The sequence below is a fragment of the Electrona antarctica genome (genome assembly GCF_951216825.1).
Source record: "Electrona antarctica genome assembly, chromosome: 9".
NCBI lineage: Eukaryota > Metazoa > Chordata > Actinopteri > Myctophiformes > Myctophidae > Electrona > Electrona antarctica.
The window spans coordinates 17,120,486-17,192,574 of NC_136790.1; the positions used below are offsets into that span (position 1 = coordinate 17,120,486).

Genomic DNA, 72,089 nt, shown 5'->3' on the forward strand with positions numbered 1-72,089 from the left:
ACAATTCCTTTGTCCTTAAAAAACCCTATATGGTTGACCGAAGTCCCTCTGGGCTTTATACGAATATCGTTCCTGTTTTCATTTGAATCAGTTGAATCTTTTTGTTGAAAATAGGCGATCTTCAAGCTCTCAGCGCAGACTGGCTATTTTCAGCAAATCTGCTATCTTTTGCAAAGGTATTCCCCCGAATATGGATGCTGGGATTTAAAGGTTTCATGACATTAATGTTAATTTATTTTTATTTTTCAATAGGTTTTATGACCTCAATTACACCCACACAACATGAACTTTGAACATTCAGTGGATCTTCTGTGGTCTGGGGTTTTCTCTGTGTGTTAGCTGCAATGAAAACAGGCAAAATCCCTCAACAGTGACATCTGCTGGCAAATTGTTGTGTCATATATGGGATTTGTGGACTCTTACCTCACAGTTAACAGGAAAATCAGAGCACTTGTTTGAGCCAGACAACCACAGACCACAGAAAATCTACTGAATGTTAAAAGTTCAGGTTCTTTTGGGTGCAATTGAGCTCAGAAAACCTAAAAAAAATTAAAAACCTTTTTTTTTTCACGATCCCTTTAAATGGTCAAAGTCAACAGTTGTGACTGTTCTCCCTCTTCTGAGGATCCATAGCGTTGCACTCTCTCCCCAAGGACACCAGCCTCCGCACAGGCACCTCTGTCGCCAGGGCAGAGTCCCACCAGCTGTACTCTGGCGACAGGACACAGGAGGGCCTGTGATCGATCAGGTATCGGTTCAGGTAGCTTTCCTCCAGGCCCACGGCCCTCACGCCTCCTTCCTGGTCCTGGAGAATGAGCAGTGAGCAGGCGCGGGTCAGGTGGTACACCTCCGTGGCCAGCCCGCCATACAGCTCCGAGGTGTAGTAGTAGTCGCCCTCGTCCTGATCCACGCTGGCCGCCGAGATTTCGTCGCTCTCGTAAGGGAAGTCCCGGCGCGGCATCCCGTAGAGTTCCGGGTGCAACGTGGCGACCAAGTCTCCCAGGATCTCTTCGCCCACGGGCGCCATAAACTCCTGGTCCACGTCTGCGCAGAAGACGTACTCGACCTCGTTGCCGATTGGATCCTTGATGGCGGCAGCGAGCAGGGCCATGCGTCGCCGGGATAGCCTCTCCCACCCTGGCATCTCTGCCACGGGGACCACTCTGAGCTGTCTGTCGGGACCCAACTTAATGGGAGGCTCCAGGGCCCGAGGACTATCTGTCAGAATGTAGTAGGTGACCATACCACCAGGGAGGAAGTGGTGTTCAGCAGAGGAGAGGAAGCGTCGGAGGAATTTAGCATAGCTTCCGACAGCCAGCACCAGCAAACCCGTGCGGATCTCTTGCTGCATGAATTCCGCCCTTCGCCGCTCGGAGTTGCTGCTGTCGCCCCACACTAGAGGAGCGCCCCACGACGTCTGCATAGGACGTTGCTTCTTTGGCACCCAGGCGTCCGCCATGCGGCCTTTCACCTCCCTGCCTCCGTCCATCCCCAGAGGATGGAGGAGAGGGCGAGCACTCCCCACCGGGACACTGGTCTTCCGCCCACGAAGGAAATCTGATGGAGCAAGAAGACACGTTTTACTGTTTGCACCCTGGAACTGTTACATATATCCTGATCCTCAGTGTTCATTTAGCTCTGAGAGTGTACAAAATGGTACCAAAAGGAGAGGTTCCTTTTGTACACTGTACACTTATGAATTCATAAACTGAGGATGTTTACTCAGCAATAACGTATCCTTTGTGGGAGAAATGGTGACAATTTACAGTACATTGATGGTACACTGCAATCTCGTAAAGCTCAAGGAAAAGCACAATCTCGTTAGCTGCATGGAATTATTATCATCTGCGTATGATCACTTGATTTTTGAAGAACATTTGCATAGTTACAATCATCTGTCATACTAGGCCCCGGGAAAAGGCCTTCCTTGAAGTGAACAGAATGAGAACTGAAAATAACTATTTTTAGATTGTGTTAAGTTCAAATGAGGAGCCTACATGTTTTGTGGAAGAATCAGCTCCATACTCACATATGAGGAGACAAAGGAGTAGACAGTACAAGACTAGCTGTTTGCTGGTCACTTTGACGCGCCCAGCTGCTTTAAGGGACACACAAACACAAACACACACAGACAAATGTGCACACAAAAATACATGGTCATGCTTGAATAAGAAAGGCCCTATTTTGCATAGTGTGTGCTGCTGCTCTATAACAGCTGACACTGTCTTCTCTCTCTATAGGACCTCATTGACCAAACGGTTCATTAGAGAAAGAAAAAAAGTTCCAGGCTCACGTTAGGAATGAAAAGAATGCAGTGAGTATAAAGCAACTGCTGAAATGCGAGCTGCGCTCAACTCGTTTTAGGAGTAAAAAAAATGACGAAGTATTGAAGTAACGTTGGCGACCTTTCAAATGGACGTGCACTCGTGCAGTCTTTGTCCAAAGGATTCAGGGTGGATGCATGATCTCTTGAACTGTAATTAAAAGCACTAAACTTTCTGTCCTGGCCATGACATGAGGGAGAAAGTCTCCTGAGAAAAATGTGTGCTTCACACACGTTTCTATTTAGTTGTTCCAAGGTTTGTCTGCCATACGTATACAGTACATGAACACTAATCACATCACAATTCAGTGGTGAAAATATTTGGAGTATTGTGGGTAAAGTTGTACTGACCTGAGGGCGGCCTGCAGAGAGCGAATAGAGCCATGCTATGACCTGCTGGTGGCGGATAAACACACAAACCTCTGTGTCTATAAGGCCTGGACCAATGCCACAATTCACTCCCTCTCTCTCATTCTTTCTCTGTCTTGCCAGCTTTCTTTCCCCCCTTCTTCTCCCTTCCGCACTCTCTGTCTGTCTCTCTGAAAATCTGCAACATAAGCTACTGTAAGCCACTAACGGTGACTTACCGACTGTCTTTGGTTGTTTTATTTCAATAATACTCAACTCCTCTTGTCTGTCTGTGACTGAATTTTTTTGTTCCCCCACTCCGACCCCCATCCTGCCTTTTTTCCCCTTCAGGATCTTTGCAGTATTCACTTCTGGAGCGTGCCCAATGAATGCAGCCACATGTGTGTGGAATCTGGACAGACACAGAATCAGTTGAGGCTGGGGGGAGATAAGACACGGAAAGCTATTGAAAGAACCAGCCGAAGAGGCACACTTTTCTGGTTTGACGTTTGCACTTGCACATTCTGCATAATGAGTACTTTTACTTTTGGTACATTTTGATGCCAATATTTTTGTACTTTTACTCAAATAGTGAACTTTGAATTCCAGACTTTTACTTGTAATTGTTTAATATTATTGTTTACTATGAAAACCTGCATTTCCCGTCAGTGTCACGCCTCGTGTCACGCCTCCATATATGGTCACGCCTCGTGACATCACGCCTCGTGACACGAATGGCCGTCTGCATATATGAAGATCACGACACTGACCTCATCAAACCCTGGATAGCCATACATGGAGAAGACTGGATCATCACCTAGATCAACTGCATATTTGGAGCCGGCCAGCAACTCTACATCTGACCTCAAACCTCAAACCCTTAGATCTCCATATAGCTGACCCTTTCTGACATTCCATATGTTGATCCTTCCTTACCCGTCCTTCCTCTTCGATGTCTCCCTTTTGACTGATACCTGCCCATTCCAGGGCCAAATTAGCCACTGGGCCAGTGTGGCCATGGCCCAGGGGCCCTTGGCTCGCAGGGGCCCTTCGGAGAAACTGGACCACGCGGTACTGGGTTTGAGGCCCTTCATTGGCCGTTGATTGTGTTAGATTTAGGTAAAAAAATATTAGAAAAAAATTAAAAACCCCAAACATTGTGCGCGCACGTGCGCTATGGGGGGCTCAACTAGCAGACATGGGAGCACAATACTGTTCTTCATAAGAAAACATAAATATTAACGAGAAAGAAGCATTAAAATAAGCAAAGAGCATCAGTAAACAAAAGTGCTGATGCGTTCAAAGTGGGATATAGACAGGCTACAGACAGTACGTGTCATATTCAAAGTGCTCGCCCACGGTGCACCTTTCTGGGGCAGGGGAGGCCGATCTACAAGCTCGCCTTGTTAACTAAGGAGCTCCAGGCGCGTTAAGTCTGGAGTGGGCTCGACGAGCTCCCCTGCCCGCCCACGGTGCACCTTTCTGGGGCAGGGGTGCTATTCACCTGATGTTGGTGTGTGGGCTCAGAGTTATGGGGGTCTGTGTGGCCTAATGCACACCAAACTGCATGGGGGTATACTTGAAATGAATTTGTAGCCTCTGTCTGATGTCACAAATGACCATGAACCTCCCATCAAGGTGAACAGAGGACAGCAGACAGAGGGGGTGGAGAGATAGGCCTGATGTGTGGACAGACAGAAGGAAGGAGATAGAGAGAGAGAGCTGAACTGTAGACAAACACATCTGTAGTGTGCACTTTAAGATCTCTAAGGTCCACCCATCTGACCACTTGACACGGCAGCCATATGCTGTGTTAAGCTGCCGTGTTAAGTGGTCATGGGTGGTGGGTGGAAAGGACTCGGAATGCGGATGAAACAGGATTTATTCACAAAAACGTCAGGCAAGGGGCAGGTACAAATCAAAACTGTGGAAGGCAAGGTCAAGGTGGTGTTTGAAATCAAAAGGGCAGTCAGCAAGGGGAGAGCTAGGTACTGGCAAGGGCAAGGCAAAAGCGTGGTCTAGAAAACAAAACAGAGATTGGAAAAAGGAAAAAAACTAGAACTAGGCTTAAGCAATGCTTGCATGAGAGTTTGGGAAAACACAAGACAATCTGGTAAGGACTGGAGAGAGATTGAGGCTTAAGTACCGTGGCCGTGGGCATGATTGCAGGTGAGTGAATGCAGGTGGTCCAGACACACCCACTCCTAAGTCAGACGGTGACAGAACTGGTTTTAGCGTTTTCAGCATACTCTGGAAAAAAAGCCCTCTTTGTACGTGAAAGGCCCCAATATCCCCAGTCCCCAGACACTGCAGGCCTGCATGTAGGGCTGTCTCCGACTAAGGGCTTTTATTGTCGAATAGGATTTGTGGGGGCTGGTAAAAGTTACAGGTATGGTGTCAGTGTGTGATATTAAATGTGAGCTTAGTTTACCATAATCACAGTGATCCTTAATCATATTTCATCATATTCAACACTCGATCAGCATGTCACCCTAGGCATAATTTGGCCCTTGGGGAAGACTATGGGGAACCCTGAAACAGAGAATCGTTCCATTTGAGCTGTGGGGGTGCTTAATGTCTGATTTAACGCCGTTTAATGTTTGTGTTTGCACCGTTTGTTTTATATCACCATTACATCACCTAATCAACATGAGTTAAACTTTAATATATTAGCGCCCCTCACTTCACACAGGTGTGATTTTTAAATATTTGTTAATTAATATAACAAATTAGACCAAATAAGTTGAATCATGCAAAACAAACAAAAACATCAACTAATCGACTAAGACTCATTCTGATCGATTGGTCGACTAATCAAGGTCAGCCCTAAAGTGTTCTCAACTGTTCCTAATAGTGCTGCAAATTAGTGACACAATCGTCCATCGGAGCGGCAGGGGCGGTATTGCAGTCACTGTACCGCGTTTGGCGCGTTGTTGTGACGAAAAGAGAGTTGAGCCAGAAGGCAGCCTTTGTATTGAGTTTGTGCTTGAAATGTACTGTAATTCTGCAAACTGTTAATAAATTCTTCAATCAATCAATCAAAATCTCTGTCTACCAAACAATCTTCGTTCCTACTCTCACCTATGGTCATGAAGTGTGGGTCTGGTCATGACCGAAAGATTAAGGTCGCGAATACAAGCGGCCGAATTGAGTTTTCTTCGCCTGCATGGAAAGGAGCCAGCTTAGGTGGTTCGGGCATCTGGTTAGGATGCCTCTCGGGCGTCTCCCTAGGGAGGTCCTCGAGGCACGTCCCACTGGGAGGAGACCCCGGGGCAGACCAAGGCGCAGGTGGAGGAAACACATCGACTCACTGGCCTTGGAACGTCTCGCGATCCCCCAGGAGGAAGTCACTAATGTTGCTCTGGACTCGAGAGGGAAGTCTGGAACACGCTGGTGGAGCTGTTGCCCCGCGACCCGACTACGGATAAGCGGTTGAAGATGGATGGATGGATGGATGAATCGTCCACTGAGATACAAGCAATCACACTGGTGAGCTCATTGATGTGAGACTTGGCATGAGGGTTCAGTGTTGGCGATAGTGTACTCACAGTAGTTACCTGTATAGTTATAGTAGTGTCCCAACTGCTATCCAATTAGCCCTAGTGTGGCCCTAGCCGGCCACTGGCTAGGGCCGGCGGTTGCTTAGGGCCACAACCTAGGGGGCCGGGAAGCCTGCCATAGTCACAGAAATTATTCAGACTAATTGAGGATCCTGTGATCATTCCCACCTCAGAAGATCACACTTCTCTGATTAGCCATACCTGGTTTAGGGCCAAGGGTATGTTTTCTAGATCTATAAGAGAATAGATACAACTGGTTGTAAGTGGTTGCACCGACCACACTTAGCTTGCTAAGTGCGTAGTATGAGTCATACTCATTGTTGCGAAGGCTTTCACTTAGAGTTCCATATATGGGATAACCCATAGTCCCATATATGGAGACAACAGCGATATCCAGCGCTGACATCAGATTAATGTAGAAACTCCAAAGATGGATATAGACAGTGGTGACATCATCGTAACACTAGACTTGCACAGCATAAAAGGCGGCTCCCATGGCTTCTAAACCTGAGATTCCAGGCAACGCACGCGGTATCTCCAACAGGTCAACATATACGAATCAAGGTATCTGGCTTTACAACCCATATACCATTTTGGCAGGAATATGCTTGGAAGATGGAAACAATGTTGCACATTCATCTAATCATATGGGTAGGCTACTGGGTAGCCTACATACAAACAATAATGTTTGTATTTGTAAGGTTTATTAAATGTATGCATTTGACCTTGACATACTTAAAGGGGAATAGCACTCATTTTCGACATTTTACTGTGTCATAAATATCTGTAGCCTGTATTGTATTGTGATTGTGCTATCATGCCTTGACTTAATTATACTTATATATTGTAGAAATTGTTGTTGTTGTTGTAAAGTTCTGAAAATAGACTACTTCAATATCCAATAGGAACTATGTCCCCATTAGTTCTAAATTCACGCCTTTTTTCCATTACTGGATACATTTTTCCCTTTATTTATTTAGTTCTTTATATGATGATTTCCTGTTTTCATTTCATAGAAGTGTATATCTTCTGCTGCGTGCAGGTTGCTTTTTGGTCTGCTTTTGTTTGAAATGTACCCTAGTGTGAAATAACATCATAATAATGTATGATCAATCAATCACAGTTCTAATAGGCCTACTTACTGACTGAATTACATCTGAATAGCAAAGCTATTGACACCCCCAACAACGATGATGGTGGCTACTGCTAAAATATATATTAGCATGTGAGAAAGTGACCTTAGAGAATACCCAAAGGGCAGACAAGCCCCCACCCCAAAGCAGAGCACCCACTAGGGAAGAATGCTGGCATATAAGATATCTAAGGTTGGCACGGAAAACCTCCAAGTACTGTGGCAGACAATGTTGGTCCAATATGATCTAAATAAGGGTCCCAAATGTTGTAGAAAGTGTCCAATTTAGAATGCAACATGCATGTAATGTATTCACAAGGAATACAGTCCATTATAATGTTATGCCATGATTTATTTGATGGAGCAACATCCTTGATCCAAAACAAAATAATATTTTTCCTAGCAGCAAACGTTAACAAGTTGAACAACCTCTTATGTTTGACATCAATAACATGATCATCTGGGAGACCAAGTAAATACCAATGTCATACCAATAGTTCTGAAGCTTCACACAGGACCAAAGACAGTGAACATAATTACCAATCTCTGTCTTGTATTTAAAGCAAAATGGGGACGCACTGACATCCATTTTATTCTTGAGAGCAGGAGTTATACAGTATGTATACGATGTAATATTCTGAACTGGATGGATTTAGTTTGGTTACAAACTGAAATATGTTTTGCATAGGCCCACATCTGGCCATCAAACAGGTTTGGTTGGTTGGAGTCACATTAGAGTGGAGGGGGGCTAATGGGGTCGTTGTCGCATACAGTATGAAATGACCTGAACGACAGTCGTTGAGGTAAAAAAGGGTGGAGCTTAGATTTTCTTTAAAAAGGTAGGTTACAGAGGCCTAAAATTCAGTACAGCCAGTACAGTCAAGATGCCACGACTAGTGAAACGACCAGTACGCTTTGATAACTATGAAGTTGATTTTGAAGTTCTTCCGAAGTGGACGAGAAGAAGGGTGCTTGCAGAACCACCAGCTGAACCACCAGCAGATGAACCACCAGCAGCTGAACCTCAACCAGAAGCTGTGGCGGCGCCTCCACCAGCAGCTGAACCTCAGCCAGAACCAGTTCGTTACACTGACATTGATTTGCTGCACAAGGAAGCTACCTTGATCGACTTCCAGCTGCGTATGGTTTCAGAGAACAAGCTACGCCGCTACCAGCGAAAGCAGACCAAGGCTACACAGGGCAATCTGGCCCAGTTGTGGAAGGACTTGGAAAGGAACGATCTGACCATCATGGACATGCTAACGATTGCTTCTGAAGTGAATGCCCCAGTGTGGAGATGCTAATGATGGCTTCTGAATTTAATGTCCCAGTGACCAAAATGGGACTGCACACTGCACTGCACACAGCACAACTTTTTTCTTCTATCACTGAAACAGTGTTTTTGTAGATATGACAACTTTTTAGTGTTTTTGTAGATATGACAACTTTTTCTATAATTTTTGTACAAACTGATGTTTTTAGATATGACAACTTTTTCTATAATTTTTGTACAAACTGATGTTTTTAGATATGACAACTTTTTACTATATCTTTTAGTTAAAATTTTTTCTATAAACTTTTTTCTATATCTTTTTTGTACAAACTGATGTTTTTCTAAACTTTTGATGTTTACCTTTTTTCTATATTTTTTGTACAAACTGCTGTTTTTCGAAAAAAAAAAAAAAAAAACTTTGTTTACAATGTTTCTATATTTAAATAAACTACATTACATTTGACCGTACATTTGACTCTTGTGTTATATTCTTGTGAAATATTCAGTAAAGTATTATTGTGCAATATTCAGTAAAGTATATAAAAGAGCTCAAAGGCTACATATTCAGTCAGACAACTCACCCCGAAAGTGAAGACAACTCACCCCGAAAGTGGCCAAAAGTGAAGACATCTCACCCCGGAAAGTGAAGACATCTCACCCCTGGTGAGTTGTCTTCACGTTCGGGGTGAGTTGTCAGGACAACTCACCAAAAGTGGCAAAAGGGGTGAGTTGTCTTGTTACCCCTTGGAATGGCTTGTATTACCTTGGGTACGAACGAGTCTTCTAGATGAGACAGAATAACTGGCTAATGGCTAAGCAACTCGTAGAGCATTGAAGTAGAGGTTTCCACATCCCGGTTAAGTTCGTATCGAACACCACTGTAGCGGGTCCTAACGAAATAATCAGCACTGGTTTGAGCTATTTTACACTCATCATACTCATACTTTTTAGTATGAGTATGATGATGATGATGTATTGACCCACATGATGACATCATGGGACACTAAAAAGTTTATACAGAATAAATAAATAATAAATATAACTAATAAAGTCGGGCAATTGCAATCACACTAAATTCATAAACCCACATAAGTTATGTTAAACATCTCCATGAACTTCAAAAGTATGGTAGAAAGAAATGTTCTCAGCTCAGCTAAACAGGAAACAAATCAATGTACAGTATTCGATAAACAATAAGATCATGACATCAAAGTAGCAACTAAATCAGGGGTTTTCAACTGATTATGAACCAGGGATCATCACCCTTAAGAATCAACCTGTGGACCACTGTTGTGTTGGGAGGGGGGATATGGGAATAGTGTGGGAGAAAAATTGGGTTGAAATTAAATAATGACTGTTAAGGGCTTAACCCATTTAGGCCTGACGTCGAATTCTCATCTCATATACCTTTCTATATCAGTGGTTCTCAATATTTCATGTCAAGGACCCCAAAAATTATATGTAATATGCCGCCGACCCCCATCTGAAAATATGTTGTTCCAGGGACCCCCCAGAAGCAAATATTTGAGTTAAAAAACGTTCACTCTGAAAGAATATATATTCAAAGATTTGTGCCACATTTTCACGATTTTTCGAAAATAGCAGACCTACAAGCTCGTATGAGCTTGTAGATCTGCTATTTTTCAATAGCTAAAGTGGGTTTTAATATAGCCTAATGTGTTAATTCGAGGGGAATTAAATCAAGGCCAGTAATTATTTAACTGAGACATGGAGTGGTTCAGGGCAAAAAAAAAGAAAAAAAGATTGAGAACCAGTGAACTAATCCTCAGTTGCACTTTTTCTGTAAGTGTTCTTTTAACCTTCCATAGTAAACTCATGTTAACGGATTCATTGAAACTTGACCGAGCAGACACGTGTGATTCATTATATGGGCACATTTGTTAATAATGGTAACTTAACCAGGCAATCCGGTATACATTCCCTTGGTATTCTAATTCCCTTTTCTGTGAAAGTTCTTGACGTCCGACTTCCCAATAACTGATAATATTGATGCGTCATCCTAGTCCTACGTCACTAGGTAATTTAGTGCAACTAGTGGTCGATAAAACAAATCTTCACTTTCCTACAATACTAAATGCATGGTCATGGACTACATGCAATACTTTCACGGACCACCACTTTGCAAGTGGTGATAACGTGCAAAGCCACATAGTCGGAGTAATAATGGGATGTCGGAGTTATGGTCAGTCCCCCCCAAAAACAAACTGGTCAGGCTACTGCTTGGCCTCACTCCTACAGCTCACCTTACCCGTGCTAATTTTGATAGGTTGGGATGATTTAGGGTACGACAGAGTACAGCAACTTGCAATGAGCCTGGTCTACAAGATGCGCTATACATAGTATACACCACAAAGACACCCATTACATGTACCTTACATTGTGGCAGCGGTGGCCGAACGGATAGCGGCGCGGTCTAGATACCGGAAGGTTCCCAGTTCGAACCAGCCGTCCGACACGTTAAAATTACCACCGCTGAAATGCCCTTGAACAAGGCATCAACCACTACGATGAAATGTGTTCTATGAGCAGGGCCTGGCTGGAAACAAGTTCTTGAGCTTAGCCCAGATACCCTGGGTAAATATAGATTTCATTTCATTTCATTTCACCTGTCAAACTACTTCCTAAATGTCAACGCCGTCCACAATCACAACACCAGAGGGAGTTCCACAAATCACGTTCAACCCAGTGTTACATTTATTTCGCTCCTATGCCACAAAAATGTGGAATGCCCTACAAACAGTCGTAAAGGAATGTGAATCCCCACTCTCCTTAATCTCTGAATATTATGTTTTTATTGACATAAATGCACATAGGCATGTTGTTGAGTGATGGTGAGGTGAAATCAGCAGGTTATTTTCTCTTCAACCACAAGATGGCAGTACTCAGCAGGAAATACTGCAGAGCAATAACCATTAGGGGTTTACTGTACAGTGGTTAGATAGTCATCATGGCTAAATGACAATTTTATGTGATATTACAATCAATCAATGACACTATTGTGTGGAATTTGTGAAGAGATGAAGCAGGCAGCAGTAGGCTATTACTTACAACTCAGGCTATACTTTTATTTCAGGATATATACCTGATGTTAAAAGACTTTCAACTGTTTGTGAACTCCCCAAATACTGTTGCCAACATATTTTGATATGCTAGCATTCATTCACTTTTTTAACTTAGTGGTTATCTCATAATAGTTGGGGTGCTGGTTAGATATGTGTTGAAGAGATGGTCAAATAATTCTTAGAATTGTGACCTTCATCCCGTGGGTCGGGGAAGAGAGCTTCACCCAACGGAGCGGAGCACGGATAGGAGGGCAAGCGTCTTGCTCAGGAACAAATCTTCGACACATTGTTGGCCAGGGGGATTCAGCCCCTACCCTTTTACAAAAAAAACTGCCCTTTCCAGACCACGAATGCATAATTTACTATGGTGAAAGAAATGCAAATGGCCCTCCTTTCTATGCCATACCGGAAGGCAGCTGCATTCAGAAGAATAGAGGGTATGCGCATGCTTAAAGTGAATGGCACATCGAGTGGCAAATCGAGTGGCAAAGCAACATGCAAAGTGAGTTTAACATTGTTTAACGTTGTTTAATGCAATCAGATAGGACTTTTCTGTTTGAATGTATGGGCTGTCAAGGCCAGAAAGTAGTTTTTTGCCACTCAGTAGGCGGCCGCGTTCCTGCATAACTTCCTGGTTTGATGATGATGTCACGCGCATACCCTCTATTGTTTTTTTTCTCCTGAACTTGAACAGAATTTTTGCACTGAACAAATTTGTTTAGAAATCCATGTCGTACACCACATCTCCAGTAGATAAAGAGTGCTAAGCTCTCAACGCGTCGCAGCGCGGTGCGCTGAGAGCTTGTAGATCTGATATTTTTGTCCAAAAGTGCCCTCTTACGGGATCTCCAACACTCTCTGCACATCCCTGAACCTGGGACAACCGTCTGGGGACAACCCTCTACGTCTTCCAAGGCGGACTCTCTAACCATTCTGCTATAATATGGCCACCCTTACATTCTTTCTGACCAGCTCAGTGGTTAGAGTGTCCGCCCTGAGACTGGGAGGTCGGGGTTCAATCCCCAGTGCCTCCCTGCTTGACACTCAGCATCAAGGGTTGGATTGGGGGTAAGTCCCTGCGACATACTAGCGTCATGTCCAGGGGGTGTACTTGTACATCAAGCTGCCTCACGCTACAGAAACAGGAGATAGGCTCCTGCCCTATGGGCCTCATGGCTCGGCAAGGCTACTTACTTACTTACATTCTTTCTAATTGCAAAAAAAACTCAAAATACTCTCAAGAGGTCACTTTGCAGTTTATTACGATAAATATTTTTTATATTTTTTTGTACATCCATACAGAAATGTTGCGACATAATAGCTTGTGTAAACAACTTGGGGACAAAAAGCATCAATCAAATCCAAAACAAATTAAAAAAAATAAACAAACAAACGTCACTGGCTACTCTAGAGTATAGATAAATTACAGCAGGGAGGATGAATGTAAACCATTTCCCCCTCATAGCATCATCATGTCTCTCCTAGGAGTCACCTTGGCTGGCTGGCAGAGAAGCAGGGTTGGCAGGCAGTTCCAAAACATTTCACACAGACCTGGAGGATAGGGATTCTGCATAGATGCTCCATAGCAGTGGTTCTCAACCTTTTCAGGCCGTGAAACCCCCCAAAAATAATCATATTTGACACCCCCCCCCCCCCCACGACAAGCACTTGGAATGATTACATTTAGTTTGACTCGGTTCCACAGATAAATATTGTGAAAATGGCAGCTCTACAAGCTCACCCACAACGCCTCGCAACGCCTCTTTCTTATATTCTTCGACAATTTGACCAATGTTTGACCAGTTTTTATGGTGCAATTATGATTCCCTTTTTTGTTTTGTTTTTTAAGGTATTAAACGTCCTTAACCCATTTTGGGCGGGAACCCCTTTTGGCGTTGCATTGTGTTACGCTTTAGCTATTGAAAAATAGCAGATCTACAAGCTCATAGCGCGCCACCGAGTGGCGCGCTACGAGCTTGTAGGTCTGCTATTTTTGAAAAATCGAAGAACGACTGACATAGAAACATAGCTTTTTCAGAAAACTGTCAGGATGTAGAAGACATTTTTAGAATCTGATCTCAGGTCAAAATAGGTTAAATTGTCACTTCACTGTCATCTGGGGACCCCCCAAATCACGTGGGGAACCCCCTGGGGGTCCAGACCCACAGGTTGAGAACCACTGCGCCGTAGCACCATTATTATAAACGTCTATAAAGTGATATATCATTGCTGCCGGGTGGAAACCTAATGTCCAAAACTGTTACTTTTCAAGATTCAAATTAGAGATTTGAAATATAGACAATACAAGGTTTTTAGTAAAAACCTTGTATTGTCTATATTTCAAATCTCTAATTAGATATAGAGAGAGAGAGACACTTCTAAAACTCTCACAAGCTTTGTTGACACCCTGAGAATAAGTTGTTTCAACAGATTGCTGTCAATAGAATAGATGATTACCGGTAGTTTAAGTTTCTGTCGGATATGTATTCTATTCCATCGTAGAATAATAATTTGAATATATTTGAATTCTTCACAAGAGATTTGCCCTATAAAGGGAATAAAGTGAGTTAGTGTCCTATACCATTGCACAAAACATAATTGTAAATTAGATAAGATTACTGAAACATGACGAAACAATAAATAATAACCGTGAATTGTTTGGGATAAAGTGTGGCAATCTGGATGTTTACATTTTCATTTTCATCAAAACAATATTACAATCATTGTCTTCATATAATATATTGATGTTATAGGTACCATTTACAAAACATATAATCTAAAAGGCGTGAATGAGAAGGCTGTGAAGAGAAGACAGACTACTAGGTCCCCAACGCCCATATTCCTTAATTTGCCTGCTTTCTTATGGTCCAACTATTTGTATTCAAGTATGGTTTTCTTTTCTACTGTATGAAGGGAGGCTCTGGTTGCAACTGTATAGTAGATGCATACGGTAACTTTATCCATATTTGAATCACACAAATGCAATATGAGAATCTGCTGTCTATCTGAACCAATAAATTAATGTAGGCTATGGATATTTAAATATGAAGGCGAGGAGGTCAGAAATGCAGCACTTTTTGGGAACAGGAGCAGCACTGACTGGAAATGTGCTCCAACCCTAGGTCTTGCTCTCTTCTCATTCACTTCCTTCATTATGCGTTACCTTCCTTTTGGTGTTAGCATTATGTTATGCTTTAGCTATTGAAAAATAGCAGATCTACAAGCTTGTAGCACGCCACTCGGTGGCAGCTTGTAGGTCTGCTATTTTTTGAAAAATCGAAGAACGACTGACATAGAAACATAGCTTTTTCAGAAAACTGTCAGGATGTAGAAGACATTTTTAGAATCTGATCTCAGGTCAAAATGGGTTATGGTGGTGTCTCGGGGACTGCGCATTAGTCCGACATCCCGTTAGCCCGATAACGACGTGGCCGGTTAAGACTCACCCCGTGGCCGGTTAAGACTCACTTAAGTGGTGTCCACGTGCGGTTAGGGTTAGGGTTTGGGGTCGGATTCATGAGCGGTCAGACCAGTGCCACACTAGTATACAGGTGTGTCGCGCAGAGAATAGCGGGCCTACAAGCTCACAACGCGGCACGAATGCGATGCGTTGAGAGCTTGTAGATCTGCTATTATCTGCCTTTCTCGGTGCATAAATTAGGCTTTACCCTTTCCTCTACAACCACCCTGTCCCCAGCTCTGCTATTTAAACCCAAGTCCTCACTCGTTCCCTTGCCCTAACCTTCCCCCTCCCTTTCTTTCCCTGCCCTTCCCCTCATCCATTCCTCTCCTCTCCTCCCCACCCCTCTCCTTGGCGTCTTCACTGGCTGTCGTCAGCGACCATGTTGAACAGCGCCTGCAGCAAAGACCTGTGGTCGTCTCTGAGGCCGTCGCTGTAGTCACTGTAAAGACTGTCCTCTGTACCTCGGTGTTTGTTGTTGAGCCTGTCTAGAGCCTGGTCGACTTTTTGAGGCAGGTGGTGGGCAGGTGGTTGGGGGGACAGGCTCTTATCCAGGCGTTGCCTCCCCCAGGAGGAGGGCCTCCTCCTGGGGGAGGCAACTCCTGGGGTTTGGGGCCCAGATGCCGGCGTCTGCCTGTTGAAGGCTGTGTGTAGGAGCCGCAGGAGGGCCAGGGTGGGGGAATAGGATGAAACGGCGGGGGTCTTTTTCAGGGGCTCCTGCTGGGGGTTGGTGGAAGGCAGGTCTTGGGTGGCCTGGGTCTTCTGAGGGGGGTGAGACTGCGTGGGCTCCTTCACATCAGATAGACAGAGAAGTGGTTTAGTGAAGTGTTGTGCATAAAGTATTACTGGCAAATAAACAGACAAAATTAGACTAGTCAAAAAGTGCCATTAGCGGGCACTAGAGGTCATGCTTCTCCAGCTTTCGATTTTCAACCATTTTCATTTCAAGGACCCCCAGTTTGACATGCATTAGTCTACGGTCCCCCATTTAATGGCATTTCTATCTCTGGGACCCCAATTTATATTGTAAAATCAATGTTAATTTAACTCTGAGAGTGTACAAATGGAACCAAATGGGCCAGTTATGGTCCATGTGGTTCCATTTGTACACTCTCCGAGTTACAGACCCATAAGAGTCCATTTAGTTCCAAACTATCATTTAAATAGGGACCCCCGGGAACTCACTCAAGGACCCCTAGGGGTCCCCAGAACCCCACTTTGGGAACCACTGTTCTAGGGAGCATGGAAAATGTTATGGCAATGCAACCAGTATAGTTTTAGGAACCACAGTATTGGATGGCCGGACCCACCGACATTTGCCGTCGTCAGAGCCCTGCCACACTGGGGCTAAAATGGTATGAGACAGACGTGGTGCTCTTTAGATATTGATATTAGCAGCAATAGAAGTGCATTGTTAATTGTGTCCCTGTGACTCACAAAGATTCCCATAATGTACACATAATGTCGTCATTTAGTACTAGTCCCATACTGTATGTAGAATGTCCCATTTGACAAGTTCAGATCTATGAAATGTATAAATGGGGGGAGGGAGGGTACACACAAAGCCACACGTCGAAGTCTATGGGAAATCAGACACAGGATGGGGGGGGACATACATACATCGACACATGGTGATGTACGTTTGTCTGACACACACAAAGCCACACGTTGGAGTGCTTAGCACCACTCAAAAATACTTCAAAGTTGTACCTAAGTAGAGTAGACTACTTGAGTAAATGGGCGTAGTTTCGTCACACCACTGCTCCTCACCTCAAGTGTTGTTTTTGTCAACTAAAACTATGACGAACTATGACTACCTTTTTTCACTGGCGAAAACTAAATGGAAACTAAATGAAAACTAAGCTATGATGACTAAAACTAAGACTAAATATAGTGACAATTTCGTCAACAAATGTTAGGAAGGGACTGGTGGATCTACAAGCTCCCAACACGTCACAGCGTGACGCGTTGTGAGCTTGTAGATCGGTTATTTTCAGTCATTACGACGGCATCAAGGCCTGCCAAAATACATTTTAGTCGACTAAATCACCTGTAGATTTAGTCGACTAAAATCTTATGATATTTAGTCGACTAAAACTAGACATTCCAGGTGATAAAATTTGACTAAAACTAAATGAAAACGTTTTCAAGAGACTATACGACTAAAACTAAAAATAGAAATTTGCTGCCAAAAACACCACCGCGATCCTCCTCACCTCCATCATCTTTTCGACGCCCCGCCGGTCGTTCTGCACGGCGTTGTAGGGGACGTACACCCTGGGCGTCTTCATGTGCTCCGGCTTCTCCGACGTTCCGTGGAGGATGAGCTTCCAGCTCAGGATGCGACCCTCGTTCTCCATGCGGCCGGACTGCGAGAGAGGGGGGGGGCACAAAATGGTGCATGCCGTTAGTTTAACCCATTTCGACCGAGACCGATTCTACAAAATGTCTTCTAAAGCTCTCTCTCCAACTCTCACATAACAACCTGCTGGATCCCAACCAGTCCGGATTCAAAAAGGCCCACTCCACAGAAACTGCCCTGCTGGCAGTCACAGAAGCACTACATGCTGCCCAGGCTGCTTCCCACTCTGCAGTCCTGATTCTCCTAGACCTATCAGCAGCATTTGACACAGTGAACCACCAGCTGCTCCTAGACACCCTAGCGGATCTAGGCATCGGCGGGACGGCACTAAAGTGGTTCTCCTCTTACCTCACCGACCGGACCTACCAGGTCTCCTGGAAAGGTCTGTTATCATCCCCCCGAACCCTCCAAACTGGGGTCCCACAGGGATCTGTACTTGGTCCCCTCCTTTTCTCACTGTACACTAAATCCCTTGGCACTATCATCTCTGCTCACAATATATCCTATCACTGTTATGCCGATGACACACAACTGTTTCTATCCTTCCCCCCCTCTGCCACCCAGGTGGAAGAGCGCATCACTGCTTGCCTGGCTGACATCTCACAGTGGATGTCCTCCAACCACCTCAAGCTGAACCCAGACAAGACTGAGCTTCTCTTCTTCCCAGCTAAGTCCTGCCCGATGCGGGAGCTAACTATTTCCGTAGACAACGCCCTGGTAACGTCTGTCCCAACAGCCAGGAACCTTGGTGTTGTCCTGGACAGTCAGCTCTCGTTCAAAACTCACATCACAGCTGTCACTCGATCCTGTAGGTTCACACTCTATAACATACGACGAATTAGACCGTTCCTCACCCAGGAATCATCCCAGCTCCTAATCCAGACAACAGTCCTGTCAAAACTTGACTATTGTAACTCTCTCCTTACTGGCCTACCGGCATGTGCACTGAAGCCTCTCCAACTGATCCAAAATGCCGCAGCTCGCTTGGTCTTCAACCAGCCAAAATTCTCACATGTCTCCCCCCTGCTCCGCTCCCTGCACTGGCTCCCGGTCGCTGCCCGCACAGAATACAAAACTCTGATGTTGGCATTTAAAGCAACCAAAGGTATGGCTCCCCCATATCTTGCCAGCATGATTGAACCCTACAAACCCTCCCGCGCACTCAGATCAGCCAACGCAGGGAAGCTGGAAGTACCCTCACTAAAAACGCCGGGACAACGCTCCACACGTCCCAAACTCTTCTCCCTTCTGGCCCCAAAACTGTGGAATGCACTTCCCGTTGCAATCAGAACTGCAGCATCACTCCCGATCTTCCGCCATCATGGCCCATAGCACTTACCCTACCCCCCTTAGACAGCACTTCTTAGACTTATATAGCATTTGAAACAGACTTATAGCATGTCATGTAGACAGCACAATAAGTGCATTGTATGTAGTCATAGCACTTCATAGTATATATGTACAGCATAGTATAGCATATATGTATAGTTTATATGTATAGTGTCATTATATAGATATGTTCTAGTTATAGTTTATATGTATAGTGTCATTATATAGATATGTTCTAGTCACGTTCTTAGCTTACGCATGTTTCGCGATAAATGCATTTTACATATGTGATGTATTCCCATGCTTTTTGTTCTTGCCTAATGTAAGTCGCTCTGGATTAAGAGCGTCTGCTAAATGCCTAAATTGTAAATTGTAAATCATGACAGTTTTCTGAAAAACCTATGTTTCTATATATGTGGTTTTCAAACTATTTCATGTCAAGGACCTCCAGAATTATCTGTAATTGCCCGCCGACCCCCATCTGAAAATATGTAGTTCCAGGGATCCCCCCCCCACCCCAGAAGCAAAGATTTGAGTTAAAAACGTTCGCTCTGGCCTGGGCCGTGGCTCAGCAGTCCAGGCACCTTGGCTGGTAATCCAGCACAACATTTTAAAAAAAATAAAGCGGTGCCGCGCTATGAGCTTGTAGATCTGCAATTTTTCAATAGCTAAAGTATAACATAATGCTTGAAACACCAGAAGGGGTTCCCGCCCAAAATGGGTTAACATCAGTGTTCTGTACGACGACAACAGTACAAACTGAACCAACACGTTGAATTCATTACTTGCGCGAGCAGAGCGCGCAAGTACTGTTTTCGGCTGCGTATGTCGGTGACTGCCTCGGTCGGGCCAATCAGGGATGGGACATTTTTGGTGGTCCCCTTGAGCCAATCAGGGATTGTGTATTTTGGGTGGCATCGCTCGAATGGTGGTCCCTTATTGGCTGTTGATGGTGACGCAACTAAGGTACGTTTCAAGGTTGATATAAGATCAATAACGGGTCCAAAGGGTTTAGAACAGCAGTTGTAATAGACATTAGTTAGTACTAGTAGCAGTACTTGCGGGCTCTGCTTGCGCACAAGTAGGCCATGTTCCAAATGCATATGTAGCCAAGATTGGGCCACCGATAGAGACCTCTGACCACAATGTTGTGTGCATGACTCCAGTCCAAATTAAAAAGAGGGAAGCCAGAGAAGAAGGTAGTTAGGACATGGACAAATGAAAACAAGGAACAACTAGAAAAAGTGCCCTTCTGGGCACAGGTCTCCACCAGGAGGATAGGAGTGTGTGTGATGTTTGGCAAAATGTTTAGGAGTAATATAAACATGTTTATTTGGGTTTTTGTGTGTGTGTGTGTGTGTGTGTGTGTGTGTGACGCGACTTGGCCTGTTGTAGCGCCACCATGAGGCTGATTTGAAAACTGTAAGTGGCATTTCTTCCTCAGCCTAGTAGTGGGAATAGGCATGCACAGTTTCACCGTAATCGGCCGCTGCGTTGAGGAGTTGTGGCGATTTGCACAAAACGGGTACAAAACGGGCTACTCCTGAAAACTTTAGAAGCCAATCGTAGCCAATCAGGATGGATAATTATGAGAAATCAAACAAATCACATGATCACATGACTATGGAGAGCATGTCTACCGATTTGCGTGAAATTTGGATAAAATCTGAAGGAGTAATATTAGAAAATGTGTTTTACATATGTTGGCCTCCTGGTGGCGCTATAAAGAGCAGATGTGAAAAATTCCAGGCAAAGGTTTTTCCTTGGCCTCTAGGGAGTGTGCATACATGGTTTTACACAGATCGGTGCAGTTATAGGTAAAAACACAAATCGGCCAGTTATAGCGCCACCATGAGGCTGGGTTGAAAATATTCAAGTGGCATTTCTTCCTCGGCCTAGTGGGAATGTGCGTGCAAAATTTCACGGAAATCACACGATGTGTTCATGATTTGCAGCATTTTGTTTGAAACGGAGCACTCCTGCGAACTTTGGAAGCCAATCGTAGCCAATCAGGATGGAGTCTGAAGAATCTGAAAGACCCGTTTCGTTGAATGGCTCTAGAGAGACTGTGTACCAATTTGCGTAATGTTTGGACAAAATCTGTAGGTGTACTGTCAAAACATTTGTTTTGCACAAAGCGGCCTCCTGGTGGCGCTATAACAGGCCAATGCCAAAACTTTGGAGCAGAGGTTCAGCTCTGGCATTCAGGGAGTGTGTGTGCAGAGTATGGCTGCGATCAAGCCAACGGTGCCAGAGATTAGCGGTTCACAGACGGACGGACACACGGACGGACGGACACACGGACGGACACACGGACGGACGGACGGAGTGCAAAACATACTCTCTCCCCATGCCTTCGGCCTGGTGGAGACAACTACAAGCATGCAAGCACTGGACTGATTGGGACACGTTCAGAGATGGTTCATTGGATGAAATTAGTTAAAAATGATTATATTAATTTTTGTGTACAGCTGGTTGTTCCTACAAGGGAGATAAAAATCTATCCAAACAACAAATCATATGTGACAAAGGATATGAAAAATGTAATAAATGAAAGGAAAACAGCCTTCATAAACAAAGATTTTGGTGCACTTAAATTGTCAGAAAAAAAGTTAAAAACAAAAATGAGGCAGGCAAAATTGGCACATACTGTAGACAGCGTCTGGAGGATGCGTTTAATGCCAATGATCACAAAAAGGCACGGGATACTATGAAATCTATGACAGGATCGTCAACCCCAACGAAACCTATTGTGACCGAAAATGAACTTGGTTTCTCTAATGACCTAAATACCTTTTTCGCCAGATTCGAATCATTGGACAATTCCTCATAGTGCACTGAAATACTGAAGGCTGTAACACCTGCCCCCTCAGACAGAATTACCATCACTGAAGAGGATGTAAGGAAAGAGTTTCAATGTACTAACACAAGGAAAGCTAATGGGCCAGATGAGTGCAGTGCTTTTCTCCTCAAAACATTTGCATCTGAGCTGGCTCCAGTATGGCAACCAATATTCCAAACCTCTGTAGACACACACACACAATTCCCCTGCCTTGGAAAACCTCACACATAAAACCACTACCCAAAATCCAATGTCCAGAAGAACATAAGGATTATTTATAGACCCATAGCTCTCACTTCAAGTGAATCACTTGAAAGAATATTGTTACAACACCTCGTTAATATAACCAAAGAATAATTCGACCCCTGTCAGTTTGCCTATAAAAAGGGTTGCGGTACATAGGATGCGGTTGTGACACTGGTCCACTTAATTACAAAACTCCTAGATAAGTCAAATAAGAATCATGCAAGGGTGCTATTCCTAGACTTTTCTTCAGCTTTCAATACAATACAGTCTGATATACTAGTGTCAAAAATGCTACAGTTGGAACTGAATCCATACTTAATTCACTGGTATGCTTATTTTCTTACTAACAGAGTACAGAGTGTGAAAGTGAACACAACCCTCTCCTCAGCATTAACTACCAATGTTGGTGCTCCCCAGGGGTGTGTGAGCTCAGCTGTACTTTTCACCCTTTATACTGACAGCTGTCGTATAGAGGGTATGGCCCATCGAGTGGCAAAGCAACATGCAAAGTGAGTTTAACATTGTTTAATGTCGTTTAATGCAATCAGATAGGACTTTTCTGTTTGGATGCATGGGCTGTCAAGGCCAGAAAGTAGTTTTTTGCCACTCAGTAGACATTCCTGCATAACTTCCGGGTTTGGTGATGATGTCACGTGCATACCCTCTATTGAGGAATGCCTGTCTGAATGTCGCACTGACACACTAGACCAGGGTTCCCCAATTAAATTTCCTCAAGGGTCATATTTTGACTAGGGTACCAGGCTGGGGGCCGAGTCCGCACGCGTGAGGTCGAGGTCTTGCCCTGAAAATTCATTTTCAGGGCAGGACCCCATTTGAAAAGGATGCCCAGTTTGACATGCATAGGCTACTGACCCCCATTTAATGCCATTTATATCTGGGACCCCCCCCCGCGGGCCGCAAATGGCCCCTATTGGGGAACCCTGCACTAGACCAATACATTCTAAAATACTCAGATGATACAGTTTTGATTTCTCTCCTAGATAGCTCCAGTGATCCTGGACTGCACCAACACAGAGTAAATAAGGTGGTTGAATGGAGTGATAACAACGCTCTCATCATTAACACAAAAAAGACAGAAGAGATAGTTTTTTGTACACCACCAGAGATACACAGATCCCCCATTACTATTCATGGTGAACCGATCAACCAGGTATGTTCGTACAAATACCTAGCAGTAGTAATAGACCATCTGTTGTCATGGAACGATCAGATTGATTCAGTGTGTAAGAAAACAAAGCAAAGCATCTACTTCCTTCGCCGTCTAAGATCCTTCAGTGCTATAGTCGACGGATTCTTCTTTTGTTAATCACTTCTGTTATTATGAGTGTTCTTCAGTACTGTAGTACCACCTGGTATGGATGTTTGTCTGCAGCCCTAAAGTCACAACTGCTGCAACAACTGAACATTTGTTCAAAGATTGCTGGACAACCACTTCAGAAACTTCATACATCCACGTATGATAACAGCATCCTAAGGTTAGCAAGGAATATCACCTCTAATACTAAGCATGTGTTGTATGGAGAATATAGGTTGCTACCTTCAGGAAGGAGATATGGTGTACCAGCATACAATAAGGTCAGACTAAATAGGTCCTTTGTCCACCAGTCGACCTTGAGGCTTAATCAGGAGTTGTAGTAGCCACGGGGTAATCTAAGCGGTGGATATTGCTCTTGTCTTCATGTCTTTAAATTTAAATTGTCTTGTTCTTTGTGTCTTGTCAAATGTGTGTATATGTTCTGCATACTTGGCTGCTGGGTCGCAAGACACATTTCAGTGTGAACTGACAATAAAGTACTATATCATATCATATCATGTCATGTATGGCCTACTTGTGTGCAAGGCGCAAATTGGCACCTCGACAGAGTGCATTTCTAGTTATTCGTGCACGCCGGAAGACCTTGATGAAAAGATTTATGTTGTTATGTATGTGATTTAGGGGTATTGTCCCGCCAGGCCGACCGACCTACGGTTCAAGAGTTATAGGCCGAAACGTATAGCGCCTCAATGAGGCCAACTGATTTAATTCGCGCAAGTACTGTTTTCGGCTGCGTATGTCAGTAACTCTCTCGGCCAATCAGGGATTGTGTATTTTTGGTGGCCCCCTCGGCCAATCAGGAACCACCGTTTTTACATAAACATACATACAGTAGTAGTTACATCATCAGCCAATCACTGATTGGCCGAGCGACGGCACCAACATAGGGAGCCAATCCAATTGGCAGAGGGGGCCACCATCCCTGATTGGCCGAGCGACAACATCGACATATGTGGATGACGTAACCAATTTGAGTTTAAAACGTATATAATAGGACACTTAAAACATTTAGAAAACATTGTAGTGGATATCTCGAATGGGATTTGTAGACATAACTCAGGTGTTTCAATACCTTGATTGGAGTCTGCTTATTAAATATGGCAAATTAAATTGATTTGACATGATTTAAAAGTCCATGGATGCTGATACTGTCTGTTTCTATTTGCCCATTTGCCAAAGAAGCTTGCAATCTACAATGCTTCGGCTTCAGCCTAGACCTTTTAGGTGCTACCCCTTTGTAAAAAAATCACACCCGTGTGAACTGAGTGGTGTAAGGTCTTATATAGACTGATCAGCTGTGGTCTGACGTAATGTCTGACGTAATTAAATCACACCCGTGTGAACTGGGTGACCATAGCAACCATGCTCATTTTACGGACAGACACGTAAACGGACAGACACGTAAACTAACAAAGCCAGTTGTAGGAGTGGTTTACACCACTCAAAAAAAGCCAGTTGTAGGAGTGGTTTACACCACTCAATTACACACTCAAAAACTTAAATGCAAATGATGAAACTTAACATGTAAATGTAAAGCACCGAAATAAACTATTCATTCATTCATTCAATGGGAAAGAGACAAGACAAGACATCCTTGCACGTTGGGTGGTCTGGAATAGACATGGGGTGTCAAACTGGTGGCAGAAGGGGGGGAGAGACGCGCGCTCTGCTCGCGCACAAGTAGGCCATTCATGTCCAACTTGTGTGCAAAGCGCAAGTTGTATTTCTAGTTTTGAGCGGCAATAGCCGTCTCCAACGCGTGGCCTTTTTTCCCCCGCCATGACGCCATGTGGCAGCCAAGTCTATGGACTTTATACTGAACTTTTTATTCCGTATAAACGTTTTAGGGCACTGTGGGCCTCAAATATGTCCCCCCTCCCGTGACTTCATACATGATCATCAAGATGAAAGGCTTCATTCACACTATTAATCCTATACAGCTTTTGTCCCCACACGTCTCAGAGAAATTAGGTCATATGTGCCTCGAATATGACGTAGATTTGTGGCAACACAAACATTAAATGCCATTGACAATGAAGGGAAAATGTACGTCATATGTAGACATACGCAGCCGAAAACAGTACTTGTGCTCTGCTCACGCAAGTAATTAAACTGTACAACATATCGAAGCACATGGTTCCTGATGAAGCCGGTCAATCTTGTGTGTGTGTCGCAAAAAAGTAAATGGAAACTACACTTGGTTGCATGCTGAAAATAGCCGATCTACAAGTTCACAACGCGTCGCAGTGTAAAACGAGCCATTACGACGGAATCAAGGCCCGCCAAAATACATTTTAGTCGACTAAATGAACTGCAGACATTTAGTCGACTAAAACCAGACTAACACTAAAACATTCCAGGTGACTAAAATATGACTAAAACTAAATTAAGTTTCATTCCAAAGACTTTCTATGACTAAAATAGAAATTTGCTGCCAAGCAGCACTGTGTAGTCCCTTTTAAACCCTGACAAACTATGCAAACAAAATAGTATATGTAGAAAAACAAATGATAAATACTAATAGTGAAATACTGCTGCTGGTGTGAATTCAGGTTACATAAACCAAGCGTAAAAACATGTACCGGTAAATATGGATTGTTTAAAACATACCGTAAACCCACTAGACTTAGGTTAAATCTAAAATCCTACACAGTATATGACAAAACACAAAACAATCTGTGAAAAGTATTCAGGTAGGCCTATGTATTTGGCCTGGTAAGGCAACTATATTTACAGCACCTTCCATATGCCAAAGCAACTCAAAGTGCTTTACAGGATAAAAACAAATACAATCAGAGTGCAACAGTGCACTTTAAAAATGAATAGAGATAGAGGTCTTATTACAATAAAATAAGATAAAGGAGTACCAGTATATAAATTATAACAAATACAAATGGTAGCGTTCACACGAAATGTGGTCTTGCCTCATACAGAGAGCCATGCCATTAAAAAATATGATTTTGTAATTGAAAATATCACACGCAAATTAACTCATGTTGATGAATGTGATCATATTGATCACATTGGTCTTGCCCAAATATGGAGGCATGGTGGAATGATCCTACGAATAGATTGTGGAAAAAAGGAACAAACCCCCCTCGACAATAATATTGTGAACGAAACGAAACTAAATAAAACAAAACAAAACAAAACACAGTTAAATGGGATGCCTTTTCACCAGGGAGTTAGTGTGAACCTCTGGTGTGCACGTCACACTCTCCTAGCAGCAATTCCTCCTGCCAAACACCTTGGTCTTTTGGCACGCACTCTTATTCTTCAACAGAGACGGCACCATATTGGACACGGAAACCCTGGTGACACTGAGCTGCTGCTCCGCCTCCCCGGTCGTCTGGTTGCGTATCTTGGGGAAGCATATCTCCTCCAGCGCTTTGAGGCTCTGCAGTAGATTCCTCAACTTGTCCCTTATCTCGTCCCCACCTCTTTCCATCTGACTCTCCATGTCCATCATCTTCTGAACCCTTCCGTTCAGAAGCTGGTTCTCGTTCAACAGGTCTATTTTCTCTTTGTCCCAGATTCTCTCCTTTGTGAGAATCTCGTTCCTGAAGTACTCGTCCATAGTTTTCTGCTCCGTTTCCCAAAGCTTCTCTTTGATTTCCATCTCCTTCATGATGCCAGCTAGCTCGGATTGGAGTTTCTTATATGAGGTCTGCATCTTCGAGGTCATTTCCTTCCTTTTGTCATCCATTTGTTTGAGTTCTTCGACTCTCTTCTCTTTAAACAGTTGAATCTCCTCCTGATCTTGTATGTGCTGTTTTTTCATGCGCTCAGCCTTCACACTCGCCGCGCTAAGATTTTCTTTCAGAGTCTGGTTTTCTTTCATCTTTTTCTTCTTCTCCCTTTCCCACTGATGCTTCTTTGTGAGTAGTTCTGCCCTGAAGTGATCTTCTATAGTTTTTTGCTCCTTGTACCAAAGTTTCTCTTTGTTATTCGATTCATTCTCTATGTGGATTCGCTTTCTCCTTTCGTTCTCTTCCTGCTCCCTGACAGTGGTCAGCTGCTCCCGGAGCTCTTCATTGGCCGGTATCATGCCTTTGGTTATCGTGAGGGTGGCATTGAGGTCCTCCTGCTGCTTTTCATTGCTTGCCTTCTGTTCGACGAGAGCCTTGTCAATTTTTTTCATCTTCTTGTTTTTTGCAATCTTTTGGGCGTTCAGTGACGGCATCGCATACTCGCAACAAAATTTTATCGTGTCCATGTCCTCGATCTTTTCAAATCCCTCCCTGCTTTCTCTTGCATCATCCAACAGCTTATTCAAGGCCCCATCCTCCTTGTCGAATGCCCTGCCTAACCGATCCTTCACCTTATTAAACTCCAGATCAAGTTCAAGTTGATCTTTTTCGATCTGGCGTTGAATTCGTGTGTTAACGTGGCCCATCCTTGCCATGTTGTGGCCTTAATGTCGTACCCCTACCAGATCGGTGTAGATAATACAGGCGCTTACTATATTTGTACAAGCAGTGGAGGTTTTCAGGCCTATATACTGATCATGCGTGACGTGTCGCGACGTCACCAGCCGTACTGATTATGGAGTTATGCATCTTCCACGGCGATCGGCGAAAAACAACAACACTGAATTGTGTTTTTGAGGGGCCCTAGCCCCTCTTATGCCCAGCTTTCCAGGTTTGTGTGAACACAAACATTGGTTTGTGATTGGCTGATCGCCCCTTAGCGATGATTTGATTGACTGAGCAAAGTACATATATTGAAGCTAAAAGTGAGGACGCAAATTGTGATTGGCCGGAATGAGATGACGTATAATGTTGTATGATGATAAGAGCGCCCCTCACTCACGGGTCTGATTTTGTTAGTCCACGTCATATTTGAGGCACATATGACCTAATTTCTCCTTTCATTGTCAATGGCAAATATGAGACGTGTGGGGACAAAAGCTGTATATAGGAGGGGCTAGCGCCCCTCAAAAACTAAATGTAGGAAACCAAAATAAAGGGACCCATAAAAATACGTCTGTGACTCACACAAATGGGTCCCCCATCCGAGCCAGTGTTTGGCTACCAGTGCACTTCTTTAAAGCACACGTGCCGTGCAACTGCTGCAGGTCTGTTCCTAGCAGCCGATGGGGGGAAACAACTGCTTTGTGGCTCTTTCCCCCAGCCGTGCTACTCCAACCCTCTTTGATTTATTTTAGCCTATGAGTAACCTCCCTTCGGAAAGGAGTCTAAGTGGGAGAGGCTTAGCTATAGGTGAATTATGTAAATGTTGCCGTAATTCCCCTTTTCTGTAAATAAAATACATTATGCTGCAAAGTGGTTGTCCTCCATCCAAAATGTTGCAGGCTCTTTTGCCCCTGGCCATAGGGTCCGTAACATAAACATATGAAATGCCGAGTGGTAGAAAGAAAGGCAGGGTTAGAGAAACTAAAAGGTGAGTGTTCATTTTCTTGCATTTGCTGCTTTCTTTCGTTTTTGGGATTTTAGCAGTTTTTGACAGGGGGGCGGGGGAATTTATTATTTACTATAGTCCTAATAAACCCCAAGAAATTACATCTGGCCACAAAAGATCACAGGATCTATTGAATGTGCCAAACTGACATATTGAGCCTATACACACAGTATAAGCATTCCCCCCAACATTTTGTAAAAATCACACCCGTGTGAACTGAGTGGTGTAATATAGCCTGTCTGACGTAATGAAATCATGTCTGACGTAATGAAATCACACCCGGGTGAACAGGGTGAACATAGCAACCATGCTCATTTTTTCTGCACAGACTAACAAAGCCAGTTGTAGGAGTGGTTTACACCACTCAATAATGAAATCACACCCGGGTGAACAGGGTGAACATAGCAACCATGCTCATTTTTTCTGCACTAACAAAGCCAGTTGTAGGAGTGGTTTACACCACTCAAAAAAATACATATTTAGCCCCATGCTCGAATGCCCCCGCCCCTCTGTCAAAAAGAGCTAAAATCCCTAAAACGAACGAAAGAAAATGAAAAAAAAATAACACTCATCTTTTACTTTCTCTAATAACAACCTAAAACATGAACCTTGGTTGAAAAAAACTAAAGTTGTCCTTTAAACTAATTGGGCCATCTCTTTGTTCCCCAGAGTGGTGGTCCACCGTCCATGCTAAAAGTTCTTCTGGGTTAATTTTGCAGAATTCCCATGTGATTTGAAATGTATTCTTTTGTGAAACATAGCCGGTCAATCTGCGCAAAGCAATTTCAGATAATTCTGGTTCGGGAATGCAAAGTTGGATTGAACTCACTGTGTCTGTGATCCTTAAGGTCCAGGTGCCAGTGGGGTCCTCGCCCCATGTGTGGACAGACATGAAGTCCCAGTTCCTGAAGCCGTTGGACGACGTGTCCCGTTCCCGCTCAGCCAACAGTGTTGTACTGGTGCCTGAAGCCAAACAAGAGGGAATGATTGATGACGCTGTATTGCAAGGCATATAGACTGGATACGTTTTTCCAGATACCTGTAATTCAGTTCTTCCCGGTCAAACATTATTATTATACAGCTTGTAAATCGGCTGTTTTTGAGGGGCGTTAGCCCCTCCACGCATTATGTTATGCTTTAGCTATTGAAAAATAGCAGATCTACAAGCTCATAGCGCGCCACCGAGTGGCGCGCCACCGAGTGGCGCGCTACGAGCGGCGCGCTACGAGCTTGTAGGTCTGCTATTTTTGAAAAATCGAAGAACCACTGACATAGAAACATAGCTTTTTCAGAAAACTGTCAGGATGTAGAAGACATTTTTAGAATCTGATCTCAGGTCAAAATGGGTTAAATACAAAACCAGTGGAATTGTCTGCTAACCTGACGGCGAGGCCAGTGTGATGTGCAGGTCTCCTCTCCTGGTGTACTCAATGCTGGCCTCCACCTGCACATGTTCCAGTGAATGCACCGCGTTCGCCTGCCCCGCACAGGCCACAGTGGGGATCTCTATGGTTATCTCTCCTGCCGCCTTCAGCGCCCTTTGGGAGGAATTGGTCATTAGTCCGATTCTACAAAATGCCTTCAAAATCAGTATAGCTCTTGAAACACGTTCAAATGTTTTTTCGAAAACCTCCAAAAATAGCAGATTTACAAGCCTGCACTGCACTGCGAGCTTGTATCTCATGCTATTTATGATTTGACACAGATGCATTCCCGGTTTAATGGGTTAAGTCCAGTACTTCATTACTGTCCACCACTTGTCAGTAGTCTCACAAGCACACTCATAGCTGCTTTCCATACCATGCACATCATCTGAACTACGTTTTGAATTAGGGTTGTTACATGATTTCAACATACAGTAGTGATGGCGTTCAGATGTGCTGCCTGTATTCAATTGAGAAGGTTTTTTGAGACTTCAGGCGATTTTTGAGAAGGCAATGTTTTCACATAATTATACAGGGCTAGAAACCGCACTGGAACACATTTTGTAATACCCCTATAGTGACCGTATACAGAAACTCTGCCCACATTCTGCCATTCAAAGACATAATCCCTCTCCTTTTCCCGACGAAAACATGAATGAAGGGATTTCCCTGTGCAAGCTGACATGAAGCTAGAGGGGGTTGTGCTGGAGAATCAAATAGACAGGATTAAAGTCGGCTGGCTAGCAGATACATGGTTGTAACAAGGTAACAGCCACATGGGTGTCAGCGCCACTGAGTCTCATGATCCAAAGCACATGGCAAAGAGACGCTATAGAAAAGCGCAAATGACAACTATCAACCCCACTTTGGTTGATAGCAAAAGCTTTATAGCCATGTAAGCTTTGTCCTCATTTGATGAACTGAGGACAACGCATGCATGGCTAAAGCTTTTGCCCTTGGCCACTAAATACATAACCTTGGCGTCGCTTTACTTTGGGCATGCACAAATCTACAAGTTCACAGCGTCGGAGTATAAAATAGGGTAAGTGGTTAATCCCCAAAGGACTGTAAACAAACCATTTAGTCAGATAACAGAGGGAAGGCGCTACTGTACTACTTCCATTTTGCACACTGTTTAGCATTCTGTTATTAAATTCCATTATTCACCGGGGCAACTTTTAGTGTGCAAACTTCACGATTGCAGTCAAAGTAAATGACTATTTCCGCTTCCCGTTGAAAACAAATCTAAAACCCCTGTTTTCAGAACAGAAAGTGTCACTGTCATCCTATAAAGCCATTCCAGGCTTAAGCCTGATTTATTCTGGCATCGCGCGCCCCCCAAAATAGGCGACCTACAAGCTCACAATGCTGGTGTGTGACGTATTGTGAGCTTGTAAGTCGCCTGCTTTGGGGTGCGTGACACCGTCGTGCGATGGAACATAAATTAGGCTTCAGTTCAGGGTTTTGTTATTTCCGCCATGGCTCCGCATGATGAAATCCAACAGATGTGTCCTTAGCGCCGCAGATGGTTTTCATCTCATGGAACCAAATGTTTACGACATCAGGACATCAAATTCATTGAAAAATTAAGCACTCAACAGACTCAAGCACTCAATGAAAAATGAAGCACTCAAATAAATGAAGCACCAGAACCAGAACCAGAACCAGAACCAGGCACTGGTGTGTAGACAAATGATGACCCATGGCATGTTCATAAAAAAATAGAAAAGAAAAATGAAATTACAAAATGATTTAATAACTACATTTTGTATTCTCCAACAGTTGCCAACAGTTACCCTCTTGTATGAGTGCCAGGATATATATTTTTTATTTCCTGGCCAAGAAGCAACCAACACACACTTGACAGGTACAAAAGTAGTAAAAAAGTAGTAAGTAGTAAAGTAAAAAAAAAAGAAGAGCGAGACTAAAGCTGAACCTATACTTACAAAAATAGCATAATTAATCAGTGGTAACTGTCCACAACCCACAGCGATATATAGCAGCATACTCTACGTACGTACCTGGGCTGGAAGGAGTCGTCGCGGACGATGCACTGCGTCTTCTCAGGGGCGCGTTTCCAGGTGGCGGGGTCGGCCAGGTCCACCAGGGCCTTGGCGTTGAGCAGGCCGAAGCCAAAGCGACTGTTGACCATCAGGCCCGCTCCGTTCTTCTTCCAGCCCGGGTTCATGGCCAGAGGGTCAAACTCCGACGTCCACACCACGATGTGCTGCAGGTCCCGCCACGTCAGCTCCGGGCTGGAGAAGAGGGGGACAGGAAGGAGACCGTTAGTACGATATATAACCGATATATATTGGAAGATCGATTGGAACTGGTGTCAATTTAAATCACGATTTGAATCGTGATGCAAACAGCAGTAAAAAAAGAAAAGACAATCCAAGATCTTTGATAAAACAAAAATGTTTTCAGTCATTTGCTACTGTATTGAAAAGAGAAGAAATTACTGGATTTGTGTAAGAGAAAACAAAAACGTAGTATCGTGATTCGAATCGTATCGTGATTCTTCTTTTTCATGACAAGGACCCCCAAATGTATAGATAATGTAAGATATTTCGTTCCAGGAATCCCCAGAAGCAAAGATTTGAGTTGATCAATGATCAATGATTAATATATAATGATTCATTTATATATATTCAAAAGGTTTGCACACATTTTAAGGATCTTTGTGGCACTATAAGTAAACTTGACAGTTGACTCTGTACTTGGTCTGCTCTTTTTTTCCCTCTACACACCAAACCTCTTCTGCGAGGCGTTGTAGATGTGCTATTTTTTGGCAAATATGCCCCTCAGAATAGGGATTCTAGGGTTCAAGTGGTTGTAAAAATGTTTAAAAAAGAAATCGCAAAAAGATTTGGCCACCCCCCTGTAGTAATTCTGAGGATCCCTTAGGGGTCCCGGACCCCTTATTGAAGACCCCTGCTGTATAGATTGTGTTTGTTGAAGTTAACAGGTTCACTGGGTGTGTGATGTATTGCGTACTTCTGTTCCAGTGCCAAAGCAAATATCCCAGCAGCCAGTGGGGCGGAGGCGGAGGTTCCAGTGTGCGTCTCCGTACACTCGTCGTGTAGATCTGCGCTCGTCTGTAACAAGAATGAGGGACAAAATAATATAAAATTATTTAACACATTCCCTGCTGTTCTCCGTAATGTGGTCTTTTTTATTGTTTTATGATACATCACGCTCTTCGCCAACGTATGCGGGTTCTAGGTTGCTAGGCAACGAATACAACAGGAAATGAACCGGAAGGAAACATTTCGCCTGCCACAGATTTCGAAAAAATGCATTTATCTCGGGTTATTTCTCGGAAAATAGCCAATCTACAAGCTCGCAACGTGGCGCAAAGTGACGAGGTTGTGCGCTTGTAGATACTGTATGTTATTTTCTGGTTATTTTCCCGGGCAAACGTCTAATCTCTCTTTTGGGTCTCGACCTCAAAAGTGTGGGAACGACCACTGCTTTACACCGCCGCCGGCACCACCACCACCACGCAAACTATACTTACAATCCTCTGGTCGGTGTAGTCCCCACTGCTGTACGCCGTGGCCAGGGTGGAGGAGCACTTCTCAGCGTACCAGGGCGACAGGCCCTGCTGGGACGCACTGCTGATGGAGATGGTGTAGATGCTGTCCGTGTAGCCGTCGCAGTCACAGTTGTCACCCTGCCGGCCGCCGTTGCCCGACGCCCACACAAAGATGGAGCCTTTGCCCTTGCGGCCCTGAGGGAGACCAACGGTGTGTGACATTGTCAATGTCCGGCACGGCCAATGTTCAAAACCGTCCAGGAAATGTTATGGGCGGGGGGAAACGAACTTGTGTTCCAACCTTCCAAGCTTTGTTAATACAAGGACAGTGAAAATAGCAGATGTACAAGCTATGACATTGTAGCTCTGCTATTTTCTTTTTGAGTGGTGCAACCACTCCAAGGAACAGCAATGTCCGTGTTCACCTATGTGTTCACCTAACTATGTGACCACTATGTCACTATGAGCACGAGTACCAATGAGTACCAAAAGTGGCGCTGTTGTGCCAGAAACAGAGAGAGAGAGATAGTGCTGCACTGCTGCCTGCTAATGAGAGACAGAGAGAGAGAGAGAGAGAGAGAGCGAGAGGGGGGGGGGGAGTTGCACCACTCAGTTCACACGGGTGTGATTTTTTTTATAATTATGAAGTTTGTGCAAATCTTTGAATAAAGCAAACTTTTTTAATTTGTGGGTCCTTGACATGGAAAAGTTTGAGAACCACTGACTTATTACTGTTATTTTTATATCATAAAAAACAAAACATGTGTATTTTGAGAGCTGATGTGGTGGGTGTGGTATGAAGGTATACCTTCTCTATGCCATATTCAAAGGCCTTCTGGGCCAAGCGTCCGGGACCTTCCACCGTCTTGCCATCGTCGTTGGGTCCCCAGCTGGCACTGTAGATGTCCACATGGTCGGGGTTGAACCCGATAGAGCTGGCTTCAATGGCGTCGGTCACAATCCCGTCCAACATACGAATCCCTGCACGGGGGGGAAAAAATCAGAATCAGCAGATTCTTGGTGCCTCCTCACCACCATTTGTCCCTAGAGGCATGTCACAATTATTACATAATAATCGCCTAGCCTGGGGACCATTCCATTTCGGGTTCATGAAACGGTCGGGAGCGGATGATATCGCTACGTCATGTTGTAGTATTGTTTTGTAGTCGGCAATCTTCCGGGATTTCCTTTTCCCTCAAACCGATTTTTCTCAATAAAAGCTACAGACTATTGTTATTCTTCCGGTTTGAGGGAAAAGGAATTTCCGTCTGATTGTTCCTGCCTGATGACTACAAAACAATACTACAACATGACATAACGATATCATCCGTTCCAGACCGGTTCACACGGCACTTTTGGAACAGAGGCTTTCCTCCGAGGTGGAAAGCCTGGTGAGGCGAGGTTAATAATCGCCTAATCGAAATTACTTCAGATAATCGCAATTATTACAACGTGTCACATTGTAAGGTTGTAGATCAGCTAGTTCCGCTCTTTTAAAGTTTTATTGTTAATCACAATTATTCGTATGACTATACACTGACACCACGCTAGACACGAACGCCCAAAAACGTCAATTTTCTATGGCTGCCAATGCAACTTGGTCCAATCCTTAATCACATACGGACAAACATCTATGCCGATGCTATCTAACTTGCGGAGGTAGCGTGCCTTGTCCACGGGCAACAGATCTTTCAACGTATGGCATTGCAAATACGTTTGATAATCGCTACTCTGCTCAATATTGTTTTGAAAATGCCGCAAATTGCATTGCAGTGAACGAGCGAAAATCACAACTTCCCCCGTTTGTGGGCGGAGTCACAGTTTGAGGCGCTGTTTACGCGCCGTGGTGTCAGTGTATACAAAATACATTTTGAAATCGCGACAGCACTATTTGTCCCCACAAAACTTAGCATTTATAATAATTGATATACATTTTATATAATTAGTTAGTAAGCAACCGGCAAAAGCTTGGCTTTTAGAAAGGGTCCCTTTTGTTGAATGTGAAAGGTTGAATCAATGTTTATAGATTTACTGTTGTTACTGTTATTTATATTGTAAAGGGCTTTTAAACTATTACGTGTTGCTTGTGAAAGGATCACAATGGAAGTAAGTATATTTTGTGTTTATTCTCAAACTTGCATGCATGCATGCACACACATGCATGCACGCACGCAAGCACACACACACACAAGCACGCACACACGTCCTACCTCCAACCTTGGCGTTGAATGCGACCCCAACGCCACATTTGTTGTTGTCTGCCTGCATAGCGATCTCACCAGCACACCTGGTCCCATGCCTTAAAGCACACCGTCAACAACACGCACGCACACGCACACGCACACACACACACACACACACACACACACACATACACACACACACACACACACGCGCGCGCACACAGACAGGCAGTGTTGAGTAACTAACACTACGTAACTTAATATATTACGTAATATATTACCGGAATACGGTAACTTGTAATATAATACATTACTTAACAAAAGAATTGTAATATATTCTAAAAATCTTTCTGTATTACTGCATTACTTTCTGTATTACTTTCTGTCTGTCTGTCTCGTTGCCCGTGGCTCTGTCTTGTGACATTATGTGACAACTGCAGAAGTTAAAGAATTACGTATTTCCGCTCCCCACTAATAGTTCTCAGGTCTGGTGTTTGTCCTCTTTTTTTCTCAGTCGTGTTTTCAAATGGATTTGGCTAGGCGGCCGTTTGGCCTCGCCTTATTGTAGATACGCCACTGGTCTACGTAATGTATAATTTATAATTATACTAAATATTTAATTGTTCGATTTGAGCATTTAAAAAAAGTAATATGTAATAGTAATATTAATATATTACTCTTGCTCAGACAGTAATATGTAATACAATATATTACTTGACAAATTAAGGTAATAAGTAATAAGAAATATATTCCAAATATAAAGTAATATACCCAACACTGCAGACAGGACGCGGAACATACACACACAGACAGGACTCTTAACAACTCATAGCAACAGCTATTCAATATGATGTTTTTGTTTGGCTCTCACTAAATGACATGTTTTAACATAGCAGATATGGATTCTGAGACGAGGGTCATCTGAGTCATCTAAAAATGGAGGCCCTGTGGTTTGATGACTAAGCGTTCACCAGAAATGACTAAGAGCCATTGTTTACTCCAACAATAGATTTGTGTCACGCTCTGTCACAGCGAGTGTGTGTTTCTGTGTGTGTGTGTGTGTGTGTGTGTGTCACGTCAGTGTGTGTGTGTGTGTGTGTGTGTGTGTGTGTGTGTGTGTGTGTGTGTGTGTGTGTGTGTGTGTGTGTGTGTGTGTGTGTGTGTGTGTGTGTGTGCAACCACTGCTGGTCTGCTGCTCTCTTTTGTCCTCCAAATTATTGCTTATAAGCCTGTCACAATAATAATCGCTTTATTCACAATTATTTGACATAATCACATTCATTTCAATCGTTATAATTTCCAATAGTTTCCTTGTTGATGAATATATTTGTGTGGCAATATTTGTGTGGCAATTGATCATCAAGTAAAATGACGTGAGCGTGATAAGTATATATAAGTTCAAGGTTCAAGGTCCACTTAATTTGTCATTTCACATGTTTGCACATATAAAACGAAAATCGTACTCAGGACCAGCAGTGTATATTTAAAACCTATCAATAAAAAAGAATAAGCATGAAATCCCAAATACATAATGCTGCAGTGCTACTGCAGCAGTCAACATACTTGTTCTCATTGGTGGAGTCGTATCTGGGGAAGGGGTCCGGGTCGTTGTCGTTGAAATCGTAGCTGGCTGCAGGATCCTGCATGTGGCACAAAAACAAACAGATTACCGAGGATGATTTCACTGCACCTCAGTGACTTAAATGTGACTAAAACTAAATTAAAACTATTCAAGAGACTATGACTTAAACTAAAATCTAAATTTGCTGCCAAAAACAACACTGTTGGTGACCCCTGATAAGGGGGGAGGGGGGTTTTGTTACCACTGTCGCACAATGTCGTGCTCATGTACAGTATGTGTCTTGAGACAACTTGTTATGATGTGACACTTGAATTGAATTGAATTGAATTGAATTGAATTGAATTGAATTGAAATTGAACCTGTAATTCTTATGATTAATTTCAGTTGGGGTGTGTGGGGAGGGGGTAATCTTTAGAAATAATCATTTAAACAAATTTAAATAAAAGATTTACACAGGACGAATACAAATGGTTGCAATGGCCTACACGTGCTGTGCCATGCACAGAGCTGTTGTGCAACACCCCTCCTCCTCCTCCTTCTCCTCAGTTCAGTTGTTGAAGCCTCTTTGATGAATGAGTATTTCAGTTAATTACAGAGGGAGTCATTTCCATCAGCACACACTCTGTCTGCCCCCCCCCCCCCCCACCCTGTCCCCATCGTACATCTGTGCTGTTTGAAATCCAACCCACAGACACTTGTAGAGGGCTTTTAGAGTTTTCCTCTCAAAAGGACGCTGTTATCAACATGTAATTACTCACCACACACACACACACAACCACACACACATGCGCGCATGCATGCAGGCAGGCATGCAGTCAGGCAGGCAGGCAGGCACGCATGCACAAACGCACGCACGCACGCACGCACGCACGCACGCACGCACGCACGCACGCATGCATTCACGCCACTGTCAGCTAATTAAAATAATGGACAAAATTATATTTATATTATATTTTTCAGGTAAAAATATATATATAGAATATTAATTTATAAAAACAAATATAATTGAATTTTAACATATTCAGTGAAAAAAAAGATAATATCATAATATAGAAAAATGACAATCTAGAAGAAAAAAGTCCATATGCTCTATTTTTACCTTTGGAAAGGTCTAAAACGAACTGCAAACAGATAACTGCATCATGCGTCACCATCCGTAGCAAACATTAGGCCTCATGCTGTGTTTAGACACGTGTCTAGGAAACAAGATTGCAGAAATCCTTGGAGGCGTTTTTTAATATACTGCATTTATTTATGTTCTTTATGAATCGCCCTGTGAGGTGTCACCGTGTCACCCCGTGGTTGCTTGGGAACGACGGCACAGTTGCCACGGATACGGTGTCTTATACACGTCACCTCCCCCCCCCCCCCCCCCCACCCCATTTCGTTCCGTTTGTGCTCTCAGAGTTGGGGTAGATGACGTACTGTAAGAAAGTGTCCTACGTAGTTGGAAACATTTTTGTCTGACGTAGCCGGGGTTACAGTAGACACTAGACACCCGCTTCGATGTAGCTGGGGTACAGTAGACACTAGACACCCGCTTCGATGTAGCTGGGGTACAGTAGACACTAGACACCCGCTTCGATGTAGCTGGGGTACAGTAGACACTAGACACCCGCTTCGATGTAGCTGGGGTACAGTAGACACTAGACACCCGCTTCGATGTAGCGGGGGTACAGTAGACACTAGACACCCGCTTCGATGTAGCTGGGGTACAGTAGACACTAGACACCCGCTTCGATGTAGCTGGGGTACAGTAGACACTAGACACCCGCTTCGATGTAGCTGGGGTACAGTAGACACTAGACACCCGCTTCGATGTAGCTGGGGTACAGTAGACACTAGACACCCGCTTCGATGTAGCTGGGGTACAGTAGACACTAGACACCCGCTTCGACTGTTATCAACCAGTGGGTTGCTTGTTAACAAGACGGCTCCAGTAGAGCCTATACTGGCTAGAGATTGCATTGTCCATAAGTAAACAATTAACTGGTTGATTGATATCGGTTGATTTTCATTCGAATCCGCTAACAGTAGATGTAAGAATCTTTGTCCTACATGGCTGGGGTACAGTATAGATGTAAGAATCTTTGTCCTACATGGCTGGGGTACAGTATAGATGTAAGAATCTTTGTCCTACATGGCTGGGGTACAGTATAGATGTAAGAATCTTTGTCCTACATGGCTGTGGGCTACAGTAGAATCGTTGATTTACGTGGGTTAGATGTGAGAAAAAAGGGGTTGGGATCCGGAACCCGGAAGAATCGGGAGGAAGCGGTCCGGATACAACATTGAGGAACCGGAATCACATTTGGAACCATTTCTGGGACCGTTTTTTTATCACACTGTAAGAGCTGGCATGCGGAAATGCGGCATTCACGTCTGCTATGCAATTACAACACTGTTGGTTCTCAAACGTTTTCATTTAAATGACCACCATGGTTCCATTTGTACACTCTTAGCTCTTAACGTGTGAACGAGGGACCACCACCCTGACTTAGAATCAACCTGGGTTAGTGCTTTTTACGGCTCTAGCAGTGATTCTCAAACCGTTTCATTTCAAGGACCCCCAGTTTGACATGTGGACCCCCATTTAATGGCATTTCTATCTCTGGGACCCCCAATTTATATTGTAAAATCAATGTTAATTTAACTCTGAGAGTGTACAAAATGGAACCAGATGGTTGGTTCCATTTGGTACACTCTCAGAGTTACAGATCCATCCAAAAGGGTCCATTTGGTTCCACACTATCATTTAGCTGGGGACCCCCTGGAACTCCCTCAAGGACCCCTGGGGGTCCCCGGACCCCACTTTGGGAACCATTGTCCTAAAGGATCCCAACCCTAGTAAGAAGGTGTCTTACGTAGTTGCGGTAGATGTCGGTGTGGTTCCACTCCAGTCCGTCGTCCAGGATGGTGATGACCACTCCTTTCCCCGTGATGCCTTTCTTCCACACGGGGATCACATGCAGGTCCAGCTTGGGCAGCGAGGAGGACGTCCGCGTGTCTTGCTGCATGGGAAAGACGAACGAGAAGAACACAGGAAGATGTGAGAGGCAGTGGTTCTCAAACTTGTCATGAAGGACCCACAAATTGATATAAATTTGGCCGCGGACGCTCCATCTGAAATATATTTTGTGCCAGGGACCCCCAGGAAAGAAGATTTTTATTTAAAAAAAATATTTAAAATATTTGAAATCAATTTCAAGATTTTTTTAAAAAATGTTCTGGGGCTGCGATCTGCAATCGTTTGAGAATTTTTGAGTTTATATTATAGCTAAAATCTAACATGACACAGATGCTTTCGCGGTTTGAATGGGTTTTTAGTTTGGGGCGGCTAGCTGTGTCAAAGAAATTATTATATCCCACTCCACTCCACACAGCTGAGCTCAGGCCCCTCTCAGAGCTGTCTCCCTGGGTCACTATGAACACACTCCGTGGTTATCAGGTAACAATGAAGCATGCTGAAAACATGAAAGGTCGCATGCACACTGTACAGCTTGGGTGGCTGACAGACGCCGCCTGCCTGGCATCGTTTCCCCCATTGACCTTTTGGAGAAATCCATTACCAGCCTGTTGGCTTTTTCCTTTGTCCCGCAGTCGTCCACTCCTCTGGCCACTTGGAGGCCGACAGCTGCACACAGACCCTGTCCGTATCTCTGTAGTGTTTTCTCCACCGTCCAACACACTGTGTGCTCTAATGATTAAGTTCTGCACACAGTGGTTCTCAAAGTGGGGTCCTCGAGACCGCTTAACCGCTTATCTCCATATGTCTTCTACATCCTGACAGTTTTCTGAAAAAGCTGTGTTTCTATGTCAGTCGTTCTTCGATTTTTCAAAAATAGCAGACCTACAAGCTTGTAGCGCGCCACTCGGTGGCGCGTTATGAGCTTGTAGATCTGCTATTTTTCAATAGCTAAAGCATAACATAATGCTAACACCAAAAAGGGTTCCCGCCCAAAATGGGTTAATGGAATGCCCTACTTTATCACACTACAGTGTCACACAAAAGTATATCAAAAGTAGCAGATCGTCGAAGCTCGAAACGTGATTCCTGAAAAGTTTTCAAACAGTTTTGGACATATGTCCAAAACCTTATATTATAAGGTTTCCACACGACCAAAAAATGGTTGATCAAAATCAGTTTAATCGTTGTTTTGAACATTTCCATATGATTATGAAAGATCAAAATAAAATAAAATAGGAAACTAAAGGGTCCCTGGCTCAAAATCTTTTCAAATGGGCATAAATACATATCAATTTGACATGAAAATGTTTGAGAGAGAAACCAGCACACAAGCAGCCATCTGGTGCCTAACAATGTCTCGCTGTTATAATTCCTTGTAACTCCCAGGGAGCATGTGGAGTAGTCAGTCAGTCAGAAACCTTTTATCTCTCTCTTTTCTCCAATTAATGCACTTTTTGATTGATTCATGAATACTTTATTGGCAGAAATATAATCAGTACAGGGTACAGTCAAACAGAAATGTAATCAGTACAGGGTACAGTCAAACAGAAATGTAATCAGTACAGGGTACAGTCAAACAGAAATGTAATCAGTACAGGGTACTGGGGCGGCGGTGGCTCAGGGGTAGAGTGGCTGGATGGTAACCACAAGGTTGCCAGTTCGAACCCGGGCTCCCCCAGAGTTAATGTCGAAGTGTCATTGAGCAAGACTCTGAACCCTTAATTGCTCCCGATGTGCTGGTTGGTGCCTTGCATGGTTTCCGCCGCCATCGGTGTATGAATGTGCATGTGCATATGAATGGGTGAATGTAATGCATCTATGTAAAGCGCCTTGGATAAAGGCGCTATATAAATGCACCATTTACCATTTACAGTCAAACAGAAATGTAATCAGTACAGGGTACAGTCACTTCCAAAGCTGAATCACTGAAAAAAGTCCTTGTGGACTTCTCATTTCCATTCAGGTCCTGTGTATTCAATTCATAATCTACTTTGTTGTGCAAGAGTATTGTGCAAAATCTGTTTCCAAGGTATCAACAGCAATTTTAACTTGTGGTTACTTAAAGTGGTTAAGTGTGTCTGTGGGTTTTATAAATATAAAACCAATTAAAAGTTGTTGACAACAGCTTGTGGCAAAATAATTATTAGATTGAATTTATTGGAAGATATAGGTTCTGTTTTCCATTTGCTGGAAAGTTAACAGTTTTGCTCATATGAGGTTTCCGTCCGACAGAGTCAATTATGGTATTGTGTAAGTGATGTGTTCGGCGCAACAACACCAGCATAAATTGGATAATCAGCGGGAAGCGAGGAACGATGTGCGCACGCACGCACGCACGCACGCACGCACGCACGCACGCACGCACGCACGCACGCATGCACGCATGCACGCACGCACGCACGCACGCACGCACACATCCTGATCGTGTTAATTCAACTCTAGTGTCTACAGATGGAACCGAATGCTTACGGGACCATTAAATGGTTCCATTTGCTGGGTTCAAATCTTAACCCATTTAGACCTGAGACTATAGGTTCTACAAAATGTCTTCTAAATCACGACAGTGTTCAGAAGAACCTGTGTTTCTATATCAGGTGGTGCTGGTCAAACTATTTCATGTCAAGGACCCACAGAATTATATGTAATTGGCCGCCGATCCCCATCTGAAAATATGTTGTACCAGGGACCCCCCCCCCCCCCCCCAGAAGCAAATATTTGAGTTGAAAATGTTTACTGTAAAATAATATATATTCAAAGATTTGTGCCACGTTTTCAAGATTTTCCAAGTGCCGCGCTATGAGCTTGTAGATCTGCTATTTTTCAATAGCTAAAGTATACAACATAATGCTTAAAACACCAAAAGGGGTTCCCGTCCTAAATGGGGCTTGTTAACACTCTGAATTTGACAGTGTTGGTCTGCCTACATGCATGGGAACAGATGATGATTCAGAGCAGGAGGCACGACTAAATAAAGAAGAAGACGAGCCGCTCTGAGCGCATTATGCACACACTGCTGTGCTCCACCCCAAGATGTGACTCATACTGATACCCCCCTCAAACCCCCCTCTATCTGTCTGTCTGTCTGTCTGTCTGTCTGTCTGTCTGTCTGTCTGTCTGTCTGTCTGTCTGTCTGTCTGTCTGTCTGTCTGTCTGTCTGTCTGTCTGTCTGTCTGTCTGTCTGCCTGCCTGCCTGCCTGCCTGCCTGCCTGCCTGCCAGCCAGCCAGCCAGCCAGCCAGCCAGTCAGTCAGTCAGTCAGTCAATCTGTCTGTCTGTCTGTATTGTATGTTTAAATGTCTTGTTATCTCAGCACATGCCTACATAATATGTGAGTCATATTATGACTCACTTGCTGACTGTTATATAGGTCTAAGATTCCCCCCCCCCCCCCCCCGTGCACACAGCTCAACTGTAAGGACTCAATGGACAGAACTCTGAACACACAGCACAGACTCTTAGGTGTTTTAAACATGTAGTGACAACGGCACAGCTATTGCATGGGGTGCACGTATAAATACACACGCACGCATGCACGCATGCACACCACGCACGCACACACACACACAGCCACATAGGAAGCGAGTACAAATACACCATGAGTCACTCCTTCCGAGTAGAATGATAGCCTCGGCCGATAAAGAATGAGATGTTCTGCTCATCCGTCTGTATTGTCTCATCTCTCTCTCCCTATCTCTCCTGTTCTCTCTCTCTCTCTCTCTCCCTCTATCTCTGTCCATGTCTCCATGTCTACCGTGACATCTTCCTCATTCACTCAGATACGCACGCACGCACGCACGCACGCACGCACGCACGCACGCACGCACGCACGCACGCACGCACGCACGCACGCACGCACGCACGCACGCACGCACGCACGCACGCACGCACGCACGCACGCACGCACGCACGCACGCACGCACACACACACACACACACACACACACACACACACACACACACACACACACACACACACACACACACACACACTCTCTCTCTCTCTCAATCATTAACCTATTGGGCTTACTTCACCATTTTTTCATTCAACCTTTATTTAAATTCTCGGAGAGACCATTGAGGGAACCCCTCATTTACAATGATGCCGAGATTACATACAAAAAAAAACCGTTTCACCATAACAGTGAAATTAACGACTTTCAGTTAGTCCTTAAAGGCTAATAATAATAGGCTATCTTTTAAAAAATGCGGAACTATAGCTGATCTACAAGCTATTTTTGTTTATGTATAAAATAGGGCTCAAATGGTTAACCTGTTCCTTCATTTTGAAACCTCGGTAGGGATCCCACAATAGAGTCCATTCCATTATAGCTTATGAACACCACTCAACCATCATGCTGTCAGTCCTATAGCAGCACAGCTTATATCTACGATCATGGCTACTGATGTCTGATGTCAGCTATAGTATAGCCCCTTGGGTGACATGGTGCACCTGCACCATGTCACCACTCCTTAAAAGGAACCTACATTCAGTCACACTCCACACTGATGAAGGCTGGATAGCCGAAACGTTTGTCATGGTTTGAAATAAAACTTTTTGAACCACAGTCTTGGTGTGTGCGACCCATCTCCTTGATCCTGAGCTATAGCCGACATCAGTTCTTCCCTTCACGTATGATCATAGATATAAGCTGCTCCCGTTTTGACACACATGCATTCCCATGTAGCCGCCCGTCATGTACTGCAGGGCCAGGGTTCTGCCCGTCATGTACTGCAGGGCCGGGGTTCTCAATGTTTTTGGCTGGGGACCCACAACAATGCTTTGGCCATCTTTCGCGACCCACGCCCCTCCCCACCACCAATACAAATTGACCGCTACAATAACCTTCATAATAGAGAACATAAATAAATACTGAAACCAGATATAATCTTCAAGGAAAGTTTATGCATGCATGCATATGTACTATATAAAATCTAAATGTCCATTTTCCAGCCATTCAGTTGCAAAAAATATATTTTTAAAAAAAATAATTTGGGGACCATCCAAAATAATTTTGGGACCCCCCGAGGGGTCGCGAACCCCAGGTACTGATGTACTGGACCTCTGTTTTGGCCTGACCGATCTAAAATGTGAATCACCACATGATGTACACTGTAAACTATATGAACATAACTCAGTGAGTTACATCCATTTGGTTCCATTCCTACTCTTAGAGTTAAAAGAACTAGATACACTTGACTGTGTGTTAACCAGAACAACGATTTGCAGCGGCCACATCAACGTCTTCGTTATCAACTTATGGAAAGTTGAATGAAAATGTACTTAAGGATTGCCACTTTTGCTTTGTGTAAATCATTTCTAGTGCTTGCTGGATATTAAGACTCATAATTTCGGGATTTTTACTGTATTTTGTCACATTTATTAATCTACATGCTGCTGCTGATTAAACATAGGGTCTAGCATATACTGTTTGATTTGCACAAGTAAAGTGCTGTGCAATGAGACGGCTGCTAAGCAGTTCACTTGTGTTATAGGATACCTCCACTGGGGTAGTTAGTAACATGGCTGTTCCAACATTCTAATAAAAGTGTATAGGGTAAATTAATGATGATAAAAAACATCAGGCCACATCTGTGAAATAATGACCGATTTGTCAACTTGAGAAAGCCTGGAGGGGCGAAACGTTGTTGTATTTAGGTTGAAATAAAAAGGACGGGAGCAGAATTATATCATGTTTGGACATTCCACTTTTTTCTTCACTTGGTCACTTTTTGCGTCCAGCACCGTATTCGGAAACTGGGATGTGCATATCGTTTTCCTTCTTTACTCTTAGTTTTACCACACATTAAATTGGGTCTTGTGTGGAAACAGAGTCAACATTGCTTGCACATTAACATTAGTGTCATCAGCTCAGATGGACAGAAATGATTCATTTCAATTTACTTCCTTACTTTCTGCTGTCCAGTTAGTGAAGGCGCAGGGAAAATATTACTTCATGCATTATCTCTCTCTCTCTCTCTCTCTCTCTCTCCCTCTCTCTCTCTCTCTCTCACTCTCTCTCTCTCTCTCAAATGCACGCACGCACGCACGCACGCACGCACGCACGCACACACGCACACACACACACACACACACACACACACACACACACACACACAGATGGCAGGTGTTCTGAACTTCTGACCCGCACAGTGCTGTCGTTACTGTTGCATCGATGACCATCTAATGGGAGCAGTGGAGTTAAAGCTGCGCTACGTAACGTAACCGTCCTCTTCTATACCCCGGTTATGAACCCGGTTTCCTGCGCAGATTGTTGGTTCCATTGAATTCGTTCTGGAACTTGTTTCCATCCAGTTTGAGGAGAAAAACAAATACTAAATAATCTAAACAAAAAGCAGGGCACAGATTGTCCTCAGCATCTGACTGTGACCTGTGAGTCTGGTAAAAAAAACAATTTGATTGAATCGTGATAAATGACGTACTGTCTGGTACTTGACGTACCAGACATATATGTCCGGTGGGCTGACCAATCACGCTCAATTTTTTTTATTTTTGCTTCCCCAGTTTTAGGATTATTATGGTAATTATCAGAACATGGAGGGGTGTTTTTCCAGTAAAACTGCTGGTATTAGGGCTTGTTTGTTTGTGTGTGTGCCTCGACGGAACAGGACAGTAGAGTATATCTGTTATCTGCATGCATGGTAGTGGTTTGGCCAGTCTGGGCCAAATGTCCGTTTTTTTTACCCAACCCAGTCCAGCCCTGCGTTAAGCTGCCGTCGTGCATGCAGTGGACGCTGGACACAGCCACAGCACACAGTTCATTTGAAGGCTAAAGCAAATCCCATTCTTAAAAGATATAAATCATAGCTAGTGGGGGTGATGCTAATCCAAATGTCGGGGATGAAGAGGAATGTGTTGGTAATGGATCTGTAGGGGAAGCACAGCTGTGACAATCACAGAGTTATGCACCAGCCTAATGCCCCAACGGGCTAAAGAAGCCCTTTTCAGTGGCAAATTGGGTCTTAATGCAGGATGCTCTGTTCTGTCCAACATGCTTGATCCCCCCACGCCGACAGCCACAGACAGGTGACGGCAATTAAAGATGTAATTCACCCAACAAAATGTGACTTATTGTCTATCAATTACAGACCCATGCATGAAGCCTTGAATGCATGGAGATTTCTTCGCATTGCTGAGCCAATAATTTGATGAACGGGAATCGGTCAATAGGAGACTCAGTAGGAGACTCCGCAGGTCATCAAATTATAGGCCTGTCCTTTTTACAAAAAACAAACATTCTCCATTAATTCAAGGCTTCGTGTGGGGTCTGTAATTGATAGACAATAAGTCATTGTTTGGTGAACTACTCCTTTAAGCGAATGGCGGTTTTGGTAAGGACATGCAAAGAATATATTCTATTGTACAGTATGTTACTATACTGTACCTTACATTCACATGCCATTCATACGCACGCACGCACGCACGCACGCACGCACGCACTTAATTCAAGCTTTCCGTACAGCTGCAATGTTGGTGAGTTTGACGTTGTTTAATACCATCAGATAGGACTTTTCTGTTTGGATGAATGGGCTGCCAATGGAAGTTGCACCTACGTAGGTAGCACCTTGCCATTAACTTATATGGTAAGATGGCCGCGGTCTGCATATGGAGAATAGCCAGCATGCTTTCTGGTCTAGAGGGCGGGCGCGCAAGGAGCAACCGCTGGAGAATATTGGTTCACCGATCTGAGCCCATATTTCATGTAGGCCTATTTGCTAAATAGTTACTGTATCGATTTTAAATCATTGAATCGTATCGTATCGTATCACCATAATGAACCAATATTGTCCATGTATCGTATCGTCAACCATGTATCGTGATACGTATCGTATCGCTCTTAAAATGTATCGTTACACCCCTAGTATTTACCCCCCAGACCCCACTTTGAGAACCAATGATATCAAAAGAAGAGGCAAAGCGTAAGGTATGTATATGTATACGGCTTTAGGCTGAAGGGTGTCAGGAACATACCAGATACCACTGCTGGTTCCACATGGGGTCGTCGAACAGTTTGTCCACCGGGCAGTCCCTGCACTCCCGCAACGACGCTCGCTTGCTGCGCTTCCTCTCGTACTGCTGCTCCGCCCACAGCACCTATCAGAGAGTAATCAGAGTATGTGATATCACATTATTATTATTACGTTTTACCTTACTTGAGTATTTCCAATTTCCAATACATTTACTGATCTACTCCACTATATCTCGGATCCAACTATTGTACTCTTATGTTTTTGTTATTTGTTGTTTTTGAGTGGTGCAACCACTCCTATAGACAGCTATGTGTGTGGCTGTGTCCCTGGGTCTGTCCCTGTGTCCCTGTGTCTCTGGCTGTGTCCGAGCACGAACATAGTGTTAGTTCACCACCAAGTGTCACGCTGCACAGCCTAACACACAGATACAGACACACACAGGCCACACAGGAGTACAGTACAGTACAGTACAGTACAGTACAGTACAGTACAGTACAGTACAGTACAGTACAGTACAGTACAGTACAGTACAGTACAGTACAGTACAGTACAGTACAGTACCACTCACTTCAGACGGGTCTGACTTTTATGGACAAAATGAGAATCGTGTGAGAATCGGGATCTCAATTCTCGAGATTCACATTTGAGCTGGAATCGTGCAGCACTACCCTCACAGTGCGTTTTAACAGCGGGCGAGCATCGGCTGATCACATCGCCTAATCGCCCGGTATCGCCCAAAAAGATTAATTATTAATTAATTATTATTATCTTTTCGGGCGACGTTCCTACGCCCACTTAACGCACTTCCGGAAAATTCATCTGGCTGTCGCCTGCTGTTAAAACGTACTGTCAGAGTTAGACTCGGGTCCAAAAGTGAGGGTTTTACTTTGTCAAATCTAGACCTTACCCGATCATCCTCTGTGAGCCGTTTGGTGATGTGTTGGGCACTTCTCTTCATCCGGAGAGGATGGCTGTTGTGTATATACAGGAAATAGTTTTCCATGGCCCCAATCTGCAGACAAGACAAACAAGAACCTATTTTATACCTGTATGTATAGGAAGGGATATCTATAGTCACAAAAAAACATTCATCCTGCATCGTGTCAAGACATTATACGCAAGAACTATATATGACTCTAAGGGCCCTATTTTCGTCAGTGCTAAACCCTGCTTATCCCTAAACGTATTTGCTCTTTTTTGTTTTTTTTACTGTTTTACTATTTTGAAACACGTTTAAGAGGTGGCGCAAGATATAGCCCTAAATCTAAAATGTGTATTTTCACTCATATAAACTTTGGATGTTTTCTTTCTGTGATTGCATGATCTATGTTTCTTGCCTGACACTACATTGTGGCAGGAGTTACAATTAAGTGCTGCTACTGTAAATCAGATAATATGCTTACTTTATTTCCAAGCACCAAAACATGGATGCAATGGGTCATATCTGGGCAGATCCATTCAGAGTCAGACATATCTCATCTCTAAAATGACTTGCATTGTAGTTCATTCATGCTGCTCGCACAGTAAAAATCCTCAGGGTGATTTGACCCATTTGTAACTCTCAGAGTCACAGCCTACTGTAAATTAAAATGACATTCTTGGCCTATTTGCAGTGACAGCCAGGCCACTTCATTGACGCGGAGAAGAGTCAAGGACAAAAGCAGTAGGAATGGACAGCATTTCCCTGAGAAGCAACAGGTAGACAACCTGTTGGACCTGTTTAGCCTATACAATGATCTTTATGAACAGGGATTTTTTTACAGCCAGGCTTAAAACGCAGGTTTTATAATGTCTAAAAGACTCAAGTTGAACAGGAAACTACAGACGTCTGTCAAACAAATTGAAACGTGGACCATCGTATAGCTGCATACTAATACTATGACACTTGAACCGCAGAACGACGATGGTGATGATGGTGGCGATGGTGATGATGGTGATGACGAACAAGACAGTGGTATAAGAACATACAGTACAGTATAAATCCCAGCTGGGCTGCATTGGCAGGACTGAAAGCTTTAAAAGTTAATCATTGACCGCTCTCTTTAAGAACATCAGGTTCATGTGAATTAATGAGCTGATCGTGCAAAGATCCATACACATCTCTAATGTGTTTGCATTGCACAACACAGGCCTCATGTGTGAACAGGAGATAAGGTGCAGGATTGGGGAAATGAAAAAAAATAAAAAGATAGTTTTGAGTAATCATGAGGGGTGTGTGTACACAATGAGTGATAGATTGATTTAATCTGTGTGCTTTTACAGGATGACAACAAAGCGCTGAATGTAATAATTTGGGCTATCATAAAAGCCATGAGTTTGCTGTTAAGTGACATTATATCAACCACAAAATCAAATAACAGGAAATTATACAATATAGTATAGTTACACATAAATGTTGTTGTTTTTCATCACAGTAGGCTATGAATAATCTTATTTTATTGCTAACCCATCAAGGCTACCCTTAAACAAAACAGTGCTGAAAGCCTGAACCACATGTGACAATTAGGCTTGTTATATGATCACCCTGCATCCTACAATGAATGACCATCTGCATATTATATTCATCATAAGCAGCTATATTATATAGTTTCATTTTCAATACAACACAAGCCCTGTTCTGTTCTGTTCTATGCACACTGAAATATTTAAGTAGAAAGAAAAATAAAAGCTCAAAGCATCTCGCGGAAGTATTTAGGTGTAGGATACAATGCATCGTACAGGTCTACGACTGACAGCGTCGCTTGGCGACAAAGCCAAGTCAAACTAACGGCTTGGAGATATATTTTAGCCTAGCGCTTTTCGCCAAGCGACACAGCCAGGCTATAGACTGCTACTTTGTGGAAGAAATAATCAGTGTCAAACGATCCGGGGCGAGTTGGTTTGGTGGTTGTTCTCTGCTCTGCTCTGCCCTCTCCCCCTCCCTGAGTCATCAACCTACCGGTTTGGGCATCTTGTATTCCAGTTCTCTGGCCAACGAGTCGGCGGCATCCTGGCCGCCGGAGATCTCCACTGCCCACTGGTTGACATACACTCTGTCTAGGTCTGAGTCTGACACAGCGGCGGCAGCGTCCATGGAGGAGGAGAGGAGAGCCGCGACAACACAGCAACACATCACAACCACTGGGCGACGACATCTCACTTCCATCTCAAAGATTACAAAAATAAAATAAAAGATAGAAAAAAAAAAGAATAATATAAATTATACAAAAATAGCCTCTACAATAACACTGCCGAAATGCTCAAGTCTAGAGCGATAATAATCCTCAATAATAAATAAATAAGCCTTGTATAAATAAATTCGAAATTCTTCTTCTTCTTTCCCCCTCCAATAAGCAGCTGGATGGGAGCTGAGGGGACTTGAAAATGCGTGTGTTATTCCATCCAAGAAGAACTGAAGCTGTGGTGGTGGTGGTGGAGGATGAGGGAGGGAAGGGGAGAGGGGTGTTACGTCAAATTACGGGTGCTCTGACGTCAGATTGTCGTCCACCTGTGGTAGGATGTGTGTGAGCTCCATGGTCCCTTGGGAGTAATACGTCTGAACGAACTGATGGGAGGGTGGGAGGGTGCATGTGATCCAACCTAAAAATAACCCACTCTTCTTCTTCCCACTATTAGATTATAGCCTTCGGGCTTTCTTACTTTTTTCTCACCGTTTTTCAAAACAACAGACGGTGAGAAAGCAAAAAAACGACGATTTTCATTTGAAGAAAAATAAGGAAGGAATGTATAGGCTTGTGTGTGAGGAATTGACTCATGGAGTTTTTATTTATTTATTTATGTATTTATTATGAGGCACGTGTGTGCTGCATATTTTAAGACATGCATGCCTATTGCATAATAACCCGTTTTCACACGCAAGATGTCACATTTTGCAGCTATTTATTTTCCCTCCCCAATTCGTCACAATAAGACAATAGCCAATAGGTGAGAATTGTTTGTGGTTTTACATAATATTCTATATTATTGTTTGTCTTTAAATGTCTCAATGAATTAAATTTAATACACATGGACCTCAATAGAACTAAGCCATGGGCTTTTTCTGGGGTTATCCTTTAGTTTTGTAGCCTATAAGTCTGCATACCTCTGTGCTTTTTTGCAAACTGTTAATAAAGTAGTAGGCTATTCAATTAATCAATCAATCAATCAATACAAAATAAAGAAATAAACCCCGTTCAGTGGCATATACATCACATATGCTTAATTGACAAGATAGCCGCATTTCATAATGAAAAATCTGAGTGATTGTATATTGTGCTTTGATAATAAAAACCAATGATCCCTTTGCTCCGTTTGTCGCCGACCATATGGACCACAAATTAAACTTCGCGGATGAAATCTTCTTCAGTTTCAGGACACAACCAGCTTAGTGACTTTGGCCCGCATGGTGGAATGAATGAATGATGGCTGATGATGAGGATGCGGCCGTGACTCGTGACGCCCCTGGCATCGTGTACATATGTACGTCATCAGTTGACTAGGAGTCCAGTGCACGATTCAGCACCGATACATGTGGACAGCTCCTTATGTATAGTGTCATATCACGACTGTAAGCTCTTTTTTTAATATGGGCTGCTTTTCATTGGTTGAATGTATATTTTAAAGAGGAGAAACTGATCATCTTTTTAGTTTGTGTGATACATGATTAAGATTATAGCCTATAGATACATTTTGACTATACGCTATACCCTTAGCCTGATACAACCAAAATATTTTGTAGAAATGAGTGTGTGAATTCAAAGAGCCAATACTGGTGCTGAAATCAACCGATCAATCGATCAGTTTAAATTAAAATTTCTCACAGGTGAAATCCTTCATATGAACTCCTTGCACCTCAACATTTTGGGCAACAGTTTAGACTGCATTGACTCTTGACTGTCACATTGATCATCATTAATTCTGTTACGATTTAGAAAGTTAAACAAAACTAAATCGTTTATTTATTACTGTTCTACAGACAGAAGACATGGTGCATTTCATAATGCAGGGAAATAAGGGTTGGGTTAAAGACACAATCTGGAGAGTTTAGGCCTGACGTCAAAATAAATAAAAAGTCTTCTGAACGCACGCACGCACGCACGCACGCACGCACGCACGCGCACACGCACGCACAACACACACACACACACACACACACACACACACACACACACACACACACACACACACACACACACACACACACACACACACAGTACACACACACACACCATCACAACCAGTCAGGAATCAGGATGTTATAAACCTGTTGTTGTAGATTATAGAGCAATTAGCCATGATCCTAGTTCTTTAACCTGTATTGACTTAAGGACTACATTAATTCAACAAATTCTGACCCATGTCTCAATGCAGTGGAAACTTGTTTTTGCAATCCCCAGTAAGCAAACATACATCCTGAGTCTTCTGAAAACATACACACAGTATACAGTAGTCTTCTGAAAACATCGGCTACAGCCGCTACACATGCGTACATACAACATACAGTGTTATGTCCACTGGCCAGCTCTGTTTGGAAGAAACGCCCTGAAGCTGCCACTGAAATCCATCATCTTGAGTTACAAACATGAGAAGGTGAGGCTCGTATTCGAGCTGAGAGACTCGCCTGATCCGTCTGTCCGTTACACCAAGGCCCAAGCATACCGTATGTGAAGGGTGGCTCCAGTACTTTTACTCCACTACATTTATTTGAAACTTTAGTTACTAGTTACTTTGTAGATTTGGATTATTATTACAAAACCATTTAACCATTTCAGCCCCATATATATATATTATATATATACACATTTCGGCCATTTGAAAATAGCCGATCTACAAGCTCACAATGTGTTGCGATGCGACGCATTGTGAGCTTGTAGATCTGCTATTTTCTAAAGATTTTTTATACATTTGAAAATGTGAAATTAGTACTTTTACTTGTGGTACTTTATGAACATTTTGATGCCAATACTTTTGTGCTTTTACTCAATTATACATTTTGAATTCCGGACTATTACTTAGTAACGGAGTATTTATATGTTGCAGTATTGATGCTTATACTTACTTAAGTAAAACATTTGAGTACTTTTTCCAGCACTGGTTTAGGTTTAGGTTTATTTATTTAGCACGTAGTACTAAACATATCAAAGAACAAAAATACAATGCAAGGAAAGGAAGAAGCCAGCTGGCTTATTTGGAATCCTTTCCTGTATGTAAGAGGTCATTGATTTAAAACACATTAAAAGTTCAATTAAGAACAATACAAAAGTCTACAAGTTCGGCAAAGGGGGGCAGCTGGCTCCCAGCCAGCTGATGACCAGCTGCAGGCAGCACAATGGCACCGTCGGAGGTGTGCCAGTCAGCATTGCTCAGCAAATGTCCCCACTTGTGCTTTCATCTTCCTGAAAATATACAGTTACGTATACACTGGCCAAACATTTAGCCCGAATGACAGTCCACATATATATGAATGGACTATTAGATGTTTGATTAAAAAAAGAGAGAATCAACCACTTTCAACCGGGCGTCTCTATTTTGGTCATGTCATCATAGGCTGAGATTTTGTCCACAAAATTGCCAAAAATATACAATCTAAAAGCATCCACTCTTAAAGGAGCACTTCACCTATTGTGGCTGTGGGCAGGTCAGAAACCTTCCTACAGACATGACATCATCGATTGGGATTAATGGAAACCACATCCTTTCTCTTCCTGGAAAGTTAGCATGCTGAAATAGAAACCATTGTTCTTGCGTAAATACAAAGTATAAGAAAGAGAGACAGTGCCGTCTCCAGGAACTGTGGCAGCGGTGGCCGAACGGATAGCGGCGCGGTCTAGATACCGGAAGGTTCCCAGTTCGAATCAGCCGTCCGACACGTTAAAATTACCACCGCTGAAATGCCCTTGAACAAGGCATCAACCACTACGATGAAATGTGTTCTATGAGCAGGGCCTGGCTGGAAACAAGTTCTTGAGCTTAGCCCAGATACCCTGGGTAAATATAGATTTAATTTCATTTCATTTCATTTCAACTAATCAGCAGGGGGGCATACTTCGCCTATTAACAAAGTGATGCTTGAAAAAGGCTACAAGTAGGGTACAATTATGCAGCAGCACCAACAACAAACAAAGAAATACGTTGAGCATTATAATGTCTTCTGCATGCATATATTAGCCTACCTTGTATTTCTATTAACTATTCAATTAATTTGAACATGTATATATTTACAATAATCATGAAGAACTTTGAGATTTAACATTTGTAAAACATTAAAATATTGGTAGGGTAGGGCACTACTGGCCAATCTGGACTGGAGGGGCAGAAAATCCAATCTGGGGGCAATGCCCCCCAATACCCCCCTGTAGAGACGACACTGAAGAGAGAGAGAGAGAGAGAGAGAGAGAGAGAGAGAGAGAGAGAGAGAGAGAGAGAGAGAGAGAGAGGGAGAGAGAGAGAGGGAGAGAGAGAGAGAGGGAGAGAGAGAGAGATAATAGGATGACTAGAAGGTCTGAGAGGTTTGCGTTAAATATGTCTAATTGTTGTATATGTATATAGGCACTGAGGAGGTGTATTTAGGAGCTAAACCAACAAGAGCTTTCTTTGTAAGCGGACAATAACAATTCTTTATTGAACCACGAGCCAATTAATAATTGATTGAAGGACTAATGTGTTCAGCTCTTCTTGTCCCTGCAGTGAACACTCTGGTCTCAGTCTTTCCAGAGAGCATTACAGTAAAATACTTTGTTTTGGGGGAACATTTAGTTTAAAACAGTAGTGGTCTGACAACTTACCCTTGTGGGACCCCACTGGAAATGTAGTCTTCTGATTTGAAATGACCAAGAGACACAGAAAATGTCCTGCCTTTTAGATAGGAGGAAAACCAGTAAAGAACATGGCCACATAGGCCAAAAATAATCAATCTCTCTATCAATCTATTCATTCAATCTATTAAAGAGGACAGCAGATTCGATGAACAATTAGATAAACTGCACACAGCCAAAGTGTTTACATGCCCTTCTTCCGTCCTGATACAGCGATCCTCTGGAAACTGGAGAACTGGAAAGACAAGGAATGAAAGCTTGTAGGCAGCTACTACTAAGTACCCACAAAAAAAACCTAAGCAGTACTGGAGAAGTCACATGGCTGACTCTACAAAACTACCCATACAGGAATGGTGAACCTTGTCAAAATATCACATTCCCAATTGTAAATTGGATTGCTCATTCTGGAACGCACAATGCAGCAGAGGGGGAGATAGTGTTGGTGATATACCTTGCCAATGATATGACCAAAAGGCTTTGGTCATATCATGGCGGTGTGCAAACAGGTCTGGACCAGATCTGCAGTATAATCCACCTCTACCTAGCAACACCTGTGTTTGCTTTAAGCAAAGCACTCACTCACTCAGGCACAGCTAGGGGGGCCGGCGGAACGACATTAGCAGCTTGAGCTAGGGCAGTTATATGTATGACCAACTGGTAGAAATACACTGCATTACAGCTGATGCTTATGGAACGTTGCAGCAAGATGGTCTGTGTTTGTACGTGTAACAAAGCCCAATCTACACCAAAGGGTCGGGTTGAGAGTGAGACAAAATGTTTTTTTCCCCTTCATTGATTGTTTATTGTGTCTTTAAGTCTGATATGAATGCCGGTGATGGCTGTCAAGTCAACAGGCTAGTGTTGACACTGAAGTGTAATCAAGTGCCAATGCAATCAAGACCTTAAACATGATTATACGCACACGCGTGCGTGCGTGCACGCACACACGCACGCACGCACGCACGCACGCACGCACGCACGCACGCACGCACGCACACGCACACGCACACGCACACGCACACACGCACACGCACACACACACACACACACACACACACACACACACACACACACACACACACACACACACACACACACACACACAGGTCATAGGTCTAGTCATTGTCGTCAGCTAATCATTATTTTCCAGCTCCCATGATGGGCCATAGGCCATCAGGGGGGTGGATGCTAAAAGGAAAGTCCCTTCTGAAATGGAATGGAAGATGACGTGCGTGCAGGAGGCCTTATTACCTTGAGAGCCATCCAAGCAGGAAGTATAGACACAGTGATTCACCCATGTTTACTGTACTTCCTATTGAATGTGCATCGTTCAAAAGCTTTATACTGTCTACTCTGTAGTCAAAATTCAATTAATATGTCTATGCAAATCGTGCCCTCTGCACTCAGACTCTGGTAATACGTACAGTAGTTGTCCACGTTTCATGATAATGAAGTGCAAATGAAGGCACCCAATAAATGGATTTGCCTTGCAGCAAAGTAAGGATTACGTTTGGTAGAAACGTAGGCCTAACAAACGTTATGGAAAGTAAACATTTTATCATTACGATAAACATATTATTGCTATCGGGCATGAAACTCTTATCTCCAGATTTCAACCTTTTATGTTTTTGAGCGGTGCACAACGTCTCCAATGAACGCTATGTGTGTGTTTGTGTGTATGTCTGAGTAGGACCTTTGATCCCTGTCCGAGTAGGACCTATTGACGCCTGCAGCTGCTTAAGTCAGCAACTGTGCTTGGCTCCAAGGCACTACAAGGCACCGCACACACTATAACACTATAACACAGTATTATAAGTTGATCTAATTTGTTTTGGGCCACATTTTGAGTTATTTGTTAAAACATTTGAAACAGAAAAAGGAAAAGACAAAACAGAAAAGTAGGAAAAAAACCATTATTTTAAAGTAAACCAAAGAAGTCTCCCTGTGTCTCTCCACAACTCAGTCCCACACACAAAAGTAGCAAAAATATCAGATCAATTTGTTTTTTCTCTCCTTTGTTTTTACCTCAGGCACTACCTCCTTTTTTTCTGACAGCAACGATATACAAAACATTTGTTGTGCATTACTGCAGCCTACCTGATGCTCAACAAGGATGTTTGGTTGTCATGACAACCCCTCCTCCCCCATGTCTGTCTGTCAGCAAGAAATTGTAAATCTGACAATATCACAAAACAAAAATGTAAATGTAATGTAAAGGGCATTACATCAAAGGGGCATAAACGACATTATTTTTCAGATGGATGCCATATTGCAAGGTATAATGGAATTTGAAAAATCCATTGACATATTATACTGATATGAAGTACGGTGGGCTTCAAATAAATTGAATCAAGTATCAAAACAACATAGACCAACAGACATTGGCGAGCTACAGCTATACACTCATATCAAGTTGCATTCTAAACAAGAAACATGAAATAAAATAAAAGTTTCTCTCAGCTAAATGGTCCTCGGCCCGAAAAACATTGAAGACCCCTTTGCTCTACAGTCATGTTTTGTTGATCCGTTAACGCTCACTGTGTAGCAAAACGTAACAAAAATACTGTCTAAAGGGCAATTGGTGTCATAAGAAGTACAAATGCCATCTGGTGTCATCCGGCTATCTGTCACGCCACGGTCAGGTTTGCGACGCTATCGGAAATGTGAGAAGGTCAACCGGAATGTGTCTCTGAAAGCAATCACTCACACACCTTATTCTATTGTTGTCATCTCTCAAGATGTCAATGCATTCATTCAGGCTTTATCCCTGACATCCGTCAAACATGCAGTATAGGCGAGCCTGGAAAGCTGAAGAATCTGTCAGAGAGAAAAGATTTAGTTATTAGTCTGGCCATAATAACGCCCCAACTATTGCCCAGCAACTCTGCCATAGCTTCTAGCTCAGGGGTGCCCACACTTTTTATACTTGAGAGCTACTTTCAAAATGACCAGCTAGCTCAACCAGATCTACCCACCAAAAATATATATTATCCCATTACTGAAAGTAGTTACGTATTAGACAAATGCACTTTTTCCCTTTTTTGTATTACTGATGCTTGTGCAAAACACTTTTGACAACTATTGCATTGTGGGTTTGAGCTGTCCTTTTTTGATGTCAATGATCAATCCAATGAAGTCACCTTAATTCAAGTGGCAGATGCCAAAAATAGTTTTTTAATTTATTTAAATTGTATATTTTAGGGGCATGTCATGTGGTCTACCTGCACAGCCTGTGTGATCTACTGGTAGATCACGATCTTCCTTTTGGGCACCCCTGTTCTAGCTTGAGCACGGCACTGGAAATCGTATACTGAGAGTGAGCATCACCTCTGATCTCTCAATGGCAATGCTGCAAATGCATGTGTTGTGTGTACACTGAGTGTGTGCTTATACAACATGCACATGGCTGCTGTGCATGACTGACAGTATACTATGATGTGCATTTAAACAAAAGGGGATGTGACAGTCACATTCTATTATCTTTACTGGTTTGAATAACCAGGTTATTTTAAGGATATTCTGCTTAAAGAATGAGAGGCATGCATGCAGACATCCTGTTCAACGTGGGGTCCAGACAGAGACCCCCAGGGGGTTCCAGGGGGTCCCAAGCAATAAGTTAATTAATATTCTGAAAATCTGTTTAATGACTTTAACTCTTAATAATAATAATAATACAAGTTAAAAACAGTTGACACAAAACACAGTTAAAAGCAAAAGCAGACAATAAAGTATAGCTTGCAGCAGAAAACACAGATCAATCATAGGCCTGCCTAAACAGGTGGGTTTTGAGGTGGGTTTTAATCAATAAGCTCACGACATGTCGCATTGTGATGGGTTGTGAGCTTGTAGATTTTCTATTTCTGAGAATAATATAATATACAAATATTTGAAAAATAATTTTGAAAAAACACAAATCTTCTCTTTGGTCCTGGCACCAAATATTTTCAGAAGGGAGTCCGCAGCCAAACACATCAATCAATTTGAGGGACCTTGACATGAAAATGTTTGTAGACTACATGTAGACTGATACTGATATAGACCTTCCAAGGCAGCAAAATGCATTTCTTGCCCAGGGACAGTAGCAATACTTTCTGTTGAATGCCACAAGAGGGCAGCATTGTGCCATGTAACTATCCAGCTAGGCTAGCTATGATAAAACCACACTGGTGGTCATCAGCCAAGAAAGACAAGTGAGTCAACAGTTCCATTGGAGAGGGGCGTTTCCATCCAAACCCTGATAAAAGCAGGACCGATTAGAATAATTGGGCTCTTTTCCTGGACCGTGGTTTAGCATATGATTCTCTCATTTTTCTGACTTCAATTTGTCAGAGATTATAATTACCTAGCCCGATCTCGGGACCCCCCGGTTGAGCTCTTTTCATCGATGAAAAGAGCTCAAGGGGCTAATAATTACCAGACTATGATGATCTGACAAAAAAGCACAGCAGCAAACTAACATTTCCTGCACTTACAGTTACAACAGTGCAACCGTGATTTTCTTTCATCTGTCATCATCTCCCTCTCTCTCTCTCTCATCTGATCTGTGTAGTGTGTGTGTGTGTGTGTGTGTGTGTGTGTGTGTGTGTGTGTGTGTGTGTGTGTGTTACTATCCCTGAGCAATATACAGGCTTCCACTTGCAATCTTGCATTGATCAAATCAAGGACAAAACTAAGTGTTCTTTGCGGGAGGGCGTATATATATATTTAAGGCGTGTAGGCGTGCAGCATCGACATCTATTCCCTCAATCCCTCCAGAGGACTAGCCGTACGTCGAACTGGGAATAATAAACCTTCGTCTTTGACATTCCAGAAACATGCCGCACAAAAACAGAACCCATGGTCGCCGTAAAAAAACAAAAGGGGTATGTAGAAAAACGGACATTTTAAACTGGACGTTTGAGTGCTGTGCTGTGCAGCCAACTGCGTAACTGCATTGCAAACTGACATGCAGTTTGGCATGGTTGTCAATAGCCTACTATTGTTGTTTTAAGACCTATTGTGACTGTGCAGTGTGCACTGTCATGTGCGCACAGTGGTGAAACGTAACTGAGTAATAGCATATAGCCTAAATAAAGTTAGCTATTTTGAAATAGGCTATTTATTTGACTTGACTATTTCCATTTGTTAAACATAGGCTATGCCTTCTCCTTTACATTTAAGATGCAAATGTTACAATATGCAATTAGCCTCCTAGGCCTATGTGCTGAATGATCATAATCTGATGTGATGTGATGTACAGGCTAGGCTACCCATGCTCAATGTGCTGCCTGCTACAAGTGAATTAAGTGATGAACAGCCTACATTCACATTAATGCATTCCTAATGCTATTCTGTAATCTGCCTATTTTTCTTCTTCTTTGTAAATGTTTTAATACAGGACTTTTCATTTGTAACATTTCTACTTTGCTGATATATCTAGATGTTTTCTTTATTTATTTTCATCATTTTCTTTTTTACATTTGCAATGCATATTGAAAGTAAAAGTCAGACTCTCGATCAATATCTCTTGTGTGGACAGTGTGGTCTAATTGGGCTACGCCTACGTCTCATCTTATCACAACATGGTGAGTAAACTTTAGGCTATGGTGTGTATTTATTTGGGGAAGAAGACATCATCGTACAGTTGCGCAATGTATGCTGATTTCACATTGAAAGTTAGGAGGTGAACGTAGGAGGTGAATCCGTGATTATTCATTCGTTTAGGGCGCGGAAGAAAAAGGCAAGCGTCCTCTCCTCTCCTCTCCTCAAACTAAGTGCGACTACCAGCCTGAGATCATAATCTACGCTACTTTACATTGAGGAGTTGTCGGGGGAGTGGCGCATGGCTGTGGGACGCATGGGAAAGCCGAAAGGGAGAGTTTATTACATGTCAAGACAGATCTCACTTTTAAGCCTGTTTTAAAAATTCACCTTCTGCCTCCGCGAGCAATTCGTCTCCTCTCCTGTCGACCTGTCCCCCATGGCGTATGCTGCGTATTGGATGTGGACTGTGAGTACTGTACATGTGTGGCTACAAGCCATACCTGTTTAATATTCCTCATTAGGTTGTGGTTTCTTTTTTTACCCTCTGGGGAAAAAATCTAATCAAGTCTATCCTGAATGCACCTTGGCAGCTTGATCGAAGGAAATGTATCTGTGTTACTATAAAACTTACACAGGGTATTAATTACATTTATTGAAGATACGTTGTGATGTAGGCTAGCCTACTGTCAGTACTATGCATAGTAGGAAGTTTTGTTTTTACAAGGGAGCTTAGAATGTGAAGGGAACTGAATGACTGTCATTTGTCTTTGTCATTTGCCAAAAAACATTTGGCACTGTGGTCTGGATTGTGGAACACAGGGCTTTGCCCATATCCTGGCTGGCATTGGGCGTGTGTGTATTAACTTTTAAATAGGAGATATGATTGTATACAGTACACCATTCCAAATATTGCATAACCTATATACAGTTCCATTTATTTGCTGGGCCATTGGGTTGTGCCTATTTCAACTCTCATACCTGAATATGGTCAATTATTATGCCAGTGCTTAAGCATTTCCTTATTTTTAACAATTATTGAGCATTGTGTGTGATTAAACATGCTGGTGTATAGAGGGTATGCGCATGCTTAAAGTGAATGGCACATCGAGTGGCAAAGCAACATGAAAAGTGAGTTTAACATTGTTAATGTTGTTTAATGCAATCAAATAGGACTATTCTGTTTGGATGCATGGGCTGTCAAGGCCAGAAAGTAGTTTTTTGCCACTCGGTAGGCATTCCTGCATAACTTCCAGGTTTGATGATGATGTCACGCGCATACCCTCTATTGTATTTATTTAGTCTACTCTTAAAACAATTATTTTTCGGCTGTTTAACTAATAAACAGCAGACAATGGGTGAGATCAGTGCTTCCTGAAGGAATGGGAAGCTGACACAACACATAGCCTGCTTCAGTGCCAAAACATGCTTTCAAATGGTGATTTTATCACAGAACATGTCGAAGACAACAGACCCGCACAATGCCACTTTGCTGGTTCAAGAGAAAGTTTTATTTAGACTAGAGCAACGTTTTGGTCGTGAGACCTTCCTCAGGCTTGGACTTTATCACAGGAAATTAAAGATGAGACTCTTTTTTTTTTTTTACCATTTGCGTCATAGCCATAAATACAACTTTCAATAGCCTACAATCATGAAATACTTGAGCATCTTAAAGGAGAATTCCATACTAGAAGGCTTTCATGCCTTTATTTGTAGTTGTTATGTCCCCACCAAAGAGGTCCAGGTGTTATTTTGTGCAAAAGGGCATTATTGGCTATTTCCCCTACCATAAGCCCTCAATGAATTGCATTGAATTGCATTGAAATGAATGGGGCTATGGGGTGTTGTGCTAATTCGCTTATTTCCATCGCTCAAAAATCATCACTTTACTACTTATTTCGATGAAATAAGCGAATTAGCACAAAAACCCAACCACCATTGAGGGCTTATGGTAGGGGAAATAGCCAATAATGCACTTTTGCACAAAATAACACCTGGACCTCTTTGGTGGGGACGTAACAACTACAAATAAAGGTAAGAAAGCCTTCTAGTATGGAATTCTCCTTTAATAGAAGCAAAATCCTTTTGCCTAGATGATGTATTTCACAAATCAGTGAAAAATTGATCAGTAATAAAAAATAAAAACAATATATATTGATCAGTGAAACGGTACATCTTATATGTTCCCATATTCTATAATCAAAGTTTACGAAAAACACAGCTTTTCTCTCTTGATACAAAGTGGTGTAAACATTTTTAAAACAAACATATTTGTATCATTCGTTTAATATAGGTTCATAATAAACCCAGCTGCTCACATGACCCCATAGCCACAAATTCCACAATGGGAACAAAGTAACAAACGGGTGAATCTCTGTGTCTAGACTACTTAATTAGAAACAAACAACGACAGACCAAATATATAACCACAAGTTGGAACAAACATAAACACTACGTGATGTCACTGTGAGACCCCCTGACCTTACAATTATATACTCCCTCTCAGACATCCATTGGGAGCTCAATCAAATCACTTCTCAAAAAAACAACAAATGTGGTCTTTAGTTAATTCATTATGTAATGTTATGTACACTTTATATGGTCCTCTAAAGTTAAATCACATAAAATCAACAAATGTAATAGGTTCTGGATATCAAAGCTAATCTGCATATCGTCTTTGACTCTCTCAGAAAAGCTTGGAAAAGTTGGAAGACACACAGATTTCTTCTTATACTAAGCATAACCCTGTGGATCAACTTACCCAGCTCTCCCCTGTGTGTTTGTGCCTGTGTGTGTGTGTGTGTGTGTGTGTGTGTGTGTGTGTGTGTGTGTGTGTGTGTGTGTGTGTGTGTGTGCGCGCGTCTGCGTGTGTGTCTGCGTCTGCATCTGCGTGTGCGCAGCATGAAGACTCTACTACCCCAGATGGAGGCCATCACACTGGCAAGTCCGCAGCGCGGCACAATGCTAAGGTACTGAGTGAAGCATTTCCTGTCACGACAAAGACAAATATTATCATATTTGTTTTTCCCATGCTTCCCATGCTGTCTGCCCGCCATACCAGTTACAGACATCTGCCAAAACAAACATTTATCGGCTTTGAATATTTTGGAGGAAGTACACTAGCTACATGAAAGGGGGAACATGTCTATGTTCCCTCAGCACTATGTTCCCTAACCCTAACCCAACACTAGTATAGGGTTAGTAACCCAAACCCTAACCCTAGCCTAGTCACAGGTCCTGCTTTCAGTAGCAGGGCTGACACCCATGAAAGCACTCAGTGACCGGAGCTCTTTGACATTGGTTGTAAAATAAATTAAATAATATGAGTTTGTCTCCCTCTAGTGAGCACAGACATACTTGCTGGCTTGAATTGGAGCCAGTTGGAACCTGTATTGGAACCTTATACAGTCTGAAATGTGTGTGACCAGGTGTTACATGTCTATGGATTAAACAACTCTTAAGCACCTCTCGATCCGGAACAGAGGTGTGGTTTTCAAAGCTCTCTGGGACTTGCACCGGCTTCCAGGCTTGTTAGTAACAGGCAACAGCAGTTGTTGTGCTGCTTGCTTGGCTGCTAGTGTAGGGAGGGATCTTCTACTACCCTGACCTGATAACAGCCCCATTCAATGGGATGATATTTTAGAAGCGTTAATATTCCAAACGAGATGCACGATGAAGTCAGAAATTAGGACAGAACATCGCGGTTATGATCAAAACCACGGACAGCGTCGTAGATTTAGCACCGAAGTCTGACGTCAATATCGGTAGAGGGCGCAAATCCACGGGTTCATGTACTTTTTATTTGCATTGTAATCCCCATAGGGGGATTTTAGATCGATATAAGAACTGTGTTTGAAAAATAAACATGTCATCCCGGCCATTTCACTCATATGGATATGAAGAATCAACTGACTGAGAGAAAACGCTATTGTCACTGCTACTAAATTAGTTAAATTTTCGCTAGAAACAGACTGTATCATATCATGAGTGACTGACTGTCGCAAACGACACAGAGACACCTCCCTGACAATAACGCAGAGACAGCTTGTTTATTTTTGGACCACAATGCTTATATGAAACGATTTTAAGATGACCCCTTGTTATTCTCCATAGAGAAATTACTTCCGTGAACCAAGTCAGGACTTTGGCGCTCTATAGCAAGATTTGTCGGCCTGTACGTAAACCAGGAAGTGAATGGCTGCGTGCGCAGCCAAATAGGTCCTGGAGGCCTGAGCAAGGCGTAGCCTAGCAACAGCTGTGAAAAAAAATGATTTTAGCGAATTGATTTTAGCGATCGCGTTTTATATAATTAAAAAGGACCTGAAAACGTGTCCACACGTCCTCGGCTTCCTACAGGTGTAATTATGAAGACGTGTGCCTGGACACGTCTTTAGCATCGTGAGTGTTAAGTCATTTAGGAAAATGATATAAGTCCTATATAAGAGGCCAGTATGGGGTAGAGATTGACAGTAAGTGTCAGTTAATGTGAGCCGTTGAGTGGCGACTGGTGTGTGACATGCATCTAAATATAGTGACGAACAGAACCTCAGGAGTCCAATTGCACATGCAAGATACATAAATACACACACACACACACACACGTGTGCGCACGCACGCACTCATGCGTGCACGGATGCATGTTTACACTAAGTAATTTGATTATCGATATTTTAAGACATTGACGTATGCCAATTCGATCCGGTCAGGAGAGAACACGTGACTATCACCTTCAGTAATAAACAACACCTTGTATAAATATGTGAAAAGATTAAGTCCAGGGTTTAGTTGGTTTCAAGGGCCCTGTGGTTCCCATGGTAACTGGTCAAACGAGCTTGGTCAGATGCCACTGCTAACAGGTGTGTCTGTACTCTGTACCGGCTTCTGTAGAAATGTACAAATTGTGTGTGTGTGTGTGTGTGTGTGTGTGTGTGTGTGTGTGTGTGTGTGTGTGTGTGTGTGTGTGTGTGTGCGTGTGTGTGCGTGTGCGTGCGTGCGTGCGTGTGTTGTTCGGTCAACATGGACATAAATTCATGCCAAGCCTCGTCTGTTTTAATCATTTGGAGTCAACGTGGAATTAATCTCTGTGTTGACACGTTTATTTTGCCAACGGTTTCGAGGTCTGACGCTATCTAGGTTCTGTATCGGATTGCGGGTCCCATGCACGTTCTTTCACAATCTATCTAGGTTCTGTATCGGATTGCGGGTCCCATGCACGTTCTTTCACAATCTCGGTGTCATACGGAGATTGGTTCCTTCATACGCACTCTGCGTATGGAGTTACAGGGGGTGCAATGACAGTTTGTCACCCTAACATGGGGCAGTGTTTGAGCAACAGAGCGGTACGCACATGCATGTTCACTGAACATTTGCAGAGGTGGACACTTAAGTAAATGTGCTTAAGTAAATGTGCTTAAGTACTGTACGTAAGTACAGAATCTATACTTAAGTACTGACTTAAGTACAGAATCTGTACACCTCTGAACATTTGATCTCTCTACTACTGTCTAAACGAGAGCTGAAACAAGTTAGTTAACACTAGCATGACTGAAGAAAAAAGGGACAGAAGTAGCAGGTGCTTAGATTCATATTTAGAAAATGTTTCCTTGCTCCGCCCGGGCGCAGAGTGAATAATCAATTACATAGAAAAAAGAAAATAGCCAAAATAAGAGCTCTATAAGCTCACAACGCATCGTGAATGTGCCGCATCGTGAGCTATTTCTACTATTTTTGCACGACTCTGTTGTACAATGAATTATAACATCAGGCTATAGTGGTTAATAAAACAAATTGATTTAGTAAATCATAATACATTCAATCATGAATCATTGATTCATTGCTATATGAAAAAAACGCATGCTTCTCGATTATTCGATTAATTGAAAAAGTAATCGATACAATAATCGCCTAGAAAATAATTGCTAGTTGCAGCACTATTACAGCAGCCTGTGTGAGCGTACACATTATTTACGTTTGTGTTGTAGCCTGCTACTCGTACTGACACAAAAGGCTGTGTTTTCAGGGCTGATTCTATCAGTGACTCAACGGCATTGTCTGCACTCCACCCAAGCACTCCCTGACGAGACGTGCAGCGCACTGGAGTCATGCTTGACGTTCAGTTGCAGAGATATGTATGACTGGAATTGTACTTTGCACTCCCATTACTTGGTCTATGATATCGGTGTAAGTAACTATGGGAGCGGCTTGCCTTGCACGACAAAACTTGTCCACCCTGTTGTTCACCGTGCATTACAGCACACAAGTAGTTCACACCAGTGCCTTTATTTCAACTTAATTGAGCGTGCGTTCCGATTAAAAGGTGCTGTATACGTTAAAATTACCACCGCTGAAGTGCCCTTGAACAAGGCATTGAACCACTACGATTCATTATAATGTATTTCTTTCTTTTTTTACAGTCTTTAGACTATGTGGTTTGCTCAATAAATCCTGCCACAAACACAGACCAAAATAAGATGTTATTCTCTTATTAATAAAAACAGATTATAGTTTAGACAGGACGACTGCTTTGCCTCAAGTTCTTCCAAAAGCATTTGCGATGACGTCTGCACACCCAAGAACCTCCCTAGATTCTGGTGTGGTCTTATATGTGCTCTAGTTCATGTGGGATCACAGCTAGTGGATTTACAATGCTACGCCTTAGTCATAAACCAGCTGAAACACATGCAGGATTGCATGTGTGTGTGTGAGTGTGTGTGTGTGTATAAATACACAATGTTCTATTTCATTCGCCTCTACAAGCTTCCTGTGATATACATAGTCAGGAACGTTTTCAGCTGAACGAACGACAAACGTGGTCTCACTTGGCAGATAGTAGGACACAGCTGTAATGTAAAACAGAAGTCTGTGGCCCCTCCCTATACTGAGCAGTCATGCTGGTTCCTCAACATATCTTTTTATTGCTGAGTGTTTTGATGGTGGAATCTCATTGTAAATGTATAGGTACTAGGTACACGGTGGCTGTATTACAATGCAATGTTGTTGTAAACAGACTGCAATTCTCTGTGTCTGTCCATCCATGCGTATGTCTGTGGCTGCACATGTGCTGCTGTGTAGTACTGTATATGTTGTGTATGTATGGCCGTGCTCACACACACGGCTGTATCCATTTCAAGCTGAAGTGGCTCAGTTGTGGGGTCAGGTGCGTGTCACGTCCACGCACGGTCAGTTCCCTTTATAGCTCACACAGTTAAAGCTCAGGCGGTAATGTATTTTTTCCCAAAAGTCTGCAAAACCAGTGGAAAATCGGTTGAAAATGTGTAATTTAGAGTTTTAGGCTACATCCGTATAGTATCCTTATCCCTAAATCTCTGTAAGGTGAAAACCTCATATGTCCAAAACTCTTTCTCTGTCCAAAATGCAAAAGTAGCAGATCGACTACTTTGTTTTGACACTTTTGTGCGACACCGTAGTATGATCAAGCAGGGCACAAATGTACGGACAAAACACAAAGATTTAGAACATGGACATAATAATAAGAGCCCCGACAGCAACAACAATAAACGTATCCCTCATCCTTCCCAGCCTGGCTGGAGCCCCCTTCTTCTCTGCTCCCTGAACACGCCCACTCCGCTCACCCTGACCATGACCCGTTTCTACAGTGTCCCCGCCTCCCCGTCCACTGTCCCCACCCCCCTCCTCCTCCTCCTCCGTTAACGTTGTGTCTGTACTGAAGCATGCGTGCTGCCGCTCTCCATACTGTAGCAGCAGCACACACACACACAGGCACAGGCACACTGACAGAGACTCTCGGAGACACATTCAGCCAACATGGGCCAGTTACTGAGCTGGATCCGAGGCCCACCACGGGACCACCCGGCGCTCCAGGATGTGTCCGTGGAACAGCAGGTCTGTCTGAACGTCTCTGTCTGTCCGTCCGTCTGTCTGTCTGACTGTGTGTCTGTCTGTCTGTCTGTCTGTCTGTCTGTGTGTGTGTCTGTGTGTCTGTATGTCTGTCTGTTTGTGTCTGTGTGTCTGTATGTCTGTCCGTCTGTTTGTTTGTGTGTCTGTCTGTCTGTCCATGTTTTGTTTTGTCACTAACGGTGGAAAGTGTGCCTTTCGCGATGATCCCTTGTGTGAATGGGTTGTTGGTTTTGCGAAATGCGTTTTGTATGTTTAGCAAAAAAAGTACTTATTGTGCAGGAAGCCTTCCTGGAAGGCATGCCTTCCCGAAAAGTTGCCCTGGCATGGATCCAAATCAGAACTCTCCCCTGTCCCTCCTCCCCTCTCCCTTTCTCTCTGTCTCTCTCTCTCTCTCTCGCTCTCTCTCTCTCTCTCTCTCTCTCCCTCTCTCTCTCTATATCTATCTCTCTCTCCCCGGGCTGGGAGGAGAGAGAGAACTGGAATGTGAGAGTCTCTCTCTGGGTCAACCTCTGGACATTCACAGTTGAAGTGTGTTTTGTGGCGACTGGTGAGATATTAATTCAAGGCCCGGACAGGGACAAGGCCCGTGTTGTAAAAGGACATTTTGTTTGCTTTCAGTGGTGCAGGAAATCTGGGAGCCTGCTTCTCTTGACATCAGAAATGTACCGTCATAAGTGCAAACACACATTTTTGTAGCAATAATAATAATACACTGTAGTTTTTCTTGTGGCATTAGGCTGAACATAATGATCTGTGCATGCCTGTGTAACTGACAGAGAAAGTCCATTTGTCAGTGTGGTGGACAACAACAGGAGATCATTGTTTATTCACTTGGTTATCAGTCGAGTTAGTCGAATGTGTGAGTCACAGTTGTGTGTAAATGGTTAGATGAATGGTGTGGCTTTTAAAAGGCACCGTGGACAGAGAAACACTGTGAAACCCTGAGGGTTCATTTAACTCTGATTGCGTACGGGTCCATTTGGTTATGCTATCAGAGTTACAACTGTGATAAATCAACACTGGGGGATTTGACTGTGTACATTTTAGCACAAGACCCAAGAGAGAAATTAGATGTTTGCCCGGGACCCAAACTAGTGAAAAGCAGATCTACAAGCTCACAACACAGTCACAACTTTTTTTAAAGGGGATAACAATCCCCACCCCCCGACCCATAACAATTTGTTCGCGACCCGAACATGTGTGCACCCACTGTTTGGGAAACAGGGGTGTAGCCTATCTGCAGTGCACTGCTTTGGTGGGAGGTTGTGTGTTTGTGCTTCCTTTTGGGAGTTTCCTTTCCAGTGTCTGGCGTTGCATTCTACACATGCTGACGGTGACATCTTGTCTCCCACCCTGAACCCCCCCCCCGTCATCGCCATCATGATCATCATAATCTGTTAAAGCTGTCATTAAGCAGACAGGACACGGCCACTGGGGAATCGCATCACGCGAGTGCCGAATGGCCTTTTGCGTTTGAGTAAGGAGGACACGCTGTGATTGGCCAGTGCACTTGTGCAAGGACGCGCTGTGATTGGCCAGTAGCCACTTTGAGTGGCAGTCCGGGGCAAACGCACTCACCAGAACATGATTTAATATTCTGTCCATATCGGGTCGGTACTAAGTGCACTTTGCAAACGCTCGACACGGCAACTCGCGCGCTTTAGCGAGCTCGGTGTTGTGTCTCTCGTGGCTCAAGTTCACTTGAAATGGCGCTCCTCCGTCGCAGTCTGAAACTTTACTTAGGAGGGGGGGGGGGGGGGGGGGGTGGGGGGGGGGTGTGACCATTTCCTCAAACGCGAAGGCCATTCGGCACTCACGGGAATCGCAAGTCTACGTGCAAAACCATCACAATAACAGTCAAGTGATGACAAATGGACAATGGTGATCCCATTCCCCACAGTGCCATTTATTGTGAAGATGTAACAATCTTCCTTTCACATGTTGGCTCTCCCCACTCTATTACACAGGTAATAATAAATAATAATCACACCTATTTGATGCCATAACCATGGGGAGAGTTTCAGATTCACCCAGCTGATTGATTGCTGCAAGTGGTCATACTTGGGGTTAGGGGGTGTCCTACTGTTCAGGGACACTTCAACACATTGCTGGGCCTGGGAATTGAACTGAAGGCGGGTTGCATACAGCAAGGTTGTTTCTGTATGTATGATCTCTCATTGTTATTTCTTCGGGTCCCGGAGGCCGCAACCCATGACTATACTGTCGGTGCAAGTCCACACTTGCAATTTCCCCAAATTGCGCGTTTATAGTTATTTATAGTTATTCTTCAAATAGGCAATTTTCTTCCTGATCAGGAAAAGTCTGCATTGCAAATGTTTTCATACAAAGAAAAACAACATTTTAATTATGACATAATTATTCATAAAGGCTGCTTACCGGTAGGTTAAATGAAGATTAAATGAAAACTAAAGAGACGGGAGACATGTGTAATGCATTTAAACACTGCATGTATGTTCATCACCATACAGACAGAGTAAACA

The 72,089-nt window shown here is 43.2% G+C and overlaps 3 protein-coding genes across 13 annotated transcripts in view; 1 reads left to right on the forward strand and 2 right to left on the reverse strand.

The window, feature by feature from the left end:
• Positions 1–574: 574 nt before the first annotated feature.
• LOC306929042 (globoside alpha-1,3-N-acetylgalactosaminyltransferase 1-like) lies at positions 575–2,945 on the reverse strand. Of its 2 annotated transcripts, none has more exons than XM_079509388.1 (3): positions 2,675–2,945; positions 2,030–2,095; positions 575–1,557 (listed from the first exon to the last, which is right to left on the reverse strand). In XM_079509388.1, exons 1-3 carry the CDS (start codon positions 2,706–2,708, stop codon positions 593–595), a joined length of 1,065 nt encoding a protein of 354 aa, XP_079365514.1. In that variant the 5' UTR covers positions 2,709–2,945; the 3' UTR covers positions 575–592. The 2 variants fall into 2 exon arrangements, with proteins under 2 accessions (XP_079365514.1, XP_079365513.1); XM_079509387.1 differs by having other exon boundaries at positions 2,030–2,098.
• Positions 2,946–15,539: 12,594 nt separating this feature from the next.
• pcsk1 (proprotein convertase subtilisin/kexin type 1) lies at positions 15,540–51,509 on the reverse strand (the record flags this gene model as incomplete). Its single annotated transcript, XM_079510593.1, has 14 exons — positions 15,540–15,968; positions 17,396–17,548; positions 29,545–29,678; positions 30,096–30,253; positions 32,161–32,394; positions 33,137–33,237; positions 33,660–33,872; positions 34,486–34,658; positions 35,888–35,976; positions 37,424–37,500; positions 40,307–40,453; positions 48,399–48,521; positions 49,305–49,409; positions 51,336–51,509. The coding sequence occupies 14 exons, from the start codon at positions 51,507–51,509 to the stop codon at positions 15,540–15,542; spliced, it is 2,310 nt and encodes a 769-aa protein (XP_079366719.1).
• A 9,374-nt stretch (positions 51,510–60,883) lies between these two features.
• The window catches only part of cast (calpastatin), a 61,992-nt gene continuing 50,786 nt past the window's right edge, over positions 60,884–72,089 (forward strand). For 3 of the 10 annotated variants that reach the window (XM_079509446.1, XM_079509437.1, XM_079509443.1), the window contains exon 1: positions 69,425–69,573. In XM_079509446.1, the coding sequence (XP_079365572.1) occupies positions 69,496–69,573 (78 nt within the window). In that variant the 5' untranslated portion in view covers positions 69,425–69,495. Of the gene's footprint in view, positions 61,053–61,995; positions 62,180–64,610; positions 64,680–69,424; positions 69,574–72,089 lie in introns of those variants that run through there. The other 7 variants (XM_079509445.1, XM_079509451.1, XM_079509448.1 and 4 more) reach the window with 4 other exon arrangements.

Coding starts and splice junctions, on each gene's coding strand:
- LOC306929042 (XM_079509387.1), bottom strand. CDS start 2,708: ATGGCTCTATTCGCTCTCTGCAGGCCGCCCTCAG. Junction 2,099..2,674: donor TCTCTGCAGGCCGCCCTCAG/GTCAGTACAACT, acceptor TGTCCCTTAAAG/CAGCTGGGCGCGTCAAAGTG. Junction 1,558..2,029: donor ACTCCTTTGTCTCCTCATAT/GTGAGTATGGAG, acceptor TTGCTCCATCAG/ATTTCCTTCGTGGGCGGAAG.